Source organism: Eschrichtius robustus, chromosome 11 (assembly GCF_028021215.1).
Source record: "Eschrichtius robustus isolate mEscRob2 chromosome 11, mEscRob2.pri, whole genome shotgun sequence".
NCBI classification, from domain to species: domain Eukaryota; kingdom Metazoa; phylum Chordata; class Mammalia; order Artiodactyla; family Eschrichtiidae; genus Eschrichtius; species Eschrichtius robustus.
The window spans coordinates 41,501,096-41,573,184 of NC_090834.1; the positions used below are offsets into that span (position 1 = coordinate 41,501,096).

The following is a 72,089-nucleotide window of genomic DNA, read 5'->3' on the forward strand; positions in this document are numbered from 1 at the left end:
GTTGGTGGGAATGTAAGTTGGTACAACCACTATGGAGAACAGTATGGAGGTTCCTTAAAAAACTAAATATAGAACTACCATATGATCCAACAATCCCACTCCTGGGCATATATCCAGAGAAAACCATAATCCTAAAGTATACATGCACCCCAATGTTCATTGCAGCACTGTTTACAATAGACAAGACATGGAAGCAACCTAAATATCCATCAACAGAGGAATGGATAAAGAAGATGTGGAACATATACACAATGGAATATTACTCAGCCATACAAAAGAATGAAATAATGCCATTTGCAGCAACATGGAAGGACCTAGAGATTATCATACTAAGTGAAGTCAGACAAGAGAACGACAAGTATCTTATGATGTCACTTATATGTGGAATCTAAAAAAATGGTACAAATGAACTTATTTACAAAACAGAAACAGAGTCACAGATATAGAAAACAAACTTATGGTTACCAGGGGGGAAATGGGGAGAGGGATGAATTGGGAGATTGAGATTGACATGTATACACTACTATATATAAAATAGATTAACTAGGGACTTCCCTGGCGGTCCAGTGGTTGGGACTTCGCCTTCCAATGCAGGGGGTGCAGGTTCGATCCCTGGTCGGGGAGCTAAAATCCCACATGCCTCGCGGCCAAAAAACCAAAACATAAAGCAGAAGCAATATTGTAACAAATTCAGAAAAGACTTAAAAAAAAATTGGATAACTAATAAGGATCTACTGTACAGCACAGGGAACTCTACTCAGTACTCTGTAATGACCTATATGGGAAAATAATATTAAAAAGAGGGTTATATGTATATGTATAACTGAGTCACTTTGCTGTACAGCAGAAGCTAACTCAACATTGTAAATCAACTGTACTCCAATAAAAATTTTTTTTTAAAAAAGAGTAGTTCATAGGGTTGTAATAAGGATTAAGTGAGATAACATATATTCGATAAATCAGTCCTATTTCCCTTAAGTTGTCTCATCTTTTCCTCTTCCCTCTTGACTTCTTATTCTCCCTGCTCTCCTTCTTGCCGTTTCCCACAGAGACTGAACGTTGAGGACTGGGAAACATGCGGTTCCTTTATTCCATCCCACCCTCTTGGGCAGCTGCCCTTTATAGATGACTGTCTTTATGATTAACAATCTCCCACCACCGGCCTCTATGCGCGAACAGCTCCTGAATTATTTACTTTTAGGAACTCTTCACTGGGTGTGTGTCACAACTTGGAATCCTAGAGTAAATCAATTCAATACTGTAAGTTGATTCAATGTGGGGTCATGCCTAAACTCAACAACATTAAAAATGTACCAGCTTGCCCTGAGGGCTCCTAGGACAGGTTACATACAGGAAATTGGAGTGTTCATCTTAGCACTTTGTTTGGGCTTAGAGATCTGGCTTCTCCGTTTGAGGAGGGCCCTGAATATTCTAGAGCCCTGCAGGAAAGACTCTCCTGGCCCAGAGCTAGGGCTGGCTGCCCTTACCCATCACGGTCCCTCCCCTCTGTGATGCTGCCTCCCTTTTACAGTTCCATCTGGATTGACCGCTAATGCATTTGTTTATTCTGCAACCATCTACCGTGATGCCTGCTATGGTGGATAGGTGGTAGTAAAGGTCCAGACCCCTTGCCCCTAATCGGGACAACTCTGAAGGGCTATCCCAGCTTCAGGGGGCTTCATGGGCCTGCTGAGTTCTTTGTTCTGACTGCATCACAGCCCACCTTCTCTTTTGCCTTGTCCCGTGTCTTTGCCTTCCCTCACAGGTGTGGTCCCTGAGCACTCCTCAGTTAACTTCCTTCACGCTAATCTCATCTCAGAGTCTGATCCCTGGGAGCCCAACCTGCGCCATGCAGCTGCATGGAAAGCACACAGAAAGTGGGCTGGGACACACCTGTGTTTAAATCCTGCCTCTGTCACTTAGTGACTGTGTGACTTTAGACAAGTTATTTAACCTCTCAAAATTTCATTTTTCATCTGAAGGAAAAAGATTCTTGTGAGGATTAAATGAGTTTAGTGTGTAAGAACGTGGACCACTGCAGTAACTCAACGAATGTTAGTCCTTCCTTAAATAGTTATGTCTCAAACATGACATCCCAGATCCCACTAGAACTGTATTTCTAGTTTATAAATTATTATTATATTTCTAGTTTATAAATTTTAGTAGAATTTCTGGTTTTATATTCTTGAAATTAATCCTGTATCTTTGAAAGGGGTGACTCTTTCATTATTAAAGTTCTAGAACACTGTCTTAGGTCAAGCATAATGGTGAAGAAATCAGAAGGACTGTGGATTTGGTGATCCTAAATAAGCAAGCTAACCATATCGCCTAGCTAATCGTTGCAAAAGTTCCTCACCTGTAGAACGGATTATTAATAGTACATACTTAGGGCAGATGGTATCTTTCTGAAATGCCTACAACAGTGTTTCCCATCCCCACTGCTCTTCTGAAATGATCTTGCCCTCAAAAGATGGAGTCTAGCTCTCATCCTCTTGCATCTGGGCTGGCCTCAGTGACTTGCTTGAACATTAGAATGTCACAGAAGCAATTTCTGGGATTTCCAAGGCTAGATCATATGAGGCTAAGTCATTTTGTCTGGGTCTCTTATAATGTGCCCCGTTGGAACCCAGCCACCATACTGTGAGAAGCCCAAGCCCTGGGAGAGGTCGTGGTGTAGGCATCTGCCGACAGCCAGCATCACTGCCAGCCAAGTGAAGGAGCCACCTTTGATGTCCAGCACCCCTGGGCCTTCAAATGCATGTGGTCCCAGTCAACATCTGACTGCAGCCCCGTGAGACCCCGAAAAGTATGGCCCCACTGAGCCCAGCCAACCCACAAACCATGACGGATAATAATAAATTGTTGTTTTAAGCCATTAAATTATGGGGTGGTTTGTCATGCAGCAACAGGAACCAAAATACTACCTCCTAGGTTTGTTGTGAGAAGTAAATGAGGTAACGCATGCAAATTGATCAGCAAAGTGCTTGGTGAAGGATTACTACACTTATAGAAAAAGGCAATCTGATTTATATGGGAGCTAAAACATGGGTACAAATAAACTCAATCCTAAGCAGGCATCATCTGATTCAATATTTAGTGAGCACCTGTCACATGGCGGGCTCTCTCTATAATCAGAGAACCTCAGAGTAGAAAGGAATCTTCTAGTTCAACCTCCCACCGAGTGAGGACATTCCTTCTTGAATGTTTGCTTAACCCAACAATTATTTATTAACCCCTGCTCTGTGCCGGGAAGGGTGGTAGATGGTAATGTTGGGAAATCAGACACAAAGATGCCTAAGACAGTCCAGGGCCAGAGGCGAACACGTGGACAGTTTCTGCACAGCGTACCATCTGCGGAGAAGAGGGACAGGTTCCCCCGCATTGAATGGGGTGAATCATTTCACTGTCGGCCGGCTCTGGTGATCTCACCTCCCTGTGCACTGGCTCCTGCTGCTGTGTTTTCTGTGTATCAACCTGTAGTTTGAACGGCAGTTCTCAGGCTCTTTGCCTTCTTGCTCCATATCCTGAAATTGACTATTTACACATCCACTTACCCACCTCTGCTCATGCTGACTCTCATCAAGGGCACTTGAACACCAGCATGGGCTCTTTGAGGGCAGTACCTGGGTCTTCTTCACTGTTGGGGCCCCAGCTCCTAGAGCAACCAGGAGGAAAGGAGGCAGAGAAAGGGCAGGAGGGGGAGGAGGAGGACGAGGGGGAGGAGAAGGGGGAAGAGAAGGAGGGGAGGAGGAGGGGAGAAAACAAAAGACAACAAAAACAAACAAAATTGCATCCTGTTATGTGTGGGTTCAGAAAAATGCCAAAAATTCCTTTAATTCAAGTCGATTTCAAACAAGGACAGCAGGGAAAATTACCAGCGTAAGCCGCATTCTCGAGCTTCGAGTGAGTCTAAGTTTTTAATGGGCTGGGGTTTTAATAGGCAGGTGAAACCAGTTTCTGAAAACCCTGAAGAAGTTCACTCTGAGTTCATTCCAGCCAGGTAGTTAATAGCTGCTACAGTTTATGAGCTGTCACTGTTTCCCACACAGAGCCCTGCTTTATGGCTTCTTAAAATTACCTTTAGGGCTTCCCTGGTGGCGCAGTGGTTGAGAATCTGCCTGCCAATGCAGGGGACACGGGTTCGAGCCCTGGTCTGGGAGGATCCCACATGCCACGGAGCAACTGGGCCCGTGAGCCACAACTACTGAGCCTGCGCGTCTGGAGCCTGTGCTCCGCAACGGGAGAGGCCACGACAGTGAGAGGCCTGCGCACCGCGATGAAGAGAGGCCCCCGCTCGCCGCAACTAGAGAAAGCCCTTGCACAGAAACGAAGACCCAACACAGCCAAAAATAAATATAAATAAATAAATAAATTTTTTTTTAAAAATTGTTTCACAAACCATGAGCTTTACACAAACATACGGGTTAGAATTTTTATTTTAAATGATAAATATAAGTTCTGTGGCACATCTGAGAATGCTATGGTCTTCTCTTGAGAAACAGGAAGAGAACACTGTATAACCCACCAGGGCAGAGCACACAGCCACCTGATCTGGGTCTTTTCTTCCCAGCCTAACTCACCTGCTGAGAGCCCCGCCCACACCTCACAGGTATGGGGCGCAGGAGCCCTGGGCATGAACAGACCAACATTTGCTTCATTTCTTTATAGTTTCCCTTTCATATAAGTCAGACCCCTTCTCCTGCTCATTCTCTTCCTCCTTATTTGAAAATGTTATCACTTGTTTGTATTAGTGTTTCTCTGCATGGCTGTAATTATAGTTTACGTGAAACATAGCACAGGGTTCTTTTATTTAGCAATTTGTTTATTTTTTGTTGTTGCTACAGTGTATTCATATCATGGAGGGGAGGGGTAGAATCTGTATCATCAGCTCTGGAGATAATGCAGTCTCCTCCACAAAATGACCAAAACTTTCCTATGGAGGAAAATACAGGAAATCAGAACAGAATGAAAACTTGGTGGGGAAAGGGCAGAGCTTTTCATTAGGAAGAGGGGGAGGAACGTTTCCTTCTTCAGAGATGAGTGGGGACCTCCTCGTTGGAGAGTTGGGAATCACTGTGTAGTCTGGGGTCAGTGGGATGCACTTGAAGATGCTGGGGTGACCCCCAGAAGCAGCGGAATAAACCCCAGAAGCTGGTGGACCTCTGGGGCCTGGGAGTGAACTGCAGTGTTTGGCGGATGGATTTCTGGGCCTAGGTGTGGACCCCAGCAGGTGAAGGACGCACCCAGGAGCTGGGTAATAGACCTAGAAGTTGGTGGTGGATTCCTGGTGCCAGGATTAGATCCAGGGAGCTGCAGAGGTAACAGGGTAGCCAGGCGGTACAAGGTTGGGGGCAAAAATTCAGAGCAGTGATGGCCAAGGGGAAAAACTATCTATCAGTAGAAGCAGGGCCCCTTCATACCAGGAGGGCCAGTGGTGGCTTCTCCCTCTTAAAGTGGAAGTGAAGGGAAAATAGTTCCAGTGTGTCCAAAACTTGCCTGGACAGCCTCTCTGCTCAACACCTCGAAGGTGATTGTCTTGTGAGACCTTATCAGTGGGTGCTTTCAGTACCCATCTGGGGGTTCAGTCCTCTGTTCCTTAGCGAAATGAAGCAACGGCAGGGCATGGTGCCCTTGGCAAGCTCTAGATAGTCAATCTGGAAAAGAAGGAGGCTCTGCAATCCACCGTTAAACTTCTCTGCGTGGTTATTTTATAGCCCAAAGGGCTGATTTTCATTAACTTCTTCGTCACCTTGACCTTGTCCAGCACTGGCTGAGCTGCAGACCCCTTGGCTGATCTCTGTACCAATTTGGTTTGCTTTTTCCCTTATATATTAGGTAACTCACCTCCTTGTTATAAAGGGTCGAGTAGACTTGCATTCGTATGAGCCCAAGTTATTGTTCCTAAAATGTGGAATCTTGTTTGATGTCACTGATCTTTACAGCCAACTTCCAGACATGATCTCTGTGCTGTTGCTTGTTCTCAGAGCAGGAGGACACCCCCAAACTCTGGTCTTGACTCTACCCCTCATTGACGCCAGAAGTTCAAGCTGAGGGCCTTTGTGATTTTTTTTTTCTCTAATAAATGTGCATTTGTTTAATTAAGAAAGGTAAAAGAGAAAAACCCTAACCGTAACAAACTCTCGATGTCCTAAGAGTATTGAAAACTCAGTGTTTCCTCTATATTGAAATATCTGAGAAGCTGAGGGTGCCCCTAGTCAGAACTCCAGTCCCAAGTTCTTCTAGGATCACAGTTGGTGCCCAATTAATTGCTGCTGGTCTGGGGGAGGCCCGATTGTTAGCTGAGGCAGATGCAGCAGCTCGGTCTCTACACCCCTATGACCATACCCTCAGTCACAAGAGTTACATATCCTCAACACTCCTCTTACCGGCAAGTTCTTCCACTACCTTCTTGCTTACAGACCTACAAAATGCTTTAGTTCAAAAATACTGGATCTGTCTCCTCCATCCTGTGATATCCAGGCCGGATTTCAAATCTGTTGGGAGGAGGTGCCAGGCCACTGCCACAAGGCTTCCCTTTCTTTTTCATGTTCTCCTTGGGCTTATTATTCTCAATGAATTTGGCCATAGATCCGCCTGTTTTTCCCTGAGCATCCAATCCAATTAACATTCCAGTGGCATCTGCATCTCCATCTTTGTTTCCTCTACATTCTGTTGTTCTGGCTCCTTACCCCACTTGGCAGACTCCCAATCTTCTCTGCTTTTCTCCTTTGCTCCGAACAATCCAGTTTCAAGTTCCTCATCTGATTGGGTTTATCTTAAAATATGGCTTTGGCATTTTAGAATTCATCTTCAAACTCCATGATTCCTTCATCTCACTTCCTAAGGTTCTATGATTCTCACTGTGTGTCAGTTAATACCAAGTCTGTTTGAGCCCCAGAAAGCCTGTACTCAGCCTTATTTCCAGGAGGTTGACCCATCCAGAATGAGTGAGGTCAGATTTGAATCAGAAAAGCTGGTCTCCTGTTTCCTTTGGAGTCAGAATCAAAGCTCCATGGTCAAGGTCTATCCTACAATGAAGATAGGTCTGGGTCAGAGGCCACCCTGCTTTCATTCCAGTGGGAAGTAGATCCCAAGCCATAACTTCCAGATAAAGTTTATCCGAAATTCCCTATGGCTGGGAAAAGAGCCTTTGAAGTCATGAAGCTTCTTACTTCCAGAATAGGATTTTGCTTGTTTTTATTTTTTCATGGAGAAGAGAGTCTAAATTATATTTATATTTACTGTCCTTTGAAAATGACTGATGAGAGAGTCCTCAGCTCGTCCAAAGTGGAAAAAACTTGCTGGAGGCTCTTTCTAATATCTCACTACTTCTTTTGGTTTGGGGCAGGAAGTAATGGACATGAAAAGCCAAAACTGGGGAATCATGACAGGTCCTCCTGGGTTGCAAAGAAGTGTCTGAGGAGTCAAAAGCCCTCCTGGATTGAGATGTGTCTGGTCAGTATGGAGAGAGATCGATCTGGGAAGTCATGATGAGCTCTCCTAGGAAGAGCTGCATCTGGGGAATGTTGATATGTTCTCCTAGTTTGCATTGTTCCTGAGGAGTCAAGAGCCCTCTTAGACTGCGATGTGTCTGGAGGGTCATGATGGACCCCCCTTGAGTGAGATGGGTCTGAGATATTTTGCTGAGCTCTCCTAGAATGAGAAGGATCTGGGAAATCATTACATCCCTGCTAGAGAGAGATGGATCCACGGAGTCCGGACAAGAAATCCTATGAAGAGTCAGACCTTCATTCTTGCTTCCATTTGGCATTGGTCCAAAAGGCCTCCATCTGTTTTCCCATCTGTCTCATACCCCTCAAGCGAGTCTCCATCATCTTCCTCCTTCTCCTTTCCCAGTTTAGTGGTAAAGATAGCTCACATCATGATCAACTCACATCATGGTGCACAACCTTCATCTTCCTCCCACTGGCCCTGCCAGGCTTCAGCTGCTTTTTGCAACACTTGCAACTGAAAGATTGCAAAGATCTCTTAGGTAAAAGTGACACTTCAAATGCATGACTGCTGAGAGTGGTAGAGCCCTGTCCAGGGTGGTAGCATGTCGGGCTCCTGAGCTTTAACGGGCAAGGAGGAGAAACCACACCGGAGGGTGTTAAGTCCCAGAGCAAGATGATCTTCTAGAGAGCCCTGAGGGAAATGCAGCAGGGTGGGGCTCCACTAGGAGCCTCAGGGCTTCAGGAAACACTTCACGTAGTCCCTAAGAGGATCACCTCTATTTTGTTAAGCAATGCATATAATGGGGTCAAGTTTAGCCGTGATCCAAACAAGCTATCTACGAAACAGAAACAGACTCAGGGATATAGAGAACAGACTTGTGGTTGCCAAGGGGGAGGGTATTGGGGGAGGGATGGAGTGGCAGTTTGGGATTAGCAGATGTAAGCTATTATATATAGAATGGATAAACAACAAGGTCCGACTGTATAGCACAGGGAACTTTATTCAATATCCTACGATAAACCAGAATGGAAAAGAATATTTTTAAAAAGAATGCATATGTATGTATAACTGAATCACTTTGCTGTACGGCAGAAATTAACACAACGTTGTACATCAGCTCTACTCCAATTAAAATAAAAAAATGTTTAGCCATGATCACAGTGTTTACCTACATCCAGCTAAGCCTGACTAGATATTAGGTCATTGTCCAATTGATTGACTGGGATACTCATTCAAGAGAAAGAATATTTGCGTGATGAGGGTTAGGAATAAAATCATTTTCAGGGATAAGATCTGTTTACATTTTTCAGTAAGTAAATCTAAACAGGTCCTAGAGTTTCTTCGCCGTTCAATGCGTTTTCATTAAAACACGACCTCCCTCAGTAGGAGTGGATAGGAGTGGACATAGTTGCTCATTATTGAAAGTTGATTTCTTCTTTACTCTTCTCACTGACTCAGTCTAAGCCAGCCCCTTAAAGTTGTTTTTACTTTGCCTTGCAAAGAAAGCAATAGTGTGCTCTTACATAATGGTAGCGTTTGGAGAAGTGCCTACAGAATATCTAGTTTCTCTAAGTGAGTGATTCTGCGGTTCAGTCTTAATGTAAGTGTCCTGGTGAGAGAGGTGTGTTGATGGTCAGATCGCCTTCCTTATCTTCTTTGTTCACCCCAGCAGCTTGGAAGTTGGAGCCCTGCTCGGAGCAGCATAAAACACCTCTCCCAAGAAGAACATGGTTCTGGGGCTTTGGCATGCGAGCACTTGCAACAGTATCAGAAATCCGAAGCTGGACTTCACTTCTGGCCTCCGCGGCCTGCCGTGGAGTTAGGAAGGAAGACACGATTGCTCACAACACTGCTGGTGTAACAGAGGCTGTTTTGGAAGCACCTTCTATGGGCCCATCAGTGGGCCAAACGCTTTTCATCTGTTTTCTCACTCACAACACAATACTAGCTGGTAATAAATGAATAATTCTCCAGGGTCACATTGTTCTGGGAACACGTAAGTAAACAAGCTGGGAGGCAAGGGCACTTGATGAACTGACGGATCAGAGGGTCAACCTGATCGTGAGTTCCTTAAGGATGGATTCCTCATGTGACTCAATTTTATTCCTGCAGACCAAGGCCCTGGAAGACTCAGAGGACAGTTTCTGGGCAGGTTAAACAGGCTGAAGGGAGCAAGAGGGGCTTAGGAGGCAGCATGGGCTAGCAGTTGAGCCAAAATCCTTCGGCCTTCTCAAGGGAAGATTGGATTTTCTCTGAGATTTCTCTGAATTTTCCATCTGGACCATTTTGCTGCAAACTGGCAAGGCTATGAGATTTCCCCAAGACTACCTGGGCACATCCTCTCTTTTTTTTTTTTTTTTTTATTTTATTTTTTAAAATTTTATTTATTTATTTATTTATGGCTGTGTTGGGTCTTCGTTTCTGTGTGAGGGCTTTCTCTAGCTGTGGCAAGCGGGGGTCACTCTTCATCGCGGTGCGCGGGCCCCTCACTATCGCGGCCTCTCTTGTTGCGGAGCACAGGGTCCAGATGCGCAGGCTCAGTAATTGTGGCTCACGGGCCCAGCTGCTTTACGGCATGTGGGATCTTCCCAGACCAGGGCTCGAACCCGTGTCCCCTGCATTAGCAGGCAGATTCTCAACCACTGCGCCACGAGGGAAGCCCACATCCTCTCTTTGATGGAACACAGCCCTAATATTTTCAGGGTCCCCACAGTTCTTATGATCAGCACTACTCAATCTTGGTTTGCCTGCAGATGACTCTTCACAGTCTTTTGAAATCAAAGAACTCAAATGTAGGGGCTGGAATTGCTCAGGGAAGGCCAGAGTTAAGCACCTGTTCACATGGGGGATGAAATGGGCAGACCCCCTGTTCTACAACCTCACCTCTAGTCAGAGTGGCTGAAGGCATTTGTGAATCTGCGTCCCCTCTTAAAGATAAGTTTTTTGGTAATAATTTTGCATTACAAAATCATTTCCCTTCTCAAAATGGGAACTTACGTTATTTTGAAATCCTTTACCCATTTAAGAAAATTTTGACAGTAAAAATACATATCAGTAAAAGATGTCATTTGGGAAAGATTGCATTCCTAATTTGCCTTTCTATAAACTCATTCCTTACAAAAAGATAAACTGTGACTTTATTTTTTTTAATTTATTTTATTTATTTATTTTTGGCTGCGTTGGGTCTTCGTTGCTGCGCGCGGGCTTTCTCTAGTTGCGGCGAGCGGGGGCTCCTCTTCATTGCAGTGCGTGGGCTTCTCAGTGCAGTGGCTTCTCTTGTTCAGGAGCACGGGCTCTAGGTGCGCGGGCTTCAGTACTTGTGGCACGCAGGCTTAGTAGTTGTGGCTTGCGGGCTCTAGAGCGCAGGCTCGGTACTTGTGGTGTACGGGCTTAGTTGCGTCGCGGCGTGTAGGATCTTCCCACACCAGGGCTCGAACCCGTGTCCCCTGCATTGACAGGCAGATTCTTAACCACTGCACCACCGGGGAAGCCCAAACTGTGACTTTATATAACAACGAAACTTTGGCAACAATGTTCTTCTTAGGCATTTTTGTAATATGTACATATTAAGGATGTTTGCTGTTTGCCATGTTACATTTATCAGTCTTCTGCCCCTCTCCCCGACCAACTTGTACTGTAAGGCGTACAAATACACATCTGTATTTTTGGTCTACCCTCCGTGCCAAACAAACATCCTAGAGGACATGAAGTGTTCAACAGATGAATATTAACCAGAAACTCTAAAGGCAGATCACCCTACATTTTGCAACCTATCTGAAAACCCTAATCTTATTTCATTAGGCTTATTTTCAGATGCTGAGGGAAAATATCTGTTTTGAAAACCCTATCACAAACATCCAGTCTCATCTCCAGATAGCACAGAAAATTCTAGAACAAAGACCCATTGTCTCCTGATTCCTGGCAGAGCCCTGCCTGATTTGGGATTGAGAGAGAATGTCTGCAGAGGGCACCTGAGACATTTACTAAAATATTGAGCAGAGAGACATCCCTTTGTGGGAGAAAGCTTAGCTGGTTCTAACTGTGGGCTCTGAAGCTGGATTGTGGCATGTCAAGACCCAAGTTCACTCCTGGCTGTGTGACTTTGGACAAGGTGTTAACCTCCCTAATCCTCAGTGCCTTCCTTTGTAAAATTCCTTTGTAAAAAATAGATGTGCACGTCAGCAGAATGTCTAGAGTGTAAGTGTTCAATGAATTTTAGCTATTATTGTTATGTTATGATTTCAGTACCGGCATGTCATGTACACAGCAAATCTAGTTTCTGGAAACTGTGCAGTGATGTCATTCCTCAGGTTTATCCAGTTTCCTACCAATTGAGTCTATGCCTTTGCTTCTCCGTTCTATAAAACAATGAGATAAGCATGTAAATAATCATCCCTTTGTGCTTATAAGGCATGATCACATCCGTGTTCTTATTTGGTCCCCACAATATCTCTGTGGAAGTAAATGAGAAAGACCTTGTTATCTCCATTTTACAGGTGAGGCAAAAAGAGGTTAAATGACTTTCCCAAACTAATACTAAATACAGAATAGAATGGGACTTAAAGCAATATCTTTCTCACTGTGTCTCTGGGCTGAGTAGAAAGAGCCTTGGCAAAACATCACCTCCTTAGTTCGAGTTCCTGACTGCCATGTTCACTGGTCTATGCCACTGGCCAAGTTTCGCTGCCATCACTGGGAGCATCGGGCTGGGAGGGGGGTGGGATTTCTCCTCCGCTTCCTGGGATTCTGGATCCACACTTTGCTGCCTTAGCTTTGAAGCCTAAGCATCTGGTATCAGCCTCTCATCCTGCCCAAGGTTGTACCGACAAGTGTTACTAGAAGGCAGCTTGCTGGGGCAAATCACACCGTTCCTACACATACAAGCCCTCTCAACTGACATCTTTATCTACGTTAAATACCATCAACATTCTCACCCAAGGCAGCTTTGAAAGGAAAGGAAGTCACAAGAAGGCATCAGGCTGCCTGGAGGAGATGGGTAAACATTGGGGGTGAAGGGATGTTTCTATTCTGTGAAAGTCCAAGGTAGCTCCAGCTTCCAAGCAGCCAGACCTGACCCCTGGGCACTGAGGCAATGGATTTGAGCACTTTGCATCCTTTTGGATGAGAATCAGCTCTGGTGGGACCCTTCCTTTGTGCTCTAGTCCACAAAGTAGGGAAGGACTCTCTCAAAGTACCTGGCACAGGACAACTGTAATGACCTAAAATCATAAAACCAACCATGGCTGTACAACAGAATTGTACATGAAGTTTTTAATAAATACCTATGCCTAGACCAATTCAATCAGAATCTTGCACCTGAGATCCAGGTATCAGTATTTTTGTAGTTGTATTGATATACATTGTATTGTATACGTTATCTTATTGGTATATAATAAACAATTTGTCAGCATAAGTATACATCACCGCAATCAAGATAATGAATACAGACATCACCACCACCTAAAGTTTCCTCATGCCCTGTGTAATCCTCCCCCATCCCACCACCAGGCAGACATTGATCTGCTTTCTGTTGCTATAGATTAGTTTCCGTTTTCAAGAATTTTATGCAAATGTAATCATATGGTATTTTCTTTTTCTTCGGTCTGGCTTCATTAACTCAGAATTATTTTGAGATCTACCCATGTGGTTGTGTGTCAATCCTCTTTCACTGCTGAGTAGTATTCCATTCCTTTGTGTGGATATACCTCAATTTCTTTATCTATTCACCTGTCACTGAACATTTGAGTTGTTTCCAGTTTGGGACTATTATAAACAAAGCTGCTCTGAACACCCATGTACAAGTCTTCGTATGGATGTATGTTTTCTTTTCTCTTGGGTAAATATTTAGGAGTGGAGTGACTGAATCATACAGTGGGTACATGTTTAACATTTTAAGATGTTGCCAAACAGTTTTGCAAGTGCTTGTACCAGTTTACATTTCCATCAACAGTTAATGAGAGTTCCAGTTGCCCTACAGCCTCACCATTCTTGTGGGTGTGGGTGTATAATATATTTCATTGTGATTTTAATTTGAATTTCTATAATGACTAATGATGTTGAGAGCATATTTCATGTGCTTTTTTCCTGTTTTGACATACATAGATCTTTTTTTTTTTTTTAATAAATTTATTTATTTATTTATTTTTGGCTGCATTGGGTCTTTGTTGCTGTGCGCGGGCCTTCTCTAGATGCAGCGAGCAGGGGCTACTCTTCATTGCGGTGCACGGGCTTCTCATTGTGTTGGCTTCTCTTGTTGCAGAGCACGGGCTCTAGGTACGCGGGCTTCAGTAGTTGTGGCTCGCGGGCTCTAGGATTGCGGGCTCAGTAGTTGTGGCGCACAGGCTGAGCTGCTCTGCGGCATGTGGGATCTTCCTGGACCAGGGCTTGAACCCGTGTCCCCTGCGTTGGCATTCACATAGACACAATGTGCAGTGCACAACCTGTACAACCTTATATGGTAATCCTGAACAACCTTAAATCTAAGATCTAGGTTCTGAACCTCACCTTCTAACTGTGTTATCCTAGGAAAGTCAGTTGAATCTCTGACTCTTGGTTTAAAATCTATACAATTTGTATAATTAGCACTCACCGGATGAATATAAATGAAATGAGATGACGTTAGGGATTAGCAAACCCAGGTGGCTATAGGAGCTAAAGCAAGTAACTTAAATGAGCAAAGTGGTTCAGAGAGGTGATCAAGAAAAAATGGGGTTCATGACAAACTGTCTAATCAGCTCTAGATGATTATGGCCTTAGAAAAATGCTGGCCCAGAGTTACCAGAGCTTCTATTTTTTAAGAGAAGTCAGAAATCAAAATAGGTGTGGTTCAGATGTCCACTGATAAATGTGAAAGGACCTTATAAATCACAGCACACCTTATATATTGAAAGGGCATCACTCTGTCTTAAATCAAGCTGTGAGTCAGTCCATGTGGGTCTATTGTAGGTGTCTGTCCCCATGGTGTTTCAGGGGAAGCTAACCAGGGCTGTGTAGAATTCTCTTTGTTGGTTTGGACACCGCACCCTGAGGTATTTTCTCATATTTGAAAGCTCAGCTGTGGGCTCTAATGAGCTTCCAGAAGTGATGGGCTTTTAGAAAGGGATTTACACTAGGACACATGAGAGATTGAGTGGGACACCACTATGATATTTTATTAATTTACACTGAAAAATAGAACTGATTTGTAGACTGGAACACTTCCATCAGCATCGTAATACATCACGTTCTTAAGCTACACAGGAAATCGAAACATAATTCAAAGCCACTTTGTAAAAACTTTGCTGAAATAAAGCATTGTCGAGGGGGGTTGAAGTCAATGTGTTCGGTGTACACTCGCCTTGGAGGCAAACCATCATCCGAAGCCAGGTCACAATCAAAAGTTTCTTTGGTGGGAATGGGATAGAAAAAGAGGTGTTGTTAGGTAGGTCGAAGTTTAATGGCGTTGAGCCAAAAATAATGATGCATTCATTTTGCAGGGCGGGTTATGTAGTCTTTGGATTTGGAAATATCCAAAGCTCAAATTGCCAAGCCTTGTCCTCTCCTGGAGAGTACTCATCTGGGCAGAGTCAGTGTCTGTCTCGGCAAATTTTCTTTCCCTGCCATACGATGACTGAGCACCTCCTTTTGTGCTGGAAATGCTTTTTCTATACATGTCGTAATGCCCTCAGCTGGATTCTGGAGTTGTGGTGTGTGTGGCCAGCTCCGGAGAGCAGACTCTGTTCTTCCCCACTCTGCTTTCAGTGATGTTACATTGGCAGCTGGAAATCAGGCATGGTGAGGGTGTCTATACCAGAGAAATTGGCAAACATTACAAATCAGGGTCTTTTTTCCCCTCAGCAAGCTGGTTGTTCACCATTAACTAGCACACTACAGGTGATGAGCCTTATTTCAGGTGTATATTTCTACTTTGATCTATTATGGGCTGATCTTCTATTGGACAAGTAGAGGGCAATTTGTTGGCATTATTTCTAAGATCTTAGAGGACACCTCGCTTTGTCCCTAGCCCTCACAATACAGGGCTCGCCTAGGCCAGGCTCCAGCCCCGTGGGAAGCTGGTCTAAGGCACTTCCTGACCCTCTCAGCACAGTGCTTCCCACCACGCCTCTCACCTGGCAAAACAATTACTGCCTGTGGGAGTTGATCCAGCTAGTGGGAAGGATTTCATAGGATCATTTATTCTAAGTTGCTAGTATTAACACAATGGGCTGCTCTTTGTATTTTCATAGGAAAGAGACAGCCTAAGGGAAGGGAGCCAAGGGGGGAGATTTCTGGCAATACTGCAGGCTGCTGGGGGTGGGAGCAGGTTGGTTATTTGAGAGCATGAGTGTTACGACATTTCTTAAATGCTCTCAGGTTGGCTGCCACCTAAGGGTAACCCCGCTCATCAATTTTGCAAGTCGGGGAAGAACTGATGACAATCATAATAATGATGACGGTGATAATGATGACGATGTTGATGATATTCTGCTGTCATCCCAATAATGTCCCAGGAGATTTCTCCGACTTTTGGGGAACCCTCAAATAGGAGAGAGAAATTGATAAAACTTATCTCTGTGACTCACTGACGTGAAAGTACTTGTTGAAAAGCAAAGATTTATTACTTGCAATTTGGCAAGAGCCTAAAGACGGTCCTGTGATGGCATCCAGAAAAGGCACCGTGACTCACAGGAAGTAAACTCAGATCTCCTGGGTCCCCTCCCCTTTGACCAGCCTACTGGTTCCTCACTCCTGGAACTTTCACTTCCCTGGAAGTTTCCTTCTAAATGCCATGAACAGGATACACCTGGATATGCCTCATTAACAAATAGCTTGGCGAATCAGAGACTTGAGACAACCTCCAGAATCATAATCCCAGGAGCTGCTGTCTGGTGTCTTGGGGACAGTGACAGTGGCAGGCCCGGGCTGGCCTCCGGTTGGCAGGCTGCCAGGGGAGGTCTGGGTGTTTCCGCCGGTTCTCAGGGACTCCCTTGGCACCCATTTCTTGTTCAGCGCTTATTATTTATTACTTATTATTTATTATTTATTACTTATTATTTATTATTTATTACTCATATGGTGTCTTCTTTTTAATGCCTAATATGTGAGGGACTCGGCTGATTCATACGGAAGGAAAGCAAACAGGCATGAGGTGAGTGCAGCGCAGTCTACTGAAGACGGATTTCACTGACTTTAAGAACATGGGACTTGGGCTTCCCTGGTGGTGCAGTGGTTAAGAATCCGCCTGCCAATGCAGGGGACACGGGTTCAAGCCCTGGTCCAGGAAGATCCCACATGCCGCGGAGCAACTAAGCCCCTGTGCCACAACTACTTAGCCTGTGCTCTAGAGCCTGAGAGCCACAACTACTGAGCCACGTGCCACAACTACTGAAGCTTGCGCATGCTCTGCCACAAGAGAAGCCACCGCACTGAGAAGCCCGCGCACCGCAATGAAGAGTAGCCCCCGCTCACGGCAACTAGAGAAAGCCCGTGCGCAGCAACGAAGACCCAATGCAGCCAAAAATAAATGAATACCATAAGTAAATTAAAAAAAAAGAAGAAGAACATAGGACTTAAGGATAGACAAGATGCAGAATTCTGAGGACCTGAAGTTCAGAGCCTTTTCAGGGCATAGCGTACAATGCTTACCGTCAAACCCAATTTTTGGCTAAGCCATGTACACTTTCTGGATAACTGCTTTAATTTTCATTTGTGTCTACTCACCTTTTTTAAAAAAGAACTATGCACTGATTTTTCAGAAAAAAGAACCAAACCTGGAGCCTTCTATAATAATAAATCTTTATATTTCTGTGATACTTTATAGTTTACAAAGCATATTATCCCATTTGATTCTTTTGATTCTTTTTTTTTTTTTTTTTCGGCCTCGCCTCGCGGCTTGCAAAGATCTTAGTTCCCGGACCAGGGCTTAAATCCCGGCCCTCGGCAGTGAAAGCGCAGAGTCATAACCCCTGGACCACAAGGGAATTCCCCTCATTTGGTTCTTACATAAACCTTTTGAGGTTGATATTATTATTAACCACATTTTATAGATAAGCCATTAAATCTCACAGAAGTTTGGAGACTTTCCCAGAAGTGTCATAGGAGAACTAAACGTTGAACCCGGGTCTACAGAATCCAGAGTGCAGGCTTACAAACAAACAACAAACAAAACCAACCCCAAGCCCTATACCGTAACTCTTTGTAGAAGCACTGAAGTGCAGAATTCAGGGCAAATTTGATCTTGAGCTCCTTTTTTTTTCTTCCAAAGATGCCTGAAATCCTGGAAGCTCTTGTTAGGACATGGCCTCTCCTATAACACGGAGTCTTCGGGATGGTTCTAGATAGTGACGTTCCAAATCAGAGTAGCACTGATACACACAGTACTGGATGGAACGTCTCTCTGCACCCACAAAGTAAAAAGTAAATAAATAAATAAACCTAAAAAACTCGTTTTTTTTTTAAACTGAATATTGTTCCATCTCAGCAAGTGTGCCCTTTCCTATCCAAAAGAGGAAGAAATACTCCCTAAGGAACTCTAGACTCCTGCTGTCAAAGTCTAGACGACTGTGGGTACACCTGTCAATACTCCAGTGTATGCAATGTTTGGGAAGATCAGACGAATCCCTGCAGATGAAAGTACTGCTGCAAACTCTAGGGTTCTATGTAGGTGAGTCTGCCACCTTCAGATGAAAAGAAAACCAATAAACTTGTTTAGATGGGCAAGGAGTGTCCAAACTTGTATTTAGGAAGGACTTATAGACATATATGAGAATCTTAATGAGAGCTGGTTTGAAACATCTCTAGGTATCACCTTATCCCAACCGCCAACAAATTATTTTACTCTCAAAGCCCTTTTCATTAAGCATGAATTACATTTTTCTATACTTTTTCTTATTTCTCAAAGCTATTATTTATTCTGTACAAGGTTCCACTATACATCACACATTCTCCTCCTCTTGCTTACAGAGTAAACAAGTGTACACCAGCCCTCTGGCTCAGGTTCACAGGTCTTCCCTGGACAAGGGTGTCAGGCCAGGTAGACTCATATAAGTTTAGCTCTGGGTTGTTGCATGAGCCAAAGTCCTTTTGTTACCCTCATGAACCTCTCCCACTGCCCAGGAGCCTTCAGGTTGTGTTAAGTGCCCATGAGGCAGGACCCCTCCTGGCTAGGGCTGCCCGAGGAACTGTCCATCGGAAGGCGCTCTGGTTGGAAAAGTGATCTCTCTGGGGATGTAACTAGATCAAGATAAAATGAAGCAAGCCTGGTCCTGAAGGGTCAAATCTTAGAAACTCGCAAGGTACCTAATACGTGCATCAGTTACAGCAGGAGGCAGAGGGATGAAAAGATACCTGGCAAAGTGGTCAAGAAGAGGGGTGGAACTTGCCAATGAAAAGGGTGGTTCAGGAGCTAAGTCCACAAGCTCTGGGCATCTGCCAACATGACCCTTCTAATTTTAATGTTTGAACCAGAGTGATCCATTAAGTGGGCCAAGTTAGGACACAGAGAATAAGTAGACCTCTTATAATTTCTTAATTATTTACCAAAATTATCTTTTGGTTCATTTGATTAGTATGGATTCTTCTTTGTAAAAATAATCTCATTTTTGAAAGGTATGCCATCTTCAGAGAGAGCATGCAGTTTTATATCCTACTCAAGCCTCCAAAGTACAAATGTGTTGTCAGCATCTGCTTTGGATGGGATGAAATCACCCAAGGATGGCACTGAGGCTGACGGGCAGGGCCTCTTGGAGGCTGTACCTGGTGAAAGCGAGTTGGTGGAGGAAGGAGGGTGGTCATTCTAGTGCAAGGTCTAAGGATTAACTATGAGGGCCCAGAAATTCTATCTAATCAATACTGAGGATCAGTTAGTCTTCTGGCACTAATTCATAATGTCTTAACTCATAAGAGACTGAAGAATAAATAGTATTGACTATTTATAGGGAGGGTCATCATCCTTTTCAGCCACTAATGTGTACATGCTCTCTGTCTAGTTAACTCTCTTCCAAGTGATAGGGTTCTTGGGAAGCTGAATCTGTTATAAAACTATGGACTTAGCAAGGAAGGGTCTGGAGGGGAAATGCTTCTCTACTCCAGAGACAGACCAGAAACGCTCATGCCTCCCTTCCTGAATAGGTGCTAAAAAACATGCAGAGTTCCTGCTCTCAGAATCTCCTTTCTCTAGACTCTAGGTCCAGCCGTCGCCTGTCTCTTCAGGTATCTTGACACCGCTGATGAGGCTCTGGATTCCTTCATTTTCATTCATAACCTCAACTCCCAGACCGTACTTTAACCCTTCCAGCTCTGATCTAGAAACATTCTGAGGTCTAAGGCAACTTCATCATTTCATCCAAGATGTATGGATATTATGACCAATAGCTATATCGACAACAATTAACATTTACTGGGCACTCACCATGTGACAGGCATGGGGATAAATGTTTTATCATCATTAACTCACTGAATTTTCATAACAACTCTCTGAGGTAGGTACTAATAATTAGCCCCATTGCACAGACGAGGAAGCTAAAGCTTTGGGTGGTAACTTGCCCAATATCCCATGGTTGTTAAGCAGTGAAGCCAGGATTCAAGCCTAAGTCATTTGGACTCCAGAGCCTGCGCTCTTAACCATTAGGCAACACAGCCTCCAGGAGTGACCTTGATCCCCTCCTGAGAGCATCTCGCTGTGAACTCCTACTCACTGCACACAATCAATGAGGACAAGTGGTCATGAGTGCTTTCTTTGTTGAAATTTAAGCTTAAAAGCAATAGGTTTCGAGTGTAATTATTAGAAATCAAGCCATAATCTGGGAGTAAATAACAACAGAAAGAGACAATGAGAATTCTGTCTGAGAACCCATTTATAAAGGTCAAGGAGTCCACACTATATGGCTCATAGTGTAACACTGTGAAAAGCTTGTACTGTGTGATGAGTTTAGGAGAAATGCTGAACAAGACACAGAATCACACATAAGACCCTGCCCACACTGGGAAGGCAGCCAAGAATTCCTGCCACCTCCACCCCAGGGCTGGGTGCCCTAATAAAGGCCACAGAGAGGACCACCTCCCTCCAGAGACTGCTTGTCATTTCTCACACTGGGGGGGGGGGGCTTCCTAATGAATAAACAAATCAGAGTGTTTCTATAACTTGCTATGTGATTCAGAGTCAGTGAAGCAATAAGCCCCGGGTGCTTCAAATATTTCATGTCCCAAATAGCTTTTCAGAGAAACAACATGGAAAAGAAGTTCCAGGGCCTGTTTCACTGATCTAACCTTCTCTGCTTTCTCACCTATGATTCAAAATTAAAAAAAAAAAAAAAAAATCCAGATGGGAGTGGAAGCAGCTTGAGTTAATGTCGATCAAGAATAAAATGGGAAAAAAATTAAAATCACAGATAACCCCCCAAACCTCATTACAACCATCAGGATTCTCCCCCTTTAGATATTTTCCAGAATGGTTGATGCATTGTCAACAATTACTTTATTGAGCATTGCAAGGTGCACAGCATTGTACATAGCTTTAAAATGTCAAATTGACTTTTGTCACACCCTCTGTAAAGGATTCCCCAATGTCCATGGTTTCGTGGTTTTTCCTGCTGTGCTCCAGGGCTCATGCTGCTAGTACCATTGCAGGCTTACCATGATGTGGTACATGGATCAACTAACTGCACCATGTCCTCACCACTAGATGTTTGAACTCCTCAAACATGGGGTCCATGTATCGTCGACCTCTGCAACTCTGCTGTTCAAATACACGTTTGATGGATGAATGACTGAATGAATGACCAGTGTTTCGCTCTAGTTCCTTCTCCTGACACCGTCGTCTGCATTTAGGGGCAAGTGCTGACGCTGAGAAGCAAACACTCAAAAGGCACAATGGAAAAGAAAAGTGTCCAAAGACATGTCTGATCCAGACTAGAAAATCAGCTCCACAGTGATGAAGAGTTGGCTGACGTCCCCAGAGGCCTGAGACTATAATGGAGCCACAGAAAAATCTTCAAGCCAGAGATGGGGCTCATCAACCCAAACTCCCACCCAAAAGCCCAAAGTAGATCATCGGGAACAGGCCAGCAGTCCAGCCACCTGCTGGAGCCAGGGAACCAGAGGCACAGCCAATACCAGTGGTCCAGAGCAAAGGGTCTCAGCCACCTAAACTTAGGGATATTTTTTCCTTTCCAGATTTCAAAAAAGGCCACACCATAATAAATAAATAAGACGCTAAACAACTGGAACTGAAAAGGAAGACATTTTCAAATGGTTCTCAAGCAGCAGTTCAAATACCTTGCTCCTTCCATGGTGCCAAGGGACTCAGGCTACCATGGATGCCCTCTTTGGGTCTTTCAGTATGCAAGTAAGTACTCTGAGGGGATATCGAGTCCATGGGAGGCAGTAAGCATGGTCTTATGCACGGATGGCTAGCCGTTTCATCATATAGGCCAAACCCATCTGATTCTTCAGAGCCTAGTCTGTTTGATGGATGAGGGAGAAAACTCTGCCCTGGTCCAGGGAGGCAGCTGGACCACAGATCTGACATCCCAGGTGTGACGGGACATATGCAGAAGACCTTGGCTCCTGATATGCCATCAGCTAGCAACAGGCCTCAGCTTCCTCATCAAATGAGGCTTTGGTCAGACCATCTCGCTGGTCCCTTCTGAAATTCCCTTTCTTTCATCCAGCAGGATTCTTGACCCATCAGTACCAAGGCAAACCCTTGCTCCTCCATGTACTTTCATGCTGCTAAAACGAAGGAAAGCCCGACTACAGATTTTTATGCTAACAGAAGTGTTGGTAAAATACTGCTTAAGAGTCTTAGGTAATCTGGTGCATAGCTCCCTATGACACGTTCGCAGTCTGGTGTCATACTACCCTACCTTGCATCACAAATTGATCAGGATGGCAGCTTGCTGGCTGCTCTTCCACTCTGGGTCCAATTCAATTATTTCTCTACAAAATGTAACTCTCATTACACTCACATTTCTTGTCCACCAACTTGATGCAAATGGTTGACCCACCCTTCTCTCCTTGTTGCCTTTCTGGACCCCAAGTTTCTGCATCAAACTTTCAGATGCATGGTGGCCTGCAATCCCCAAATCAGTAGTTTACCCTTGGTCCTTTTCTATTATAACCCACAACAATTCTTTAGAAAACTCAGAAAAATCCAGGTGATTCCATCTCAGCTGTGGAAGGCAGAGCAAAGTCTGGGACCTTCAGCTTCCTCCTGTTAATCATTTTCAGTGCAAGATTTAAAATGACAAGTGCTTCAGATGTATACATATGTCAAAACTATACACTTAAATATATGTACTTTATTGTATGCCAATTATACTTAAATATATGTACTTTATTGTATGCCAATTATACCTTGATAAAGTTGTTTTAAAATAAAAAGAAAAAAAAGAAAAAAAAAAAGAAAAAAAATGACAAGTGCTTGATCAAAAAATTGGGGATTAGCTCTCACATAGAACTTGAAGTAATGGGAGAGTTATGTTTTCTAGCCTCAGACACACTAAAAAATAATTTCCTGAGATAATGATTCTGAATCAAGGTTATCCATATGTAAACTTATATATATGTATATGGATTTCTTTTTTCCGAGATGGCCAGAAAAGTTTTTATTTTGGGGCTCTTTTTTATGCCTTTACACCAAAGCAATCATTTAAGGACAGAAGTCAGAGTGTTTTACTAGTTTCTACTTTTGGTATTGGGTACTTGTTTGAAGTGTAAGAAAGGATGATCTAGTATGTTGCAGAATATGAATTTTCATATTAGCTTAACATGTAGGTCTTTGAGCTCTGTCTTCTCAGCCAGAGATTTAATATATGTCAAGTTAATCCCAGCTTGGCTAAGGATATCCTCGGACCTACAGCACCTACTCAGAGCAGGGGTCTGACCTGTGCACTCCCTTTTTTTTACCTGGGAGGACTGTACTATAGCATTCAAGGGGCAAACAATCTTAGTCCTTGCATTCAGAATTTGTTATGCCACGTTTGCCATAAAATGCTTATCATTACCTAAAAGAAAAAATGCAGCAAAATTCAAATTTGAAGAAAAAAAACAAAACAACCTTACAGGTCCTTGGGAGCCATGGAAAGCTAAGGGATATAGCAGATTCTATGTCCTAAGAAAGTGATTTCAACAGGGAAGCATGTCTTTACCTCACCAAGTCAGCTGAGTTGGGGAGAAAAAGAAGCAAAATGATAACAAATTGGCCAGGAATATTTATACCAGCTTTGTCTTAAGTCTCAGAGAGTAATAGGAGGAACAAGACTCCTTTCTACTTTTCTTGGAAAGCCATTGGTTTAAAGTCGTCCTCCTTTCCTGTAATTTTTAATTATCACAAATGAACAGCTGAGTCTCTCACATGGTCACCTGTATCAGAGTGAATAACTGAAGGTGATGGCTTGGAAGTTCACCCACATCACAGCAGGCGACCTACACATAATCTCACCTTGAACACTTCCTCTTGGGTGAAGTCAAAATTGTATCATCTTCCTTTGCAAAAACAGGCAGACACCCCCCACCAAAGGCCAAAATATTACGATAATTGACAGTGAACAGAAACCCATTATATAGGCAAAATATTCCAGCTTTCTCTATTTAAAAAAAAGAAAAAAGAAAAAAATCAAATTCACTGTGACTGGGCACTCGGTTTTTTTTCTATAACTCCCCAGGATTGTCGAAAGTAATCTTGTAGCCAATCTGCTTGCCGACAGTAAAAATGACCTTAAATAGGCCACCCATGGTGCCAAAAGCAGTGTCAAAGAACAGAGAGATGATGCCACCAAGGCCCGTTGCAATGTCCCTGCACACAATTGGAACTGCGCCTATGGTGTACACAGGAAAAGTGGCCACATCCACAAGGACTCGGACAGGGATGCCCACGATACGGCAAACAACCTTCAGCAGGCAACAAAGGATCCGGAGAATGGCCCTGGTGATCCTGACCGTGACTTTGAGTACCTTCCAGGGAATGCTGGCCAACTCCTCCCCGATGGCCAAGAAGTAGGAGATGGTGGTTGACCCCAGGCGGTAAAGACAACTTTCTAGACCTTGAGTCACCTGTTTGGTGACATACCACAAGAAATACACAAGGTACTTCAGGATTCTGACTGCCAGGAAATAAATTAATTGGCAAAGCTTGATGAATGGGGTAGCAGTGAAGCCCAAGAGTTTTCCCAAAAGGCTACTCTTTTCCCCAGATGCCTCTGGAGGCAGCAGAGTGGACCTGGTACTCCTTGTGCTGGAGAGGGTCCCAGAGTCCCCTTCAGAGTCTACCCTCCGCTCCTCATCCTGGACTTGGTTGACCATTTCCAGGATTTTTTTCATCTTCTCTGTGTCTTGTTCACTTTCCCCACAGTTGTTCTGGAACAGCTGAGGCTTGAATGGAAGCAGTTTCTCAAGTTCTTTCACCATCACGTCTTCTATGACCTCTCGGTCCCGGGTGTGCTTGACAAAGCCCATGGCCCAGCCTCCTCCAGGGACAGCACAACAGGCTGCCAGCCAAACAAACTCCGGGATGGTCACTTTGTCTTTGACCTTGAGGTCTGAGGGCACAGCACCTGTGATGATGTAGAGCTCTTCCCCATCGCCACACTGTGGGGTCAGGGCCCGGTCCATTAGGCTGTTGAGATTCACGTACCACCGTTTCAGGAAGGATGGGGTCATTGGAGCTGCATTTGTGAGAGTGAACGTGGCCGTGTCGGGGTCACTGCTGAGGGAGAACGGGTACAGCTGTCCTGTCTGGTAATCAGAACCCAGGTAATCTGCACGCAAGGCTTGCTTGCTTCCCAGATTGTTCACAGAGCTGATGGCATCAGCCTCATCCATCACCTCCTCAAGGCTGCTGTTGGGGTCATCAATCTGAAAGAAGAAAGCAAGGTTGAGATGCGTCCCTGTTCACAGCAGACAGGATGTCCTTGGATCATTCTGCCAAGACTCGAGCAAAGTCCTTATTACACCAACACTTCCAAGGCTTAGGTTTGGAAGTGTACACACACTTCATTGTAATCCCACAATCCTGGTGTCTGAAAGCATCTTTCAAATAGGCTGTTTCCTATTTCACTCTCTGTGTACACTCCACTCCTGCCCTGCAGTAATACCCTATCACACACTCACAAATATACCATCAGGACATTGGTTTTCAGTCTGCTGTGGTTTTATAAATTTCATAGCCCTTTTTGGGAATATTTTTCCATGAGATTCAAATCGATTTTAAAAATGAAAACAAGGGGAAAAGTAAATCTCAGCAGGCTCATAAAAATCATAACTAATTCAGATAATCAGCCACCAATGTTAGCTGCAATTTAAAGAACATATTCCTAAATGAAATTTACACACTTTGGGATATACGAAAAACATTCAACTCTAATCAGAGCATGTAAATCAAATGCGGTGGGGCGTGGGCTTCCCTGGTGGCGCAGTCGTTAAGAATCCGCCTGCCAATGTAGGGGACACGGGTTCGAGCCTTGGTCCGGGAAGATTCTACATGCCACGGAGCAACTAAGCTCGTGCGCCACAACTACTGAGCCTGCGCTCTAGAGCCCGCGAGCCACAGCTACCGAGCCTGCACACCTAGAGCCTGTGCTCCGCAACAAGAGAAGCCACCGCAATGAGAAGCCCACGCACCGCAATGAAGAGTAGCCCCCGCACCACAATGAAGAGTAGCCCCCGCTCGCCGCAACTAGAGGAAGCCCGTGCGCAGCAACGAAGACCCAAAGCAGTCAAAAATAAATAAATTAAAAAATAAATAAATTTTAAAAATAAATAAATAAACCAAACAGGGGAAAATGTATAGATTATTGTCAGTTATTAGATACTTCCCAGGCCAAGGTAAAATTTGACCAACTTCTCTTCGAATTTCATCTCCTCATAATATTTGCTATCATTAACAACGCATTTTCTGTCCAGGCCAATCTAGCTATGTGTTATATATCAATAATGATCAATATATACATCCCTCTTGGTTCTGGTTTTTTTCTTTTCTTTTTAAATTCAGCAGTATAATACATACTTTCACTTTGCCAATCTGAAAAGATGAAAGGAAGGAGCTCAGGATTAACCCAGAACTCTATTTTTTGCTCCCAAACTAGACTGTAAATTCCTTGACACCAGGGACCCTGTATATAGGACCCAGTCAAGGACTGACACATACTAGAATCTCAAGGCACTCTTGTTAATCTGAGATGGTCATCACTGCAGTATTTATAATAGCAGGAAGTTGAATCAACCTACATTTTCAAAAACTGGGAACAGTTAAATAAATGGTGTTATATCCATTAAAGAAATATCTCAAAGCCATTAAAAAGCACTTGTAATAATGGGGAAATATGTGTTATAATGTTGAAAGGAAAAGGCAGATTATAAAATTAAATGATAACGATTTCTTAAATTCTAAAAATAGGCATGAAAAAACTTTGGAAGGAAACACATGAAAATGTCCACAATGGTTGTTTGACTCCCAAGGGTGCAAGTGATACTTCTTTTTTTCCTCTATTTTCTTGTTTCTCTCCCTGTACCTCTCCTACCCACATTAACCCACAAATCATTTATATGTTATTTTCAAAAGGAAAAAACAAAAAAGAAACCAACTAAAATAAGTAAATTCTTACTAATTGATTCCCTAGGTTTAGACTCGCTAAACCTGTCTCTAAACCCAAGGGAGTCAAGGTCATGTGATTGTTGCACCTCCTGTCAAGAGGGCAACGAACTCTGCATTTCTCCAGCTCTGCAATGGCAAATGTAGACATGCTCATGCATGTATGTGTAGGGTTAGCAGGGCAACAGATGAGCAAGTTCGTATGAAAGCAGGAATATTCACTGAAGTCTAATGATGAAGTAAGCCATAGCCTCACCCTTCAAGGTTGTTCTGTCCCTTCCCCCAGTCTTAGAATTAGAAATGCTCCTGGATGTTCTCCACTCCTACCACATCCTCACAGGACAGAAATAAGAAGCACGTTCATTTTGTAGAGCTGCTGCCGCTGCTCTTCTATAGCTGAAAGATACACCCCATGGAAATATCAACTTCATTCCTGAATCATGAGATAAGATATGGCAGAGCCAAGATTGTGGAGCCTTGGGTGGAAGGTCAGGAATTTTAGGATGCATGTTTCTCCATGGTTACCAGGGAACTGTGTCTGCATTTAGCCTGGTGTAGCTGCTTTATCCCATCCAGCGGAAGTCTGGAGCTGGTTTTTTAATTGGTAGCTGTGTGACAGAGCACAGGTCAACACAGTGGTTCGTCTTCTGCCCGAGAGCCACCCAGGGATTAAATAATGCCTACAAGGACAGAAGGCAGGCTGGAACACGAGAAAAGAGATTCTTGGATGAGCAAGGGGAAGGAACAAAAGAGAGCCAGGCAGGAAGAGAAAAGGGGAGGGAAAAAAGACAGGGGGAAGACAAAAAGAAAGAAAGAGAGACTTGTGTGTGTGTGTGTGTGTGTGTGTAAGAGACAACACAATATCCTGCTCTTAGGCAGAAACCAGGACTGTGGGTTGATTTACTCCCAAACTTCAGAGCATGGTCTCCCAGCTGCCAAGGTCAGAGGAGACTGAGCTGGTTGCTTCTGCATCTTCTCATGCCGCTTGAGTTAAAGGGGCTGCCGTGTTTAAGCCTTTTCTGCCCACAGTTCACAGGTACATGGGAAATGGGCCAGTATGAACTGAAGGGGTTGGAAGGCCAGGGCCCAATTCCACAATGGGCCCTGTGTACCTCCCTGCCCTGGGCCTCCCTAGGCAAAGCAGAAACTAAACAATATGCTCTGGATGTGCAGGCAGAAGAGAGCACATCTTCCCTCCCCTTCCCCTTGCTTTCTTCAGAACCCCATATCCATGGTCACTGTATTCTTATGAACCCCAAATTTGGCCCTATGGTTTGATGATAAGGTAGACTGTAGTGTTTGAAATCAAGACAGAATGCCTGAATTCTGTACCTACATAGTGATATAACAGGAGGTCAAGAACTAATTTTTTTTTAACTGCCAAGTAAATGCTTTCAATATAACATCCTACAGAAGGTATTTTTTATCTGATTTTACAAACGGGGAAACTAAAACACGGAAAGATGAAGTAACTTTGCCAAAGATCTCCAATAATAAGCAGGACAGGATCTGAACTGAGGTCAGTCTTTTTATTCTTAAGGCACATGTTCTTTATTACTAAACCACATTTTCCCCCATCTTAAAGGACACTGCTGTACCAGTTTTCTCCACCAGAGAGTAAAAAAAAAACACTGAAGTCTCCTTTTCTCTCCGTGTCACAGAATAAATGAAGTTCCTTAAGGTTGCAGGGAGAGAAGCTGATGTCTGAGCCCCTGGGGTTGCAGTCCCCAGAATGGAGACAGAGTGGAAAGGAGAAGGTAAAATGGTACGTGTACAGACTGGCCCTCATGCTTCCTTTCTGCCTTTGCCCAGAGCACATGGAGGCTGAGCCTCTAGCTTCACAGTCTCAGAAATGTGGCAGCACAGGCAGCAGGCAACTGGCCAGAGTAGTTTCCAGAGTACTACTACCCTTAGAAACTGGTCATCTGGCTGGTTCCCCCAGAAGCACTGTTCCTATTAGCACCTCACTTGGCTACTCGCTTTTTTTTCTCTACATCAGCAGCTGTAACAGAGAACAGTAAACACAGCAAAACTTCACGGAGGAAGACTGTGTCAGGCATTCTAGGCTTGTCTTGTCTGGCCATAGTTCAATACACTAATGTATATAATGTATAAAATTAGCATGGATGCTACCAGTCAAAATTAAAACATAAAATAAATAATAGAGAAATTTCCCAAGGCTTATCTAATACAGTCTTAAATCTCTGACAAAAATACCAAAGAATGTTTTATGAGACCACATACTGATCTTCAATGAACCCTCTATTCTCTCCTTTGAGGATTCAATTACATCAAAGCCTCTCCTTCTATCCTTTTTGTGACTTATGTTCTTTTTCATACTTTATACCTTATTAACTTTCTATATTGCATTCCAGGTGAGTCCCTAGATCTATCTTCCAATTCACTAAATCTCTCTTTAGCTATGTTTAGTTTACTGCCTACTTTGTTGAGATGTTTTTCTTTTTTCTTTTTGTTTTCCATTTCAATGAATCTTTTTTTCTTTTCTAGCATTTCTATTTGGTTCTATTTCATAGTCTCCTTTTTTATTTATTTTTTCCTCTCTTGAGGAATTCTTTTTTGTCTTTCAATAGTTTAGACATTCTTAAAGTCCATTTAAGATCTGTCTATTTTATTTGGTTTTTCAGTTTATTTTGTTGCTCCTATTGGTTGACTTCAAGGTGGTGTGTATACTTAAGTGCTTTGCAGTTTTTGCTCATAAGCTTGTCTTCATAAGAGGTCCATGATGTTTTGTTGAAAAAAAAAAAAAAAAGGCAAAAAGGAAAACAAAAACAAATCTAATAGGATTGCTTTCACAGTTGCCTCTGCCAGGGCCCTAAAGAGTTCAATGATTCTGGACTAGTTTCTGAGTTATTTTCTCAGTTCAGGGTTTCCACATGGAGAAAGCAGTGCACATTTGGACCCATACAAAAGAAAGATAATGGCTTTAAGCTTATTTCTGGAGGGTAACTATTTCCACTAATGACATGATGTGGGCAACTACTTCCTATAACAACTTGCAGGTAGTTTTCCTGCCTGGTTCACCAGTGCTGCAACAGTTTGCCAGCCCCCAGCTGAACCTGGCGAGCCTAGTTGCAGACCCATGTCATGATTTGGTTATGTAATCTTGATTCCTGTCCCCAAGCAGGTTAGAGTCCTAGCCCCTACCATCCCTGTGGCTTCCCACACATAGCTTTGGCTATTGATTTCTTATATATTTCTGGCACCTGAAAATTCTTCTTACTTTTTTGCTGAAATATGAATTTAATTTAAATACATATATATAATATTTTTTAATACAACATTTCTATGTGTTTGTAGTGGAAGGAGAGGCATTCCACATCTGCCCAGAAACTTTGTTTTTCCCCGTCTAAGGTTTATAAAGTTTCTCCTAAAGTATGCCTTGTTTCCTTTTATGACTTATTATGGATTTATCATCCCCAAATTTACTTACTTTGCTTAAATCTCCTTTTTTCAATTTAGACCACCTACTGGATACCTGTTTGGTGTAAGTAGAACAGTATCTTCCAACACCTTTACTGATGTGTCAAGAACTTTACAGGCTGAAATCTCTCACTAAGAATAGGATATAGGGACTCCCAGACCTTTGCCAAATCACATCAGCCAGCTTACAAACAATCCGATTCTGTCTGGTTTTTGTTTGTTTATTTTTACCAATTCCTTTGCATTATCTATCACCTATAATTCTCTTGTCTGTTCATGTAGGCATTTCTGTCTTGCTGAAATTTATTTCCATTGATTTTGTATTTGCAACTTAGAGTCATTAAAAAAATGGATATTCCATTATGAAATCACTTTACCATATAATTTATAAAACATATTAAATCCCAGGCCCTTATAATAGTCTGCTAACTAATCTCCACTGAGAGAAATGCCCATGATGATTTCTACTTCCTGTCTTAAAACCAGTTTTTTAACTTATGGCAAAACTTTCTTTTGATCTCAAGATGACTAATGTTCTAATGTCATTTGTTAAAGAGTCATCTGAAAATCTAAATAAAATTGGTATAACAGCTCCCCCTCATCATCATGCTTCCTAACTCTACAAAACAACCATTATGTCTTGGTAGACTCTCGCCTTCTGAAGGAATGGCGAGGTGTGTCTGTAACTAAAATACCTGATTCGTGTATGGAACACTGTACTAAAAATAATAAGAATATTTGATTTAAAAGTCGAATATATTCTTTGAGACACTGTCACATAAAGGGCAGGTGTTTTTTTCCATGCTCTCTGTAGACATAGTTTAATGATCTGGTTATAGTAATTACAGTAAATTACCGACAACACTGCTCCCTAAAGACAAAAACACAACTATGATGTAAGATGCAATTTCAGATTACAATTTCTGGGTTGCACTTGCCCTTTTGCAAGCACCACTAATCTTTCTCTTTGGTTTCCCAGCGGAATCGCTGGATGAAGGCACAGGCACAAAGCTCTCTGTGTAATCCACCTCCCTGTTGACCTAGTCCTCCTGGGCTGCTGATATAATTTGATACAGTTCCTGGGTTTAATGGAAAATTTTTTTTCCTAATCACAACATGCTAGGTAGGTTTTAGAAGAATGAGTGCTCCCCAACCACCAGCATCCTGCCCCATAAATAATCTTATAAAAAAATTCCTCTTCAAATTTAGTACCAAAAAAAAAAAAAAAAAAACAAAACTGTTTCTCTCTCTCAACTAGTTGGTCTGTTTCCTTTAACCAGACAGCCAAAGCTATTTAAACCCATGGGATTTCTTTTTTTGCTTTGGAATTAAATGAATTCCTGCTAATATGCATGTAAGAAAAGTAGACTAATAGAAAATTGAGGAGAGCTGGAGGGAAAATAGGCACCCATTCAACAATATGTATTAAGCATATTTATGTGTGATCACTACTGTAGGAGAAAGCAGTAGGACTGGTAATAATAACACCACCAACACTTATCAAGTACTACATGCCAGGCCCTATTCTAAGAATTTCACTTGTACTAAATCAGTAAGTGGCGGCACTAAGTATTCACTCATCTAAACTCATGAAAACTAGGTACTTTTATTATCACATTTTGACAGGTAGAGAAACTGAGGCACGTGAAGATTAAGTAGCTTACTCAAGGTCACACAGTTAGTGAGTGGTGATGTCACGGCATGAACTCAGGAAGTCCATCCCCACAGCTGCAGCTCTTAATCACTGTTTCATATGCCTCAAAATAGGCCTCTACATCAAGAAACTCACGAGCAACTTAGGGAAACAAGATACGGATACATACAAAGTTAAATAGGAAACCAAGAAAAAACAACAGTGCAATGCAGATAAAGTTAAGTGCCAAATAAATGTGATGAAGAAAAAGAGCAATCGGATCCAGAGGAAGGAAGGGCACAATAAATGAGGTCAGAGAAGATATCTTACTTTTTGGAGAAAACAAAAGCTGAGGCAGGGTTAGAAGGATGTGCAAGATTTTGATAAACTTAGAAAAATAGAAAGGTCAGTAAGGCTTAACGAGACGTCTACACAAAGGCTTGAGGGCAGAGACAAGCAGCCTGTGAAAATGTGACTCTGAGTAAGGAAAAGTGAAAGGTTTAATTGGAAGGGATAGCAGGGGGCCAGACTATAAATGATCTGACATACAGATAACTGATCATAGAATAATTATAACTGCGACTCATCGAGCGCTCTCTATGTAGCAGGCACCATGGTAAGCGTTTTACAGAACGTATCTTTTTAAATCCTAACAGGATCCCTATTACCTCCTTTGTAGAAGATGTAACTGAGGCTCAGTCGTTGAGTAGCGTGCGGATGTCACACTGTCGGTGAGGGAGGGTGAGGTCGCGAACCCACGTGGTGTGACTTCAGCGACCTTAACGCACTACTGCTTCATTCTGCTTTCTGGGTGTTTTCAATGCTATGCTTCCAAGTCTAATCTTGACCTGTACACAGGGTACATTCCCTGATGGCTTCTGAGGCTGGAGCGTCATTAGGGATGTGTAATTCCAGGGAGATATACACCTGCCGGCACTGGCCAGGAAAGCCTGGACCACAAGGCAGATGAGGGAATGGATAGGGAAGGACATGGGCGAGATTCTGGAAGGAAGGAGCGTCGGGATGTGAAGGCTGATGCAGGAGGGTCCCTGGAAGGTAAAAGATGATGTCCAAGGCTGGAGCCGAGGTCACCCGGAAATAAGGGGCAGTGGAGGGAAACTGGACAGGCTGATCTTTACAGGAGACTACATTGACAGGCAGAAATATTTGATAGCAGCTGGAGATACAGAACTGGAGCTTGGGCACAAAGGCGAGGTTGGCCACAGAGGAGTAACAAAGGCTCAACCTGGTGCACACACTTTCTGGGGTCCGGGCACTGTGGTGTGACTCACATAAGATTTGCACTGCAGGGGACTTCCCTGGTGGTCCAGTGGGTAAGACTCCACGCTCCCAATGCAAGGGGCCTGGGTTCGATCCCTAGTCGGGGAACTAGATCCCGCATGACACAACTAAGAGTCCACATGCCACAACTAAGAAATCTGCATGCCGCAACTAAAAGATCCCATGTGGGACTTCCCTGGTGGCACAGTGGTTAAGAATCCGCCTGCCCATGCAGGGGACACGGGTTCGAACCCTGGTCCGGGAAGATCCCACATGCCGCGGAGCAACCAAGCCCAAGAGCCACAACTACTGAGCCAGCGTGCCACAACTACTGAAGCCCGCGCACCTAGAGCCCGAGGACCACAACGAAGAGTAGCCCCCGCTCACCGCAACTAGAGAAAGCCCGCACATAGCAACGAAGACCCAATGCGGCCAAAAAAAAAAAAAAAAAAAATCCCGTGTGCCTCAACAAAGATCGCACGTGCCACAACTAAGACCTGACACAGCCAAAATAAATAAATAGATAAAAATAAATAAATCTTAAAAAAAAAAAAAGACTTGCACTGCAGTGCATGTAACCCCGTGGTGCCTTGTGGACAATGAGAAGTGAACCACTGGATGCTTCTATTGATATTTTAATAGTTATGCATTTATGTTTAACGTGTTCTGGGAAGATATAACCAGCATTTCCTACACATGATTTCATGGATATGATTATTTAGCATAAGACTAAATTTATTTTCCAATGAGTTGATTTAAAGTCAATGCAAAGACCAAATTTCAAGTCAATAGTAGTATAGGTGGACTCTTGTGAAGCAGGTCTGCAAATGACTATCATTTAGAAAACACTGCACTGCTGCATCCCATTGGCTCTTCATACAACCCTACCGGGTAAGTATTATCATCATCTCCATTTTACACACGGGAAAATTAAAACTCAGGTAAGTGACAGCTACAAGCTCACCCAATTCATAAGTGGCACAGCCAAGCCTACGCCCAGCATTACAGAATCAAAAGCTCCTAGCCCTGCCCATGCCTCTAGGTGAGGAAGGGAGGCCAAAAGCCACAGGGAAGCCACACTAGAGGATGGGGGAGAGGGGAGGGAGGGGATGAAGGGGCAACTGGGCAACTGATGGAGCCTAGGAGAATTAATCTTCTAGTGTCACATCAAAGTCAAGGGAGGACAAAGCTTCTCCTAGAGGAGGATCACAGTGTGTGGCACCTGCTCGGAGAGGAAAGGGAAGTATGGAGACAAAGCCTGAGGGCTTTGATGATTAAAGAGTCCTTAGTGAGGCTTCAAAGGGCGATTTCCACAGGGGGCTCAGGAAGGAAGACAGGCGGTGGAAGTGACTGGATATGGGCAAGAGGAGGCTGCAGACAGACCTCCATTTGAGAAGTTTTTACATAAAGGCAGGAGAGGAACACAGCCTTAGCTGGAGAAGCAGGGCTTACAGGTTTAAGCAAAGATTGTCCTCCAGCCCCCCACCTGCATCCAAGGAAGAGGGGGCATTGGGAGGGTGGGGCCAGTGAACAGAAGCCTCAGAAGTCCCTGAGGGTTCCTGGGCTGTGAAATCCACGCACACCTCAGAGACCAATTTCACCCGGTACAGATTTGCCATGGGGGAATTGGTCACTGGTTGGGGCGGGGGGGGGAAGGAGGAGCTGCTGGGGACAGGGGCAGTGGTCTGCAGGACACAAACACGAAGCTTCGGCACTTGTCAGTGTCCGGATGGGACGGGGCCGAGGCTTGCAGGTGACAGCTAACGGCCCTGCTGATGTGAGGGGACTAAGCAAGCGCAGTGAGGAGCAAGGTTGGCTCGGGGCACGTGGGGACGGGGAGAGGACTGGGTGCGTTGTGCCAGCAGCCGGCAGGTGGAGGGGTCAGGGGTGGCCCTGCTGCTGCTGAGCGGCTGCCAGGAGTGTGGACAGTGCTGAGGATTGTGGAACGTGAGGGAACCATCCCGCTGGGCAGGCTGATCTCCAAAGACAAGGTGGGGAAGGGTCTGCCCTTTACACCAGTGAGCTAATTCCGACACATTGAAAGAATGATCTCCCTTGAGCTCCACAATAACCTACACGTGCACATAGGATGTCCTCCAATTTGCAGACGAGAAAAGAGGGGCTCCAGAGAAAACGGACTGTCCTCTAGTTCTGCTCCAGGCTTTCCCCCTGGGAAAGTTGGTCCTCGAGAAGGATGATCAAAATGGTGGTGAAACTTTGCACTGATTCACCCTGGGAAGGGTGGAGTTTCCTTCCTCAGCAGAAGCTTAGGCTGAAGCTAGATAAGCACATGCTGGGAATGATTCAGACAAGATCCTGTGATGGGGGAGACCTAGTGAGCTCCTATCTAACTCTGTGGGGACAGAGAGGCTATTTCCTTTGGGGTTTGTTTTATTTTTCAACAAGAGTTAAATCATTAGACAAGTTGAACAGTGGGTGTTCCAATTTTGTTTCTGCTGTGTGAACTATGATACACACACACACACACACACACACACACACAGAGACATTAAAGAGTTGCTGTCATCCTGTTGCCCATCACCAGGTGGGTCAGAGGGCCCCCCCTTACAAGGAACTAAAACTGCAGCTGAAATCGGAACATCAGATAATCTTATCAGAGCTGGAGCTGGTCGCTGCAGACAGGCCCTCTGCACACTCCCACAAGTCAGAATGAACTAGATCTGAGGACCCACCAGGAAAAATACCCAGCTTGGGAAAGAGCTGCCTTTCAGAAAAGAAGCAGGAGGCCAGAGGGGCCACAAGAGCCACGGAAGGACGTCTGGGGAGGAATAAACCACCAGGCCTTTCAGCTCTCAGGAAAGGCATAAACAGAGTTCTGACCCACCCATTTAAGAAAAAAAAAAAAAAATCCTCCCTGCTTGGCATCTAAAATATTCTTTATCCTCTTGGGAACAGAAACAGCTTTAGAAGAATTAGAAGGATGCTTTTTCCTTTTTTTTTTTTTTTTAAGGAATGAGAAATGCAGGGCTTTCCATTTCCTGAACAGCCTTCCTCCCCCTGAATCACCCTTCCTCTGGGCTCCCCACGCTGCCCACACACCTCCCTGCTTTTGGGGAGGAGCAAGCATCTCCAGCTGTCCTTGTGCCGTGCACATCGTAGGCGCGCGGCACAGACAGCGTGGGGTGAACCGTGCAGAAGGGAGACAAACGGCCTGAGAGTTCTCTCCTCCTAAGTCGGAAGGTGGTGGAACAGAGGAGGGAATGAAACGATGTTCCACTTCCATTTCAGACCTTCCTTTGTCTTCAGAATTTGAAAAAATAAAAATGAAAGGGGGGACGTTCAAAAAAAAAATGGCCCAATCCTAAACTGGCACTGGGTACGGGCAAGGGAGGCCTGAGAAGAGGCCAGGGGGTGGCCTGGAGAGCAAACAAATTCCCGTGGAACTCCTCCGGTTGCTCCTCCCTCCCGGGAGCCTGAGAAAGTGCGCCGGCGCCTTTAAGACCTCTCCAGACCTCCGGTACCTTCTCAAGTTACAACACCCCTGGTCATCTTCCTCTTTACTCACTGAAGCCAGTTTTCCATTCTGTGCTCTTGTTTTCTTTTCCAGAGCAATTATTCTTAGCATTTGACAATGTGTTACAGAATTCAAACAAGTCAGTTAAATTGAGACATCTCCATTTCTAATTTTTTCCACCTTCTGTGTTCAGAGATCAGAGGTTCTTAGAATCACCTGGAAGCTTTAAAAAGCTTGAGTGGGGGGGTTAGTGCTTGGAGATCAGCACGGGATGTTTTTTTTTTTAAAGTTTTCCAGGTAATTCTAAATGGAAAACCCCTGGGCTGGGTCCCTATCACATTCTCCTTTGTCTCTGGTGGAATTAAGCCCCTGCCTGGACAGCTATTACAAGAAATTAGTGATATTTCCTTAAATCTAGAGTTCCCCAAATTCAGTCTGTATTAGAAGCAACTTGGTCCCTGGTCGGAGAACTAAGATCCCTCATGCTGCGCAGCGCGGCCAAAAAATAAAAAAAATAAATCATTTAAAAACGTAGATTTGTGTGCTTCACACCAGAGGTGTATTCTGTAGGCCTGGGGTGGGGCTCAAAAGTGCATTTTTTTTTGAAATTTTTTATTTATTTTATTTTTGGCTGTGTTGGGTCTTCGTTGGTGCGCACGGGCTTTTCTCTGGTTGCGGCGAGTGGGGGCTACTCTTCGTTGCGGTGCACGGGCTTCTCACTGCGGTGGCTTCTCTTGTTGCGGAGCACGGGCTCTAGGCACGCAGACTTCAGTAGTTGTGGCACACAGGCTCAGTAGTTGTGGCTCACGGGCTCTAGAGCGCAGGTTCAGTAGTTGTGGTGCACAGGCTTAGTTGCTCCGCAGCATGTGGGATCTTCCCGGACCAGGGCTCGAACCTGTGTCCCCTGCATTGGCACGTGGATTCTTAACCACTGCTCCACCAGGGAAGCCCCCAAAGTGCATTTTTAACCACCACCCCAAGTGACGCTGATGCAGGGGGTCCATGGACAGCAGCGAAACACAATTGCTTACTGCATCATTTCTGGTAGTGGCCCAGCTGGGCTTAATTTATTCACACGCTATTAATACTTTCCAAGAGGTATTATCCACAAACTACAAGAGCTGGAATGATAATGCCAAGAAAGAGAATAAAGTACTATAGGGCCATTCGGATTCTCCACCCATCAGAGCCGCTAATATTCTGATCCCCAAAATGGATAAACATGAATTTCCTGCCTTATTCATATGTGAAGTGAGAAGTCTCTTTTTGCTTATTTATACTTTTGGGGTCATATCTCACTACTCTTTCTAACATCTTCAGTAGCATCCTATACTTCTGGGTTAAATGACAAACCAGTACAGTCATGACTCCCCCCACCCCCAATTTCTCCAACCTCCTCTCTCAAGTCTTCCCTTACCTTCAACCAGAAAAGGACAATCCCTGTCCCCCAACCGAGTCAGTTACATGGTTGTGATGTAAATGCTGCCCTGCTTCCCTCTGTACTGCCGCCCATGTCAACACTGGTGGAGGGGGGCCTTCACCATTCCCCTCCGCTACTTATATCCTAGCTGGGTGCCTGGGCCCAGCTCCAACCTCACCACTCCTGTGTTGGGTGGTCTCCTTTGGCCCCCCAGATCCACTCTCCACTCTCTCCTGTGCTCTGCTCTGTGTCCCAGGAGGCTGATTTCTAGGGACCACATCATCTGAGCTCTCTTGCCCTCTGGCTTCTGACTGGGGCAGCCAGTGGGAGGGGGGGAAGAGAGTGGATGTATTCCCTTGCTCCCTCCCCACCTGGTTGCTGTGGTCCTGGCTCTGGCCGAGTTCCTCTGCAGTCACAGCTCTCCCCAGGCTCCCCGCTGACCCCACAGGCCTGGGATGGTGACAGCTTCCTGCGATGGCTAGGCCCTGGGTACTTCACCATATCTTGTTGACTCCCTTAATTCTCTGCAAATAGTTTCTTCATTCTATTCTGTCAGTTAAACTACTTTGAGAGGTCTACCTGTTTCCTTCCCAGACACTGGCTGATATAGCCTCAGTAAGACCCTTCCCAAGACCCCAGCTCACACAGTCCTAGGAGATCACACCCACCTCGGGGCCTTTTGTAGCATGAATTACACACATGGTTGGTATGCAGAATGGGTTCTGTTGAGTAGTGAGGGTCCCTTGAGTAGTCTAATCTGGCTGCCCACTCTGGGCCCTCCCAGCCAACCACCAGGTATGCCAACCCTGTCAGCCAATGCACCACATTCAACCCCTACTTCTGAATTAACCAAGTACTTCTGACACTATCTCTAAAAGAGTGGTATTTCTTAGCACATGACCCTCTCCTACCCACCTCCTTGCCAGGCATAACCAAGGGACAGCCAGCCTGGTAGGGACAGCAGCCTACCAGATGGCTCTCTTGGGTTCCCGATCCAAGAAGCTCAAAGCCTGACAACAGTCAGGGTGTGAAGGTTGCTAGATGGGCGTTAGGACTGGCAGCCAGCCTGACCCATGGGAAAGCAGAAGAACTGGTTAAGAGAGAAAGGACAGAGGAGAGTGGGAGAAAGATCCTGAAGACTCTGTGGGACTGTTTGATTTCTAGAAGCTTCCCTGTTCTGGATCCTTTGAGGCCTGTTCCTGTGCCTGTGAATTTACCAGTGATCTCGTACAACGGTCCTGCCCTTCACCCAAATAAGCCTGGGTAAGCTTATGATTCATGTATCAAAAAGCCTGAAACCTCAGGAGTCTTACTCTTATGAGGACTCAAGTAAACCGGGGCAGGGACTTTGCAGGCCGGGAACCGAACCATCTAGACACCTGGATTAAATCTCAGGCACAAAGGAAGAGACACGTGTGCCTTGGTTGCAGAAGATCTGGAACAGATCAGAGGGGCACCCGGGAACTGAGAGAAGGCGCTTCTACTAAATTCTTCAACAGAGGAGAGTATCAGTGGGCAAAGGAACACAGAGGATAATGCAGGAGCAGCTGAACTCAGAGAAAGTGGAGACCCGTCACAGGCAAGGCGGCAATGAAGCAGGAGTACGGGGGAAGCAAGGGCATTTCAGCAATAACACTGGGTCAGACCTAAGGGCACGGTAACCCTCATCCTGGTTGTCTCCAAGGCAGGCACAGGCTGGGAAGCAAAGGTTACTTATTCATTCCACATGCTTAACATACACGTATTGAGAGTGTAGACACAACGCAGGCATACTGAGCCTCCCTAACTCGTCCATAGGGTAGGGATGATTTATGAGCTCCGGGCCACAGATGAGGACTGGGGCTCCTTGAGATTCAGTAACATTTCCAAGGTCAACCAGCTGGTAACTGACAGAGCTGGCACTCAGCCCAGTTTTGTCTCACTACAAAACCAATCTTCTTAACAGCTCCGTATGCCCAATCCTTGCCCCTTCAGGCCTAAGAGTCTGGTAGAGAGTTAAGAGAGTTAAGTAAACCACTTCTTATGCCTGATCTGCCTTCCCGACTAAGTTAACAAGACACCTGAGGGCAGGGCACATATTTCTGGGCTCCTATTTCTGGGCTTAGACCCAAGAACTCAATAAATGGTTGTGATGCTGACGACAATAAAAAACACTGATAGAAGGATCAACCAGCAGCCGAGGTCTGGGCACTCAGCCTTTGCAACGCTAACATTCTCCCCCTGCCGCCCAGGAATGAATAAAGGGATGAACAGATAATAAACAGGGTGAGCTTGTTTCTGCCACTGAAGATCCCTCTAATTACACGCCTACCTCTTAAACCCCAATTCGTTGACAGAGAAGAGAACAAATTGATGATAAACTCTTGTTGCTGATTGGCTGTGACCACATGTATTAGGTAAATGAGTGAGAGGAAACTCCTAGGCTCTGACTGGCCTGGAACAGGAGGCCCCAGGAGCAGAAGGGCATCCAATATGGAAGCAGAAAAGCAAGAGCAGTGACAAGCCTGGTCAAAGAGCTCCCTGGGTGCAGAACGGCGGCCTATGAGGTACCACTATCAACTCAATTACGCATCACCCTCATCTGAAAACTGGGGAAGGCGCATAGCCGATCTCCACACAAGACTGTAACTAACTATAAGAGATGGCCCTTCTCCAAAGCCAACAGGCAAAATGTACCCTTCATCTTAAAGATCATTAGAGAAGGGGACTTGATAGCCCTTGGACCCATTTCCACAGCATCATAGCTCTCATGTCAGGAAATGATTTATTTGCATCCAACCTCAACCCTCCTCAAGCTGTTGAAGCTTAAGACCTCTTGTGTTTAGCACAAAAGAGACAGCATCTGCTTCTCAATGTTGTGTCACATATATCCTCTGAGGCTAGTAAATCTGCCCCCAGGCAAAATCATTTCCATTTCTTTGACCTCTTCTCTTGGGTTTTGTGAGCTTTTCAAGTTCCTCTAAAGGTGAGACTACTTGGCAGCAGGGTTTAGTGACCGAACAGAACACCAGATTGGAAATGAGGAGATCTGTCAGCTCTGTCACTTACTGGCCTTGTGACTTCGGGCAGACCAGTGACTCCCCGGGCCCCTGTCTCTTCTATAAGAGGAGAAGGATAACACGTCCTGTGCTCAGGAATGAGGGGAGGGGGAAGAAAGTAGGATTATTTCAGGCCATCAGTCAGTTATACATGATACAGACTTGAAAGAAAAAGGTGATGAAATAGACTTTGCATTTCAAGTCCCCAGGCCTTCTATTTCTAGCGAAAATGCTTAATGAGACAAATTGTTTATGTTTCTGTGCAGAATTGCTCATCAAAAAGTGTGCTGACTGTTTGAGAGGCTCATTAGACGTGGCTTCACAGAGTCCAAAAGGGTGCTAAGCCTTGACTAGAATAAAGGACGTGAGAGTGCACATGTCTCTCTATATGTAATGGAAATTTCTGGAACGTTACGCACACACATACACCCATACACACAAACTGTGAAGACTGGCTATCTGTGAAAAGTTGATCTTTTTCTTTATATACTTCCAAAATGCTCAGAAGAATCTTTTTACCATAAGCACATATTACTTTTATAATCCTAAAAAAACCCTAAATATGATAAAGAACCGCCACCAGCACCCCATTAAAAAGGTTCATGGAAATTGTCCGTAGGTCTAGATCTAAGGCTGCCATGCCATAACAGGAATAAGACTGCACAGCTTTCAAATTTCACTGCTGTTGTTCAACCTGTACCTGCTGGATGCTCACAATTCAACAACATTTATTAAGCACTTACTCAGTGCTGGCATCATGCTAGACCAGGAGTTGGCAAACTACAGCCTGTGCACCAAATCCGACCCACCACCTGTTTCATAAATAAAGTTTTCTTGGAACATAGCCACACCTACTCATTTATGCATTGTCTGCGGCTGCTTTTGTGCTAGAACAGCTGAGTTGAATAGTTGCAAAAGAGACCATATGGCCCAAAAGTCTAAACTATTTACTATTTGGCCCTTTACAGTAAAGGTTGCTGGCCAGTGTGTTAAGCAATGAGGATTCGATGGTGAGTATGATAGGTCTGAGCCCTGCCCTCATGGAACTTACAGTCTAATCGGGGTCACTCAATTAGTCACACAAACAAATGTATAATTGTACCACACTAGCAAAGAAAGGTGTGTTTGGTGCCACTGGAGAGTATTATGGGCAGTTGACCTAGGTGGGAATATCACGGAAGACAAAGAAGCCCATCGGGTACAAAGGTCCTATGATGGGCGAGAACATAGAAATAAAAAACAACAAAAACAAAAACAAAATAGAAAGAAGCCAAAGTGGCCGGAGGTTAAGGCCTGGCAATGTGTGACGCCAGATAAGGCTGGGAGGGGAATGGGAGACCAACCACGCAGGACTCTGGAGACCCTGATAAGGACTTGTCTTTATCTGAAGAGAAATGGGGAGCCCTGAAGGGTTTCCAGTGAGGCCACTGGAGATACAATGAGATGAATGTTTTGAATTTCTCTGGCTTCCAGGTGGAGAAAGGCTAAAGGAGACCCAGGTGGGATGGGTTCGCCAGTCAGGAAGCTGTTTTGCAGAGGCCTGGATGAAGATGGTCGCAGCTTGGACCTCAGGGTGCAGATGGTAGGGATTAGACGGGTGAAGTCTGTCAACTGAGGTGCAGAAGCAAGACCATCAACCATCCCAAACGGTCCACTTGGCTGTGAAGGAGGTGTCCAATGTTATCATGGGTTCCATGGTTCCAGATACAATAGAAATACCCAAGAATGACAAAAGACCTTCTTATGGTTCACAAACCCAGCTTTCCTTTCCCTGTGCTTCCGTGTGTCCTGAGGCGATGATGGATGCCCAGTCTTTCAGACACATAAACCGTGGCCATTTCCTTACATGGTCCCTGTTCAATCATGCATCCTGGGCAATTCAACCACCCCTAAAATGAAGGTGCAAGTCAACTGGAACATGTAATCTAATTTATGTTTTCAAATCCTATTTCATCCAACCATTTACTCTGCAAAAGGAGAAGTACTCATATTTTCAGTTTTGATTAAAAATATTAAATGCCCGGGGCTTCCCTGGTGGCGCAGTGGTTGAGAATCTGCCTGCCAATGCAGGGGACACGGGTTCGAGCCCTGGTCCGGGAAGATCCCACATGCCGCGGAGCAACTAGGCCCGTGAGCCACACCTACTGAGCCTGCGCTCCGCAACAAGAGAGGCCGCGACAGTGAGAGGCCCGCGCACCGCGATGAAGAGTGGCTCCCACTTCCCGCAACTAGAGAAAGCCCTCGCACAGAAACGAAGACCCAACACAGCCAAAAATAAATAAATTAATTAATTAATTTAAAAAAAAAAACGCAAATGAGTTTAAAAATAAATAAATAAATATTAAATGCCCTCATTTGACCTCCTTTGAATGAGCCACACATCTGTCAGGCACTGGGTAAATAAAAGCATGACTGGAATACTAAATGGTGCTTCTATTTTGGGTTCACCCTACGAGTTGGTTTCTTTTTTATTTCTCCTTCCTTTCAGTGGCCAAATAGATATGCCAGCAGGCAACGAATTATTGCTGCCATAGATGTCAAGTTCTACTAACCAAAAGGGTACGTGACCACTCAGGAGACAAGATACACAACATGAAGGAAAAACATTTTTGAACTAACAGGAATTCTAGGAGCAAGATCAGATCACTAGCAGTGAAAGCTGCTGGCAAACGGGAGGACTTATTTTCTCATATTTCCACTTGCAGAGCTGACAGTTTAAAAGGAAAAGGAATTAAAACCCAACGAATAAAATCTTTATTCCTCAAGCAAAGCTCCATTCAATCACCATGAGCTATAACTGAGATTTCCAGAATGGTGTGTTAGAAGCCAAGCCAGACATCATCCAAAGAACTGGATTAGTTCAGTAAAATAAAAATAAGATAACAAATCAGTCAATTTGGAATCCAGAGAGAAAATACTGACACTGTCAGTGGAAAGCAGCATGGTAGAGCAGAAAGAGAGCTAAGAGCTCTGGAGTGGGACAGCCATAAGCTCCAATCCAGACTTTGCCATGTAGCAGCTGTGTGACCTTGGATAAGTTATTTAACGACGTTGAACCTCAGTTTCCTAAACTATAAACCATGGGTCACAGGACCTAGAGCTGTTCTGTGAATGAGTTAATTTGTGAAGATCCTTGCACATAGTAAGGGATCAGTAAATGACAGAGTTCCTTTCCTGGATTGTCCAAATTTAAGTCTGGACTGAAAGAATGGTGCACAGCTCCATCACCACTAGACTGTTCCAGGACAAAACGTCACTAAAATGTTCTGCCGATACAGGGCAAGTACCGTAACTTGCTCCTGAGAAAAATATGTGCTCTGACTTGTCCTACGACTGTTGGGAAAGAGAAATGGAGTAGAAATTAAGATTTCCATATAAAAGATGAGAATTGAAGTCCTATGACCATTAATGCGGTGGATCCATGGGAAGTCAAAGATCTCCATGGTTCATCAAAATTGCTCCGGACTAGGAGCAACTAGTCATGAGTTCAAATCCAAGCTGTGTGGCCTTGGGCACAACAATTAACCTCTCTGAGCTAGTTTCCTCATTTCTACAATGAAGAGAATAAGATCTACCTCACAGTATTTTTGTAAGATTAAAGAAGTATAAGCAGAATATAAAACCAGTTCCTTCCAATATTCACGTTTACAAAATGACAGGGTCTTGAGGACTTCCCTGGCGGTCCAGTGGTTAAGACTCTGCACTCCCACTGCAGGGGGCACGGGTTTGATCCCTGGTCGGGATAGTAAGATCCCACATGCCGCGTGGCATGGCCAAAAAAAAAAGATTGTTTTTTTTTTAAATGACAGGGTCTTATATGTTGGCTTCTAGCATGAATAGACAACATCCTTTGCAAAGGCATCACTAGTACCTTATCTAAAAATTCTTCCATTAAACGGAAATGAGCTGAGCAACTAAAAGGTTTGAGGCTCCCTGTACTAAACCAGAACCCAGTTCACAATTTTGACTGCAAACCCTCCGGACCATCTCTGTCCTGCTAATAGGGACACACTGTCTCATCTCTTTCTTGCCTTCTCCCCATTCTCAATTTAAAGGTGACCACATTCCACATAAAACCCACAACATCCCCTCTGTCTTCTCTGTTTCCTTTTTTTAAAAATTTTTTTTGATGTGGACCATTTTTAAACTCTTGATTGAATTTGTTACAATATTGCTTCTGTTTTATGTTTTGGTTTTATTGGTCAGGAGGCACGTGGGATCTTAGCTCCCCGACCAGGGATCGAACCTGCACCCCCCGCACTGGAAGGCAAAGTCTTAACCACTGGACCTCCAGGGAAGTCCCTCTGCTTCCTTTTAAAGTTCTCATTATGTCCTTCAGAAGGCCCCTCAGATGAGGGATCCTGTCATCTGATGCTAAAGAGATCGAAATCATCTGGGGTAGTTCCAAAGGCCGGAGCTAGAACAGGTGGGGTGGATTTAGAGGAAGGTTCCAGCTCTGCATATGGAATACGTTTGGAACAGTGACTGCTGGCTAGCTGAGAAGCAAGCTTCTAAAGCAGGCAGCTCTCCACCAAGAAAGCTCAAGCAGAATATCTCACCCACTGCTGCCTGATTGAACCTCCGAACATCAAATGATTTTATTCAACACTTACTGAGTGCTTTCTATGTCCTAGGCACTAGAAATGCAAGCCCTCAGTCTCTCCGCTGGAGAGACGGACCCACGAGCAGGTAGTTATAAAACAATGTGGTAAGTACAAAAATAGAGAAATTACAGGGAGCATTGTGGGGTGGACCTAACTCAGGAAGTGGACCTCACTCAGGTGGGCTGTTCTTTCTGGAGGAGGTGACACCTCAGCAGCCTTAAAGGATGGAGTAGGGAGGCAGTGAGGGGCAAGAGGGGGGCAGTGTAGAAAGGGCATTTGGGGCAAAAGGAATCAGCATGAGCAAAGGGACAAATGTGACCAACAGAATGGTTTATGAGAGGCACTCCAGGCAGCTAGATAATGCTAGAACAGTACATGAGGGTGGGGAGGGGTAGGAGACAGGCCGGAGCTACAGACAGGAGCCAGGGCACGGGGCCCTTGTAAACTGCATTCTGTAAGGTGGAATTCTGGGTCCCTGTGTTTTTAAGCACAAGAGTGCTTAAAACACCCTAAAGCTTTTAAGCACGAGTGACTAAGTTTCTATCATCTTCGATTTAGGAGGTTTTCGGTTGTTTTTATTTTTTCCCAAAGGCAAACTGCAGGACAGCCTTGCGAGCTGCTGAATTGAGCTTCAGGAGCCTCAGGGTCAGAACAGCCCTACCTGATTAACTACCGAAGGCAAGTACCCAGCTCCTTTGGTCCCCTGCCTCTTCCTCCTCTATCTGCTGGGGCTCTTGGTAACACTAACCTCCTAAAGAGGTGATGTGGGCACAAGGTGACTCAGCACTACAGAGTGCTTGGAAGCAGCCAGAAGTCCACGCTGAGCCCTGAGCATCTTTCTGCAGTGGGCACACTGGCTGGGAGGCAGGCCTCAGGGGGGCAGGTTTGCTGCAGTGTGCTCCAGAGCCTGCCAGCATGGCAATCGGGCGGCTTCTCCCCCCTCTCTCCTTCCTTGCCTCCTTCCTAATAGCCCCTGGCTCCTGGCTGACTCGACTGGACACTGGGGTGGGGAGGGACGGGCAGCACAAGGCTGTCTTGCAGAGAAAAGCATCCTTCCAGCTGTGCTCAGCCACTGGACCCTTCCCACCTCCCCAGTCGGGAACTCGGGCCTCCTGTGCTTTTCTGAACCACTGCACCTCTCACCTCTCAAGCTGCCATTTGGAATCATTCCCTCCCACCCCACCAGCTCCTTCCTCCTTCCCCATCCTATTTTACCTCTCCAGTCCTATCCCTCATTACCAGGGCCCACGGTCTCCACTGCCTATGTGAAGGTTCTGTCCGTTTCCTCTCTGCTGAATGAGTCATGTTCCTTTGGGCTCCTTCAATAACTGCATAAATGGCTCTGCTCCACCCCCCTGCCCCAAATCTTCCTTGATCACTCCTCCGTACCCGACCCCTCCCTTCCATCACTCCTCTTTATTTTGAGCACTTGAGTCATCTACTCACTGAGTCATCTACTCACTTGTACTGGTTTAACTGCACCAACCACGCCCCACACACTAATCCCTGACTCGGCCATGCGTTTCTCACGCGGCATGTCCACTCTGCTGGGAATGTCTTCGTCCTTGTCTCCCTTCTGAACTCCGCCTCATCCTTCCAGGCAAAGCACAAATGTCACCCTGACCCAAAGGCTTACCCCGTCACCTCCAAGACGGATTAAATCCAATAAGACTTCTTCTACCTTTTTAAACTGAGGATGTTTTGCTTATGTCATAATAACAGCTAGGACCGATATGCCAGGCACGAGAACCTTATATGGAGTAATTCATTCAATCCTCAAAATCACCCTGTTATTACCTCTAAGTCAACCAGCCCAAGGTTACAGCAAGTCAGTGGAAGAACTGAGGCTTAAACCCACGCAGCGTGGCTCTAATCAGAGGTGTTGCCACCTCTTCACCCGGCAGACCAGGAAGCCTTTGAGTCCCAGAGCTCCACTCTGTTCCCCTGGCACCCCAGGTGCCTGGCACACAGTGGGTGACTACTAAATGTGGTAGTTCTGGATTTAACTGAAATTTGTTCAGCATGCATCCCACGTCTTCCTCACATGTATGTTCTGTCTCCCCAAGCCATCCATGAGATCCTCGGTGAGAAAGGACCAGGTCATCTATTTTCCTCACAGGTCTGCAATCACATGCATACTGGGGAACTGGGGGAAACACAGAGAGCTCTAGGGGGTGCAGATGGGGGCAAACTAACTTTAGGTTAATATATGCCTTAAGTGTGTATACTTTACAAAGGCTTTTTCACATGCCTGATCTCATAGGTCCTGACATCAACAGGCTGTGGGGAAGGTAAAGAGACAGAGGTGCAGATGGCCTGAGATCTGGTCAAGGTCTTAGAGCCAGAAATAACTGAATGATATTATAGAAATTACAGCCCAGGGCTCTGAATAAAACAGCTGAAAGCCAGTCCCCTGCTCACAATGCCTAGGCAGCTGTGGCCATCAAGAATGGGCAGGCTGATGTAAGTCAACTATACTTCAATTAAAAAAAGTACAACAAAAAAAGATCAAGGTCAACCAGTTCTAAAAAAAAAAAAAAAAAGAATGGGTGGGCTGAGTGTTCAGCTCCTCCCCCAGATCGGGTGTCCTTGGTCGCTGGGAAAGGGGAGCCTGGCAAGGTGTTCTCCACGGGAGGCTGGCTGAGCAGACCTAGGGCAGGGTGTGTGAAGGCAGGTTCAGCAGGACCTCTGGGAGCCTCTTGGAGTGTTTGGTCACTCTCACCAGACAGAACAGAAAACCCTGAGAGATGACACGATTTCCAAGTGGTCTAATAATGTAGATATGAAGAGCCAGGAGAAACAGGTTTGTTCTTCCCATGAGTAGGAGGTAGTCAATGTCCCTACTATTTGTAACTATCCCATCGCATTTCTAAAAATCCATACCTTTATTTCATTGTCCTAACCCAACATTAACTTCAGATCGAATTTACTCAATGTCCTGTGCAGAAGGGAAGGCTTTTCAGGCTCAGGTGGCCTCTGCAGAAGAAAAGCTTTTCCCTAGTAGGAAGGGCAGTGAACTTCTAGCCAAAAGACCTGCCCCATCTTTATGCCAGTCTCATCGCCCCGCTGAGCCTTGATCTCCACTTCTGTAAAATGGGCATGAAAATGCCCACTCACCCACCCATCCCACAGAATTGTGGCAACGACCTGTGAGCTCCCAGCCTAGGCATCCCGAAGATCTGAGTGGTCTCTTGGGTCTCCGTCTCACAGTCCTCATTATTCAGGAAGTGAATGAGACACTGCAGATGTCTACTCTGAAGTGCAGAGAGAACCACCTCCCACTGGGGGCCTCGGAGCCCTGAGGCTTAAACGAAGGCTCGCAGATCTCCCAGCTCTGGCCGTGGCTTTGACAGGGGACGAGGCGGTCTGTAACTCCGGGGGCGCGGTGGGGCGGGTGGAAACCCGGGTTTCCCGACCCTGGCACCGAAGGCTGGGGCTGCCCTTCCCCGCCCTACCGCTCACGGTGGCTGCAAAGCGCCCTGGGAGGCCAGCCCAAAGGCCGGGCTTGGGAAGCGCCTCGCTTACCTGCGGCTCCACCAGCCAGCGCTGCTCGGCGGCGCCCAGGGGCGCGGGGCGCGCGGCGCGGAACGCCGAGTACACGGGGATACGGTCCCGGGTGCTGTACAGGGTGGCGAAGCGCTCGGCGCCCTCGGAGCGCTGACAGATCTTCACGTGGGCAGCGGCCGCCAGCCCCGCGGGCGGGGTCCCGGCGTAGAAGAATCGGTCGCATTCGCCGAAGCCGGCTTCCTGCTCGCGCACGAGCCGGCTCTCCAACAGCCCGGCCAGAGCGAGGAGGCCGCCCAGCGCCAAGCAGCGCGCGGGGCCCATGGCGCGTCTGCGGGCCGGGCCGGGAGAGCGCGAGGCGGCCGAGCGGGACCGCGGCGGAGTCGGAAGCCGGGGGCGGCGCGGCTGAGCTAGCGCTCTGCGGGCCGGGCTGGGCGGCCCCGGCGACGGGGGCGGGTCCGCGTCCCGAGGCCGCGCCTCCCTCGCACCCTCCTCCCTGAAGATGGCTGCGCAGGCCCGGGGCCGGGCGCGGGGATGCGCCCGGACTTGCACCGCCTGGTTTCTGCAGTCTGCGGTCGCAGGCTCGGGGACGCGCGCTCCCAAGACTAAAAGGTATGAACCGGGTCGGCTTAATCGGAGGAAACGGGAAAGAACCGTCCCCGGGGCTGGGAGCCTAGAAGCCTCCTGCGCCAGCGCGCCCCAGGGATCCTCAAGGATGCAAAGAGGCGGCGTGAGATGCCCTCAGAACTGTGGCTCTTTGGGTCTGATGGGCAGGGAGACCCAGTGACATCCGACGGAAATCAGTCTTCCCCTTCCCAACGAAATGCTCATCCGCCAATACACGGACACAACTTTGATGAAGTTTCAGCAGATCAGAAGCCAGGAGACCCAAGTTAAAAATCCTCTTCTAGGAAATTCCTAACCTAGGGAAATAGGACAGCTCTTGTGGTTTACTCGGTACTGCGAGGCTTAGAATCAAAACCAAAACCAAGAAAGAAACGAGACCGGCCAACATCACTGGTTGGTAGGTTGGTTGATTCATTATTTCTTTCCTGAGTGCCTATGTGCCAACATGGGTTCGGCGACTGGGTACAGTGGTAAACAAGAATAGGGTCCCTGCGGTCCTGCAGACGAAACCTAGTGGGAAAGCTTGTCGTTAATCAAAGAAGCAGGCTATTAAAGGAATAATGACACACACTGAACGTGGAGCTGTGAGAACCTGCCCTTCCGGGGATTCAGAGTTGTTTGCCTGAAGAGTGTTGTCTGGACTGAGACCAAGAGGTTGACATGAACTAGGCAAAGAGGAAAGCAGCATGTGCTAAGGGGTCTCCCTGCAGAAGGGAACGTGATATGTTGGGGGAATTTAAGGAAGGTGGGTGTGGGTAGAGAACAGAGACCTGGGAGAAGATTATGAGAAATAGGGCTGAAGGAGGCGGGAGACACAGAATTCCGGGGATCATAGGCTAGAGGCCATCAAACATTTTTCAGCAGGACCCGGACCCTATTGAGAAAACAAGCTTCATGTAATAATCCTTATGCTTAAAATTGACATTGCAATCTAGTATTTCTGTTGCGTTCTATTTTGTTCCCCTTTAAAAAATATGCTGCTGGTAACCCACAAAGTTGTTTCTATGACCCAATAATGGCTCATGTCCTGCAGTTTGGAAAGATATATTATATAAATCATGATGAGGATTTTGATCTTTCAATGGCGGAGACACAATCACATTTGCTTTCTGGGCAGAAATGGGCAGATTGGAGTGGCCCAGAATGAATGAAGAAAAACATCTATAAAGATCCAGATGAGAGATGGTAACTTGGACTGGGGTGGTGGTAGAGACAGAAGCAGAGTGCCTACTAAGGTGCCTTCACTCACATCTTATTATTTAATCTTATTTCCTCAGTGTGCCACGTGGGGAACTGGACCAGAGCGTTCAGATGCTTGTCCAAGATGGCATATCCTGAGCCAGATTTCAGCTAGGCCTGTCTGCTTCCTAAGCCTGGCCTTTCCTCTAAGTCACAGCAAATCCGTGAGGTGAGCCTATAAAATAGGAGAGATATTGTCAGAAGAACACATTCTGGAGCCTAAGAACCAATTCCTTGGAGGCTTCAATACCTGAAAAGGTTGACTATGTTTGGGCCCTGAAATGAAACCTAAATTTATTTCTTAATTAAAAAAAAAAAAAAACAAGACACATACAGTGAGATGTCACAGTAACAACTAGACTTGGAGTCACATGTTCCTTCTGCATCCAAACTATCATTTTCAATTTTCAAACTTTATTCTGAGTTTGGCCACTTCTGTACATCTTCAATACTGTGGCCTAAGTCAGTAACCATCAATTCTCACCTGTATTACTTAGATGTTCTAACTACTTCTCCTGCCCCCAAGGGGTTCACAGAACAATTAAGGTGATTAGTTAAATATGCAGATTATATCATGTCAAGTGCTGTTTTAAACTTCCAATGCCTTCTCATTTCAAGTTGAAAAAAACTCAAAATTTAACATGAGCTACAAGGTCCTACATACCCTGGACCCTGCCTCCCCCTTCTCTATGCCCCAGACACAAATGAGCTTCCTCTCTATCCACACAAAAACACCAAGCTCTATGTTAGGGCTGTTAAACTTGTTGTTTCATCCAAGTGGAAATCAGCTCTGGACCTTCCTTCTTGTCACTTGGGACTCAGAAAGGTCTCCTGCTCTATGAAGTATTCCCTGACCACCGGAACCACACTGCCCATTCTGCACTAGCATCCCATGCCCTTTAATCTCTTCACAGAACATATGCCCACTTGAAATTGTCTTGTTCCTTTATTTGTGGATTTGTCTATTGGGATGTATCAATGACTTAACCATGTGAAATATACATACAGCATTGAGAAGGCAGTGGAGACTTGGAGAGAAGATTTTCACAGGCTGGCACTTTTTGTCCTCTGTTTGCTCATCTCTCCTAGCAACATGGATCAGCCAAGTCCCAGGTGATTTCCACCAAATCATCCTTCATATAGGGCTGCAAATCAAATCCCCCAACCCAGCCAGCCAGCTGGAACCCAACAGTCAACCCCAAACTCACTCACCAACATCACACAAGGCAACAAGCTCATAAAAATAAGTTTTGCTTGAAATGTTTTGATATAATTATTAAGAAAAGTGCAGAAAAAACGACCACCTCTCAGTTGACTGAATGAACAACACAAAAAATAAAGTCGATTTTAACATTCTGGTTACCTTTAATATATTTAATAAAGTCAGATTTTAACATTCTGGTTACCATACTGGCAGAGAACACATTTTCAATACATCAAAGACTCAGAAAGATTATCAGTTATTATCTTACTCTCTGCTAACCTAATTGGTCAAAAGGGCCTAGTTTGGAAAGAAAAGTGGGAAGGGGAGGGGGAAGAGGAAAAGGAGAGAGACTGGAGAGTAATAAAAGCCCAGGGTTGTTTAGAAGTTCAGCAGCATCCAGAGCTGGTCCACAGGATGGGAGTGTGAGGTAGATTGGGCTCTGGCGACCTCAGCAGGACCTAGTTCCCAGAGACACTAGAGTGTCCAGTGCATGAAACCTCAGTTTGTGACACAGGAGTTAGCAGTGTCCAAAGATTCCAGGGTCTGGAAGGAAGAACAAACTTTGGAGAATTTGGTAAACACCACGGACCCAGCACGTCCAGCGGCAGCACAGGAGGCACTCTCACGCAAGGCTAGTGACCTGCAAATACCCAAAGCGCTGAAATGTAAATGCGACCAGTCTCAAAGGATCCCCACACAGGAGCAGTGGGGTAGAAAGGCATCCCCTGGGCTTAGGGGACAGGGCCACAACCACAGCCAGAAGCCGTGGCGGGATGCTGGAGCCCAGGGCTGAGCGGGGCAGCGCTGTCCGGCGAGGGTGCATCCACAGGCAGGGGCTGAGCCTCTGGGTCCTGATCTGTGTCTAACGAAAGCCTCCTCTTAGCCCTGGGGGGAGCAGCTGCCTCCTGAGTGCCCTCTTCCCAAGGACGACGACGAGGGCCACATCTTCCAGCTGGGTGGCGATCCGGGGCGGATGGACCTGGGGTCGGCGGCTGGGTCGGGCCGGGCTCCCCGGAGGTGCTGGTGGCCGCATCCCTGAACTGGGCGGCAGAGCAAGAACCCCGGGCCGGCGAGGGGCGCCGGCACACAGCACGCACAGGGACTCGGTGGCTGGTCCCACCGCCCGCGGCTACAGCCCTACGGGGGCGCAGAGCGCGGCGGGGCAGGTGGTGCCTCGTGGCGAGAGCGGCTCCCAGGGACGCGCGGACCTCCCTCCAGGCGTTCAAGACCTGGCTGTCCGGCGCCGTGGGCTGCGTGTGGTCCACCACGGTCCGGTCCTGCCCGCGCTTCCACAGCTCGTAGCGCTCCGGTTGCAGGATGCGCACGAAGGCGTCCATGGAGAAGGCGACCCGGGCCTCCCCGCAGCTGCACTGCGAGGCCACTTTGCCATAATCTATCCAGCGAGGGGAGGCGAAATTGATGGCTTCCGCGCAGTTGAAGCCATGGTTGAAGCCAGAGTGGTAGCCATAGGGAAAGGTCACGATGAACTCTCCAGCCTCCTGAGTGACCCGATCGAAGGGGATGCCGTTGTCCTTGAGGACCGTGGGCGAGATGAGAGCCACCTTGTGCCGCAGGAAGGCCTCACAGCCCCGCGCGCTGCCCGGGAACAGCTCCCTGGCCAGGCGTTCCAGGCGCCGGCCGTGCTCCGGGGGCACCGCGTACCACGTCTTGGGCTCCCCGAAGTGCAGGTAGTTGATGCTGTAAAGGTCCATGTCCTCCGTGTGCCAGGCGAAGGCGGTCTTCCACATGCCGAAGTACAGGTAGGGGGTGTTGACGCCTTCGATGACCACTCCGCACTCCTGCTCCAGCAGGTCCTGAATGGTTCCCAGGTGTCCAAGGTTCCACTGCTCCGTGTTTTGATCGAATAAGGAGCCACTGACGTCCGCACCATATACTGGTGAATCATAGAGGTGTGTTTTCCAATATTTTCGCTCCAGGTCCTCAAAATCAAAATAGAATGGAGTCTGGTGTTTTTCACTGTTTGTTAAGTGGCGATACTGTCTAATGGTCACGACTTTCTTCTTTTTGTGGTGTTGAGTAAACACACCTGCCTTTCCAGTGGTCACCTGTTGCAGGGAAGCAGCTATTAAGATGTCATCAATATCATCGTACGTCTGTCTGGCTTTCCATCCTTTCGGTGAAATTACCTTGGCTAGGCCAGCTCGGTGTGCACCTTGCGACTCCATGTAAACAATATATTTATTGAAATCTTCAAATTCTTCCATGGTTGGGTGGAAGGTCATAATCTTCCAACTTGGGTTCTGGCTACCAAAGTGCTTAGACTGCATGACGGCAATCGAATAAGCAAGGGAGTCCCAGCTTCTTAGGTATGCTTTGGATACCTGAGAATGCTGTGGAGTAATCTCTTCCCTATACTTTATTTTTAAAGAAGTTTAGATATATCTGAGAGGCAGGAACTCAGACTTGAACTTTTAAACAAAGGAGGTGGTAGCTTCTCCAGGCTTGTCAATCCACCAGAAGGACTCCGCTCTTGTCAGCATTTTGGAGCCAAAGAAAATAGACTATTTCCCAGAGGAGAGGGCTCTCTGAACCAAGTCCTGCCTCAGCCTGCAGCTCTGTGAGTTTCCTCTGTTAGGGATATAAGTGCCTGAGGCCTCACCAGATTCCCAGGCTTGAGTGCATGGGTGGCTTCTCACCTCACTGTAGCCGAACGTCTCTTCATGGAAGTTTCCAAGCCAAACCTAAAGAAAGTACAAAATATCGAAAATAAGGGGATAACAAAACAAACTGATTTAACATCAAGTTAAAGAAAATTGTATAGCAATCTTAATTTCAAAGTTTAAATTTAAGGGCAAAAAGTACACTCTTTTGGTAAACATGTAAACTGGTGCAGCTATGGTGCATACTATGGAAAACAGTATGGCAGTTCCTCAAAAATTTTAAATATAAGCAACATATGATGCTGCAGTCTCACTTCTGAGTATATGTCCAAAGGAAATAAAAACAGAATATCAAGGAGATATCTGTCCTCCCTCATTCTCTGACTATTATTCACAATAGATAATATATGGAAACAACGAACATGTCCAGCGATGGTTGAATGGTTACAGAAGATGTGGTACATATATACAATGGAATAATACTCAGCCATAAAAAGAATGAAATTTTGTCCTTTGTGACAACATGGATGGTCTTGGAGTGTATTATGCCCAGTGAAATAAGACAGGGAAAGACAAATATGGCATGGCATCCCTTTTATGTGGAATCTTAAAAAAAAAAAAAAAAAAGTAAAACTTACAGAACCACAGTAGAAAAGTGGTTGCAGGGGAGGGCAGGGAAGGGAGGGTAAAAGGGTACACAGTGAAGAAAGTCTCAGGAGCTAATGTTAACCATGGTGATTATAGTTGATAACACTGTGATATATAGTTGAAATTTTCTAGAAGGGTAGGATTTAAATGTTCTTACCAAAAAAAGTAAATATATGAAGTAACTGTTTTAATTAACTCGATGGGGGGAATCCTTTAACAATGTATATCAATTCACCACAAAGTTCACTGAATATTTTACAATATTCTAAGTCAATTATACAGAAATAAAGCTGAAATTTAGAAATAAAAAATTAGGGCAAATCATAAGACAGAAAAAGAGGACTATCTAACTGAAGTGTAAGGACATTAAGCAAGCTTGAAAATAAAGGAGTTAAGCACTCAACTCAAGAAATTGGATGGCTTAACCCAAAAGATAAATTAGGGAAAGGAAAACAATGATATAAGCTGAAACAATTACAAAAGAAAACATAACACCCAATAGAAATGATGACTGAAACCAAAATGCAATTTGTAGGCCATTAAAAGTGTAAAAACATAAGCATAAGAGAAAAGAGAGAAAAGGACAAGCAAATCACATTATAATAAAATAAGGGAACACAGATAAAAATCTACCATTATAGAAAGTGTGGCTATGTAAACAAAAGCAGGAAAAAATTACAAAACACAAATGTACACATCTTTAACAAGCATTATACTTAATGTGTAAATACTTGAAACATTCTAATTAAAATCTAATCATTAATTTGCATTGATAGACAAATTATTAGAAATATAGGGTTCACTCAGAATGAGAGAAAATATTTGCAAATGAGGCAACTGACAAAGGATTAATCTCCAAAATTTACAAGCAGCTCATGCAGCTCAACATTAAAAAAACAAACAACCCAATCCAAAAATGGGCAGAAGACCTAAATAGACATTTCTCCAAAGAAGATATACAGATTGCCAACAGACACATGAAGAATGCTCAACATCGTTAATCATTAGAGAAATGTAAATCAAAACTACAATGAGATATCATCTCACACTGGTCAGAATGGCCATCATCAAAAAATCTACAAGCAATAAATGCTGGAGAGGATATGGAGAAAAGGGAACTCTCTTGCACTGTTGGTGGGACTGTAAATTGATACAGCCATTATGGCAAACAGTATGGACGTTCCTTAAAAAACTAAAAATAGAACTACCATATGACCCAGCAATCCCACTACTGGGCATATACCCTGAGAAAACCATAATTCAAAATGAGTCATGTACCAAAATGTTCATTGCAGCTCTATTTACAATAGCCAGGACATGGAAGCAACCAAAGTGTCCATCAACAGATGAATGGATAAAGAAGATGTGGCACATATATACAATGGAATATTACTCAGCCATAAAAAGGAATGAAACTGAGTTATTTGTAGTGAGGTGGATGGAACTAGAGACTGTTATACAGAGTGAAGTAAGTCAGAAAGAGAAAAACAAATACCGTATGCTAACACATATATATGGAATCTAAAAACAAAAAAAAAAATGGTCATGAAGAACCTAGGGGCAAGATGGGAATAAAGATGCAGACCTACTAGAGAATGGACTTGAGGATATGGGGAGTGGGAAGGGTAAGCTGGGACAAAGTGAGAGAGTGGCATGGACATATATACACTACCAAAAGTAAAATAGATAGCTAGTGGGCAGCAGCCGCATAGCACAGGGAGATCAGCTCGGTGCTTTGTGACCACCTAGAGGGGTGGGATAGGGAGGGTGGGAGGGAGACGCAAGAGGGAGGGGATATGGGGATGTATGTATATGTATAGCTGATTCACTTTGTGATAGAGCAGAAACTAACACATCATTGTAAAGCAATTATACTCCAATAAAAAAGGAAAATCTGTATCTGTATTCTATAAGGAATTTTAATTTCAATTCTGTCTGCTCTTATAATCTGTGCATTATGAATTATTTTTCTGAATGGATACACATCTGCATATTTTCTTCTTCATCATGTAAAATGATAAAAATAATTTACATGTGGAAAAATGTAGCATGAACTACCAAAGTGACCCAGAAGGCACATATGATAGTGATGAGTAACTATAATAAAGAGAATATATCTTCAAAAAAAAAAAAAGAGTAAAAAGGTTTTAATTCCTTCAATAACAGAAATACATGGCCCCAATGAAGAAATCTAAAAATGATATGCATGCAATGCTTGTACTTTATATGCATAAATAAATGAGAATTTTACCAGGGGAAAAAAGTTGCTTTCTGTTATAAAATGTCATCCTTTTCATCTTTATGCTTTAAAGGAAAAAAAAAAAAAAGGCCTAAAAAGTGCTTGCCTTCTGCTAGTCTAACACCTTAATTCCAAATGATGATACACTAGGACCCAGAAAATGGTTTCCTTGAAGGATTCAGCCTCTGAAGGAAACAGGCTGTGCTCAAAGTCTGGCTATATATGTCCCACAGCAATTTCAATTCAATCAGTACCACCCGAATTCAAATACCCTCATATCCAATGAAAATCTCTAATTTGATCCCACATAATTTTCAAGTCCCTTCCAATTGACACACTCCTTACCCAGTTCTAGAAACCCTCTCATTCCCATTAGATCGCAGTTCACTCAATGAGGTGCTTTTTCCTGAAAATCTTTGTGATTTTTCCCAAGAAAATATTAAGAAAAAAATTAACTTCACAAGTAGGAAAAAAGTTTAAAAATAAAAACTCAAGGAAAGGATATCCCAATGTATAGTTCCCTCTCTCTCGCTCTCTCTCTCTCTCTCTCTATGCATAAATAGTGTCATTTTTTAAAACTTCTGGTAGAAAAAGAACTCTTTTGCTCATAAGCACAAATTACAGAAATAAAGTGACCTACCTTCTACCAACAAAATCTTGATTCCAGTTGGAGATATTCAAGGACCCAGAGAGAGAGACAGTGTTCTCTGGGCAGCTGGCCTCCAAATGCAGACCCATGTCCTGATGGCTCTGGCTTTCTACCCCGGCAAAGGTATAATTTGATCAGCACCAATCATCGGAAATTACTCTGCTTGGTCAGCCCACTTTGTCTGTGCCCTTTTGATTTTTTAAACCAATCTTACAGCGAGCTAAGAGGTTGAAAATAAAAGGATTGGGAAAGTCAAACCAAGCAAATATTAAACAAAAGAAACCTGGTCTAGCAGCAATTAATATCGAATGTATTTATTAGGTAAAAGAAGGACAGCGTATAGTTATCAAAAAGAAAAACTCATGGGAAAGGTTACAGTGATGCACTTTATGCACCTAGACACACAGCACTGAGACATAGAACACAAAGACTGAGAATTATTAGTAAAAGTGACATATTTGCAATCATGGTGGGAGATTTTTTTTTTTCAAACACCGTTCCCTCAGAAACTGATAGATGAGGACAGAAGAAAATTTAATGTTATAAAAGTTTAAACAAAAATTTAACAACTTTGATTATATTACCTGCAGCAACCACATAGCAAAATGTTTTTCAACACATATAATCATTTACAAACATTTACCACTGTAAGACCACATAATAAATCTCAATAAAAATTCCATAGAATCAACATATTGAGTACCATCTTGATCAATCTTTTATTTCAATCATGAAATAAAATTGAAAGTCAATAATCAAAAAACTGAACACAACCATATTCATTTAAAAATGAATATCCATATAACATCTACAACAATATCCGTAGAATAGCTAAAAATCTATTGATTTTTATGTTGTATGAAAGTAGTTAGTAAAAACTAAACCAAAATACCTCAGAATTATTTGAAAGAAGAAAAAGATAAAAATGATAGAACAATTCAAAAAACAAAAGGGAAAACAACCATATACAAAAATATAAAAGATTAATAAAAGAGAAGTCTGTTATGTAAAAAATAAAATAAAGAAACAACTGGTTAATAAATTATCTAGTCCTCCCTGCTAAAGGGAGTGCTCCCTGAGTGTGAGAAGCAGGTGCAGAGTGGCAAGTGGGGATGGGAGTCAGGGAGGGGCAGTGATTTTATACAGGAGGACTCTGCCAAACACCATTTTAACCAGGTCAACATCAAGAGTCATAAACTGGGAATTCCCCAGCAGTCCAGTGGTTAGGACTCCGCGCTTTCACTGCCTAGGGCCCAGGTTCGATCCCTGGCCAGGGAACTAAGATCCCACAAACTGCAAGACGTGGCCAAAAAAAAAAAAAGTCATAAATTACTTTGATAGTATAGGTCCTTGATATGATGTGATTGAAATGTGATAAAATTCCCCCTGTAATCCTCCTCCAAAAAAATACAGAAACCCAAGATAATCATAAGAAAAGCATCAAATTCCACTAGAGGGGCATCCTACAATATACCTGACCAGTATTCCCTCAAACTGTCAGGTTTCTATACAAACTTTTGGTCAAAAACAAGGAAAGTCTGAGAATCTGTTACAACCAAGAGAAACCTAAGGAGACATGAAAACTAAATGTAATTTGATATTTTAGATGAGATCGTTGAACAGAAAAAGGACGTTGGGTAAAAGGTAAGGAAATCTGAACAAATGATAGCCTTTAGTAGACAATAACATATTGACATTGGTTCACTAATTGTAATCAATATACCATGGGAATTAAGAAGTTACTAATAGGGGGACATGTGAGTGGGGTCGGGTCAATACTCCCTGATCCACGTGCTCAATGTTTTGTAAGTCTAAAACTGTCCAAAAACTTACGTATTACTAAATATAATATTGTAAATAATAAATAAACAGGAGAAGGCATCAATAAACAATATTAGAATGAAAAAAATGAGAAACATATCTGAGTTTTGGAAACAGTCTACAATATAACACACTACAAACCAAATGATTTTATGAACCACTATGTGACAATTTTTTAGAGCACTTTTAAAAATATTTTAAATTATGAAATATAAAGTGTTCACAGAAATCTGTAAAGCATATATGTACACTTCAACAAATAACTATAGAGTGAACAGAAGTGGAGCCACTACCCAGGTCAAAAAATGTAACATTGCCAGGCACCTGGCTGCCTGACTTGTGCTCTTTTTCCCAGATTACAGCCCCTTCTGCCTCCTACACTGACCTTATCCTAACTATTCACGTAGTAATTTTGGTAAACATTATAAAATTAAAACTCTGTCCATTTTTGAAAACTTTATATAACCTTGAGGAAACACAAATGTATTTATGTACTTTAGTGTATTTTTGTTGTAATTTTTCATCATTTACGCCGTTGCATGCAGCTAGACTTTTCTGTTTCAGGGCTGTAAGGTATTCAACTATATAAACTTTCTACTGTTGATGGGGCTTTGGGTTGTTTCCACTTTTGGCCTCTTACAAACAGCGTTGCTCTGAAAATTCTCTGACGAGTATACTGGCCATAGAATATGTAAACTGCAACTTGCCAAATTTTTTCAACACATTTTACCAGTTTACGCACTAGCTGCATGCAAGGGTGCTCATCGCCCCTCACTTTTGCAGACCTTTGGTGATTTTCTGCCTTTATAGTTTTAGCCGATCAGGTGAGGGAACAGGGGTACTTCATAATGATTTGCATTTACTTGGTTCCTAATAGGAGTGAACCAATTTTCTGATGATTATTGTCTGATTGGAGGTGCCCCTTCAGGAAGTGCCTCATCAAGTATTGTGTCCATTTTTCTGCTGGGTTGTCTGTCTTGGTAGTAGTTATATGTTCTGCTTATTACTTCTTTACTGGGTATGAGTAACGCGATATCTGTTCTCACTCTTTGATTTGTCTTTTCACTCTCTTTTTCATTGTTTTTGATCCACAGAAGTTTCTCTGTACCTCTAACAGAACAAATATTATTAAAAATAGCTAATATATGGTGACTATCTAATGCCAGACACTGTTCAATGCACTCTGCCTAGAATAATTTATTTATGCCTTATCTTCATAATGACCGTATAAGGGAAATCCTATGAACCCTATTTCTCATATGAGGAAACCGCATCAAGGAGATATTAAGAAACTTGCTCAAGGTGACAGATCTAGTAAGTAGGGAAGTATTCAAACAAGAATCTCCGAGATGATTCCTTAAAAGAAGAACAAAGAGGGGTGATTTCTCCTCTACCGAACTGTGGTATTTGAGCTGCAATGGACAAATGTATCTGCATACAGAATAGAGAGGCCAGACACAGACACATGGATATGTGGGAGTCTGCCTATGATGGAGGTAGCGTACCAAACCAATGGGGAAGGATGGGCTATTCAATATGTGGTAGTGGCATTGGCACTATTTTGGGGGGGGGGTGGGACTGGTGCTTGACCTCATACCACTTACATAAATAAATTTGAGGTGCATTACAGATGGATAAAACACAGAATTTTAAGAGAAAATATTGAAGAAGGTCTTTATGAACTCAGGGTGGAACAATGGCTTAAAGAACCAAAAGCACCATGATGGGAACGTCTGATATATTTAAATGATTCCAAACTAATGACTGTGATGGTTAATTTCACATGTAGACTGGGCTAAGAGATGCCCAGATAGCTGGTAAAGCATCATTTCTGTGTGTTCTGCATGGCTCTTCAGGGAAGAGATTAGCACTTGCATCAGTAGGCTGAGTAAAGAGCTCCTTCACCACTGCAGGTGCGATCACCCAAACCACTGAGAGCCCAAATTCAACAAAAGAGCAGACTAGGGGTGAATTTACTCTCTCTGCTTGAGCAGACGCATCCGTCTTCTCTTGCTTTGGGACATCTGACATGGGCACTCATGGTTCCCAGGCTTTCGAACCCAGACCCAACCATATTCCCCGTTCTCCATCTTGCAGACGGCCCACCTGACAGATCGTGGAATTCCTCAGCCTCCATAACCAAATGAATGAGTTCCTCTACTAAGAGCTATACATATATCTCCTATCGGTTCTATTACTCTGAAGAACCCTGACTAATACTATGACGTAAAAAATTAAAAGAACTTACAGTCTAGGAGAAGTTTGTCATCATACATGAAATAGACAATGAATTAGTATCCTGAATATCATATAACTTCTACATAACAACAACAAAAAATAGTCAAACCAAAAAAAGTAGGCAGAGCTTTAGAGTAGGTAATTCAGACAAGAGGAAATCCAAATGGCCAATAAATACAAGAAGATGTGCAGGATCACTAGCAATCAGAGAAGCTGTTCTCTGCCCATTTTGATTAGGTCTGACAATATAAAAAGTGGGTCAAGATATGGAGAAACCAAAACTCTCCCACACTGCCAATAGAGGTGGAAATTGGAGGGCAAGCTGGCTTTTCCTAAAAAGTTAAAAGTGAACATAAATACAACCCAGGAATCCTATATACAAAGCTGCTCTGTAAAGCGTAGCTCGAAATAACAAAGATTTGCAAATAACCCTATTGTCCATCAGCAGCAGAACGAATAAAATAAAATAAATTACACAGATCTAGTGGACTTTGTTGAACTAACTAGGGACTATAGATAGGAAAGTCTTTAGATCTTGTAACTGTAATATTGACTTTTTAAAAAGGTGATGGTGCGGGTATGTTGTTAAAACCACACGACATACTACCTTCGATTTCGTAGCCTTTTGTCTACAAACTTGATGAATATACACTGGACTTGTGATTGTTATTTCTCAGAAGTGGAGAGAGGCCTAGGAGAGATCGTGGCAGTAAGAACGAAGATGGCTCTATCCTTGCCTTTATTTAATTGTCATTGTCAATGTCCCTTGCTTTTCCAAGATTAAGTATAGCAACAACTTACTGGACATGGAAGAACAGCTGGATCTGGGCATCTTTTCCTGAGAAGAGTGGTCCAGGTTGTGAGTATCCAAACTGAGTGTGCCAGTTGACTTGAAATAAAATAGAATTTTCAATACAATTGCTTGATGAACCCCCTTCATTACCACCCCCAGCTCCTGATCCTTTCAAGAAGCCTAATTTTTTTTTAATGGAAGTATAGTTGATTTGCAATATTGTGTTAGTCGCAGGTGTACAGAAAAGTGATTGTTATATACGTATTTTTTCAGATTATTTTTCATAATAGATTATTACAGGATATTGAATACAGTTCCCTGTGCTATATAGCAAATCCTTGGGTTTTTTTGGTTTTGTTTTTGTTTTGATTTTTTGTGCAAATCTTTGTGCTTATCTGTTTTCTGTACAGTCGTGTGTATCTGTTAATCCCATACCCCTAATTTATCCCTCCCCTGCTCCCTTTCCCCTTAGCTAACCACAAGTTTGTTTTCTATGTCTGTGAGTCTGTTTCTGTTTTGTATATAGATTCACTTGTATTGTTTTTTAGATAACACATATAAGTGATATATTTGTCTTTTTCTGTCTTACTTACTTCACTTAGTATGATATTCTCTAGGTCCATCTATGCTGCTGCAAGTGGCAATATTTCAACTTTTTGTGGCTGAGTAATATTCCACGGTATGTATATACCTCTTCTTCTTAAACCAATCATCTGTTGATGGGTACTTGGTGTGTTTCCATGTCTTGGTTATTGTAAATAGGGCTGCTATGAACACTGGGGTGCATGTATCTTTTCGAATTAGACTTTTCGTCTTTTCCGGATATACGCCTAGGAATGGGACTGTTGGATCATATGGTAGCCCTATTTTTAGTGTTTTTAAGCAACCTCCATACAGTTTTCCATAGTGGCTGAACCAATTTGCATTCCCACCGAAAGTGTAAGAGGGTTCCCTTTCATCCACACTTCTCCAGCATTTATTATTTGTAGACTTTTTGACGATGGCCATTCTGACAGGTGTGAGGTGATACCCCTCTGTGGTTTTGATTTGCATTTCTCTAATAATTAGCGATGTTGAGCATCTTTTCATGGGCCTGTTGGCCATTTGTATATCTTCTTTTGAGAAATGCCTACTTAGGTCAAGAAGACTAATTTAGGAACCAGTATACTGGTAAAACTAAACTGTATTTTTAACATTGCTACTCTTTATTGGGCAAAGGAAATTTTGTTTCAAGTATAAAAGTGGGTGAATACATAAGGAGTATAGTGGAAGAAATATTTTCTGAAGTTTATTTTTGTTTCTTGGCCTTCAAAACCCCCAATTTGGTTATCCTAGGTTATTTGGAGCGTGTATCTGCCGGGAAGAGATTGTGATATCCCTGAAATATAACAAGGAAAATTTCAGTTTCTAAAATTTAAAATAGCAATATGAGCCAGAATACTGTCTTCATAGAGACTTTTCAGAGTTCCCTTATTTCTCTGCACTGCCATATCCACAACTGACCTAAATGAAAGGACCAAAAGCCCTCAAGATCTCAGTTCCTTATCACATGAAAGTTTACTCCTTGCTCATATGAGATCTACTATGGTCCAGTTGCTCTCCAGGGCTGCTGCCTTCCCAGTAATTCCAGTCTGCTTCCATCATGTGGTCCCACCGTCTCAATACAGGGCTTAATCATCTTTCCAGCCAAGCATCTCACTGCCATCCTCCACTGCGGATCCTGAGTTCAGTCTCTCAGCTTCAGTTTTCCACAGAATATACTACCACACAGTTGCCTACCTGCATGGTGATAGGGATGAGATGTGGGCTTTTGCTACTCCTCAAAAAGAACTTCAAAGAAGCCTTACTTTTTCATTAGTCCTGCCTGTAGTCTGACATGGTGCTTCAAATTCCAGATTCTTACTGAAATTCTGTAGGGGAGAGCTGGAGGGAAGAGAGATGTGGTTTGATTCTCTGAAGTGTTTCCTTCTGCATCCAAACTATCATGTTCAATTTCCAAAATTTATTCTGAGTTTGGCCACTTCTGTGCATTTTCAACACTATGGCCTAAGTCAGTAACCATCAATTCTCACCTGTATTACTTAGATGTTCTAACTACTTCTCCTGCCCCCAAGGGGTCCACAGAACAATTAAGGTGATTAGTTAACTATGCAAATTATATCATGTCAAGTGCTGTTTTAAACTTCCAATGCCTTCTCATTTCAAGTTGAAAAAAACTCAAATATTTCACATGAGCTACAAGGTCCTACATACCCTGGACCCTGCCTCTCCCTTCTCAGTGCCCCAGATACAAATGAGCTTCCTCTCTATCCACACAATAACACCAAGCTCTGTGTTAGGGCTGTTACACTTGTTGTTTCATCCAAGTGGAAATCAGCTCTGGACCTTCCTTCTTGTCACTTGGGACTCAGAAAGGTCTCCTGCTCTATGAAGTATTCCCTGACCACCGGAACCACACTGCCCATTCTGCACTAGCATCCCATCACCTTTAATCTCTTCACAGAACATAGGCCCACTTGAAATTGTCTTGTTCCTTTATTTGTGGATTGGTTAATTGGGATGTGTCAATGACTTAACGATGTGAAATATACATACAGCATTGAGAAGGCAGTGGAGACTTGGAGAGAAGATTTTTCACATGCTGGCACTTTTTGTCCTATGTTTGCTCATCCCTCCTAGCAACTTGGATCAGCCGAGTGCCAGGTGATTCCCACCAAGTCATCCTTCAGATCGGGCTGCAAACCAAATCCCCCAACCCAGCCAGCCAGCTGGAACCCAACAATCAACCCCAAACTCACTCACCAACATCACACAAGGCAACCAGCTCATAAAAATAAGTTTTGCTTGAAATGTTTTGATATAATTATTAAGAAAAGTGCAGAATAAACGACCACCTCTCAGTTGACTGACTGAACAACACAAAAAATAAAGTCAGATTTTAACATTCTGGTTATCTTTAATATATTTAATAAAGTCAGATTTTAACATTCTAGTTACCATACTGGCAGAGTACACATTATCAGTACATCAAAGACTCAGAAAGTTTATCAGTTATTATCTGAGTCTCTACTGACCTAATTAGTCAAAAGGGCCTAGTTTGGCAAGAAAAGCGGGAAGGGAAGGGGGAAGAGGAAAAGGAGAGAGACTGGAGAGTAATAAAAGCCCAGGGTTCTTTAGAAGTTCAGCAGCATCCAGAGCTGGCCCACAGGATGGGAGTGTGAGGTAGATTGGGCTCTGGCGACCTCAGCAGGATCTAGTTCCCAGAGCCACTAGAGTGTCCAGTGCATGAAACCTCAGTTTGTGACACAGGAGTTAGCAGTGTCCAAAGATTCCAGGGTCTGGAAGGAAGAACAAACTTTGGAGAATTTGGTAAACACCACGGACCCAGCACGTCCAGCGGCAGCACAGGAGGCACTCTCATGCAAGACTAGTGACCTGCAAATACCCAAAGCTCTGAAATGTAAATATGACCAGTCTCAAAGGATCCCCACGCAAGAGCAGTGGGGTAGAAAGGCATCCCCTGGGCTTAGGGGACAGGGCCACAACCACAGCCAGAAGCCGTGGCGGGATGCTGGAGCCCAGGGCTGAGCGGGGCGGCGCTGTCCGGCGAGGGTGCATCCACAGGCAGGGGCTGAGCCTCTGGGTCCAGAGCTGTGTGTAACGAAAGCCTCCTCTTAGCCCTGGGGGGAGCAGCTGGCTCCTGAGTGCCCTGTTCCCAAGGACGACGACGAGGGCCACATCTTCCAGCTGGGTGGCGATCCGGGGCGGATGGACCTGGGGTCGGCGGCTGGGTCGGGCCGGGCTCCCCGGAGGTGCTGGTGGCCGCATCCCTGAACTGGGCGGCAGAGCAAGAACCCCGGGCCGGCGAGGGGCGCCGGCACACAGCACGCACAGGGACTCGGTGGCTGGTCCCACCGCCCGCGGCTACAGCCCTACGGGGGCGCAGAGCGCGGCGGGGCAGGTGGTGCCTCTGGCCGAGAGCGGCTCCCAGGGACGCGCGGACCTCCCTCCAGGCGTTCAGGACCTGGCTGTCCGGCGCCGTGGGCTGCGTGTGGTCCACCACGGTCCGGTCCTGCCCGCGTTTCCACAGCTCGTAGCGCTCCGGTTGCAGGATGCGCACGAAGGCGTCCATGGAGAAGGCGACCCGGGCCTCCCCGCAGCTGCACTGCGAGGCCACTTTGCCATAATCTATCCAGCGAGGGGAGGCGAAATTGATGGCTTCCGCGCAGTTGAAGCCATGGTTGAAGCCAGAGTGGTAGCCATAGGGAAAGGTCACGATGAACTCTCCAGCCTCCTGAGTGACCCGATCGAAGGGGATGCCGTTGTCCTTGAGGACCGTGGGCGAGATGAGAGCCACCTTGTGCCGCAGGAAGGCCTCACAGCCCCGCGCGCTGCCCGGGAAAAGCTCCCTGGCCAGGCGTTCCAGGCGCCGTCCGTGCTCCGGGGGCACCGCGTACCAAGTCTTGGGCTCCCCGAAGTGCAGGTAGTTGATGCTGTAAAGGTCCATGTCCTCCGTGTGCCAGGCGAAGGCGGTCTTCCACATGCCGAAGTACAGGTAGGGGGTGTTGACGCCTTCGATGACCACTCCGCACTCCTGCTCCAGCAGGTCCTGAATGGTTCCCAGGTGTCCAAGGTTCCACTGCTCCGTGTTTTGATCGAATAAGGAGCCACTGACGTCCGCACCATATACTGGTGAATCATAGAGGCGTGTTTTCCAATATTTTCGCTCCAGGTCGTTAAAATCATAGTGTGGTGGAGTCCGGTATTTTTCAGTATTTGCTAAGTGGTGGTATTCACCCACGGTCATGGCTTTCTTCTTTTTGTGGTATTGAGTAAACACACCTGCCTGCCCAGAAGTCACCTGCTGGAGGGGAGCAGCTATTAAGATGTCACTGATATCATCATAGGTCTGTCTGGCTTTCCAGTCCTTGGGTGGAATGATCTTGGCCACGCCTGCTCGGTGTGCACCTTGGGATTCCATATAAGCAATGTATTTATCGAAATCATTAAACTCTTCTTTGGTTGGATGAAATACCATTATTCTACAACTTGGGTTCTGGGCCCAGTTGGACCTAGACTTCATAGCTTTCATTAATAAGCAAGAAACTCCCAAGTTTTGATTTATGTTCTGGATAGGGGAGGATGCTGGAAAACACTACTTTTTCAAAAATGGGTTGGACTATATCAGCAGGAACCCGCAGTAGACTTTAATGCAATGAGTTGATAATATTTCTTAGGCTTGCTGATTCTCCAGGGGACTCCACGCTGGGCAGAAGCCTTGCTCAGGACTGATGCTGGCTGAGCCTGCAAGTCTCTGATGTCCTTGGTTGACACTTGGCTCTGTCCTCTTGAGGTCTAGTGAATCACCCAGCCCTGGCTGGGTATCCCAAATGTAGTGTCTTCAGGGCAGTATTGGAAACTAAACCTAAAAAGAAAAAGAATAGAGAAAGGTTGAAAACTAATGTTTGGAAATAGTTACTAGGGAACTACAAACAAGACACCACCATGGACTTTAATTGCATATTCAAATAAAGGCTAAAATTTCATAAGATTGACAATACAAGAAATGGTGTTGTTGTGAACAATGGAAATTCTTGTACTCTAGTAAGGAGAATGGAAATCATTACATTCACTTTGAAAACCTATTTGGACAGTATCCAGTAAAATTGAACTTACACATGTTCTATGATTCATGCCTAGGATATGTGTATGTCTGTGCAGTGAAAGTCAATTCCAAGAATGTTCAGAAAAACATGATTTCAGTAGCCAAACACTGGAAACAACTCAAATGCCAGTCAACATTAGAATGGATAAGTACATTGTAGTATATTCACACAATGGAATACAATACAGCAATGAAGATAAACAAGAACTACATGAAAATATAAGAATAATTCTATAAACATAATACTAAGCAAAATTATCCAGACTCAAAAGAATACCTATTCTCTGCTTCTATTTATATAAAGATAAAAAGGAGGCAACGTAATCTATGTTAGAAGTCAGAGTAGTGGTTACCTTTGTGAAAGAGAGAGGTTGTGAGTGGAGGTGTGAGGAAGTCTCTAGAATGATGTGAATATTCTGTTCTGAACCCAGCTGCTGGTTACACAGCCATCAGAATGGCTCCTTGTCATAATTCATCAAGTTATGATGATTTTCACAAATTTCTGTGAAATAAATTTGTTTAAATGTATTTAAATTATTTAGATAAATTTTAAAATATAGTTTAGGGTGAAAAGCATTAAAGGAGACAGATCTCTTTCATCGTACCAAAAGGAAAAGGAAGGGTGATTGAAAATATATGAACTAAACATTCAATTGAAAAGGCAACAAAATAGAAGAAGAGAAAGAAAGGGTATGAGTAAAAAAATAACAAAGAATAAAGACAAAAGTAATGAAAGAAAACACATACAAGACAGAACACTGATGACCAAAAATATTCTTGGAAGAAATTAATAATAGCAATAAACCATGGGCATAACTGAGCATAAGAAAGTAGGGGAAAATAAACCACTAGGAATGAAATAGTGTACAAAAGAATGTTTAAAATCTCAAAAGAGAATCTTAGGAGAAACTTGACAGCAAAATTTTCAAAAGATAAGAGAAAAGAATAAATGTCTGGAGAGGAAACATATCCAAAATGGATGCAAGAAACACCAGAAAGCTTGAATAATACTCCAGTATAAGAAGTTGGTTCAAAGTATGACCCCTGAAAGTCCAGGAAACACATCATTTTACATGTGAATCTAGAAAAGTTTCAAGAAACAGTTAACTCTTATTGTGCAAATTGTTTCAGAGTATAGAAAAAGTTGGAAAGCTACTCAGATGAGGCTATTCTGATCTCTGATAGCAAAACGAAAAAAGGACAATAAAAAATAAAGCTACAGGCCATCTTTGTTTATAAGCATAGAGGAAAGCATAAAATGGAATGTTATCCAACGAAATACAGCAATATAATAAAAGAATAATACATCATGACCAAATAGAATGCAAGGATGACTCAACATTGGAAAATTTAATGATATAATTCAGAATATTAACAAAGTAAATGAAAAATATCATCATCTTATAGGTACCACAAAACCATTTGATGAAATGCAAAATCCATTCATGATTTTAAAATTCTTACTTGCAAAGCATCAAGAGAAACTTGTTTGGTAAGATGAAGAATTTCAAGGTACAAACTAGCAAGGATCAGTCTTAACAGTGAAACAAAAGTAACATGCTCATTAAAGTTAGGAAAAAGAGATGCATCAACATGAAAAGTTACTCAACATCACTAATTATTAGAGAAATGCAAATCAAAACTACAATGAGGTATCACCTCACACCAGTTAGAATGGACATCATGAGAAAATCTATAAACAACAAATGCTGGAGAGGGTGTGGAGAAAAGGGAACCCTCTTGCACTGTTGGTGGGAATGTAAATAGATAGAGCCACTATGGAGAAGAGTATAGAGGTTCCTTAAGAAGCTAAAAACAGAATTACCATATGATCCAGCAATCCCACTTCTGGGCATATACCCAGAGAAAACCATAATTCAAAAAGGCACATGCACCCCAATGTTCATTGCAGCACTATTTACAATAGCCAGGTCACGGAAGCAACCTCAATGCCCATCGACAGACGAATGGATAAAGAAGTGGTGGTACATATATACAATGGAATATTACTCAGCCATAAAAAGGAACGAAATTGAGTCATTTGTTGAGACCTGGATGGATCTAGAGACTGTCATACAGAGTGAAGTAAGTCAGAAAGAGAAAAACAAATATAGTATATTAACGCATGTATGTGGAATCTAGAGAAATGGTACAGATGAACCGGTTTGCAGGGCAGAAGTTGAGACAGAGATGTAGAGAACAAGCGTATGGACACCAAGGGGGGAAAACTGCGGTGGGGTGTGGGTGGTGGTGTGCTGAATTGGGCGATTGGGATTGACATGTATGCACTGATGTGTATAAAATTGATGACTAATAAGAACCTGCAGTATAAAAAAACAAACAAACAAACAAAAAACAACTAATACTAAACTTTCTTTGGGTTATTTGTATGGAAATATGTTAATATAAAGGTTTCAGACATTACATGAAATTTCCAGAAATCTTATATCTTCTGGTCTAATGTTATAAGTCATAATTCTAGTTATTACTTTAAAATGTATATCTCAGAAATAACAAAATTTCCTTGTCAATTGCATTATTATGAACTTTCATCCAATCTTTAACCGTGGTCATTTTCAAGTCTTCTGTCATTTACAGACAGTTCTGGGTGTACTCTGATGCTTTTGCAAAAATGTTCCTATAAAAGGGTTTCATCTTCAAGAAATTCATGGAGAAGACTCTGACAAGTACAGGTTTCTGGTAACTGACTATACTGCTGAACTGAATGAATAAGCATGTTCAGAACACTAATGGAAAACTGATGAATTCATAAAAGTGCTAACAAAAGATCAAGATGAAAGAACAATTAATTAGGTGGGACTGAGTCAACTTATGAGGATGATTTAATTTTTGTGACTTTCTGTTTGAATTAAAAAAAAAAGAAATCCCACAAGGACTCAGAGGCAAAAAATATACAAATCAATTTC

At 44.1% G+C, this 72,089-nt stretch overlaps 3 protein-coding genes across 3 annotated transcripts; all 3 read right to left on the reverse strand.

Annotated features, from left to right (window-relative positions):
- Positions 1 to 20,889: 20,889 nt before the first annotated feature.
- ENDOD1 (endonuclease domain containing 1) lies at positions 20,890 to 49,818 on the reverse strand. The gene is made up of 2 exons (XM_068554523.1): positions 49,440 to 49,818; positions 20,890 to 25,287 (listed from the first exon to the last, which is right to left on the reverse strand). Exons 1-2 carry the CDS (start codon positions 49,740 to 49,742, stop codon positions 24,085 to 24,087), a joined length of 1,506 nt encoding a protein of 501 aa, XP_068410624.1. The 5' UTR covers positions 49,743 to 49,818; the 3' UTR covers positions 20,890 to 24,084.
- A 3,401-nt stretch (positions 49,819 to 53,219) lies between these two features.
- On the reverse strand, positions 53,220 to 54,779 carry LOC137771762 (lysine-specific demethylase 4D-like). Its single transcript, XM_068555408.1, has one exon. The coding sequence runs from the start codon at positions 54,774 to 54,776 to the stop codon at positions 53,220 to 53,222; it is 1,557 nt and encodes a 518-aa protein (XP_068411509.1). The 5' UTR covers positions 54,777 to 54,779.
- Positions 54,780 to 67,023: 12,244 nt separating this feature from the next.
- Positions 67,024 to 68,589, reverse strand: LOC137771811 (lysine-specific demethylase 4D-like). Its single transcript, XM_068555486.1, has one exon. The coding sequence runs from the start codon at positions 68,587 to 68,589 to the stop codon at positions 67,024 to 67,026; it is 1,566 nt and encodes a 521-aa protein (XP_068411587.1).
- Positions 68,590 to 72,089: the final 3,500 nt, after the last annotated feature.

Excerpts from the sequence above, each read along its gene's own strand:
- ENDOD1 (XM_068554523.1), bottom strand. The coding sequence starts at position 49,742 with ATGGGCCCCGCGCGCTGCTTGGCGCTGGGCGGCCTCCTCGCTCTGGCC. Across the intron at positions 25,288-49,439 it reads GCTGGCTGGTGGAGCCGCAG|ATTGATGACCCCAACAGCAG; the intron begins GTAAGCGAGGCG and ends TTCTTCTTTCAG.
- LOC137771762 (XM_068555408.1), bottom strand. The coding sequence starts at position 54,776 with ATGCAGTCTAAGCACTTTGGTAGCCAGAACCCAAGTTGGAAGATTATG.
- LOC137771811 (XM_068555486.1), bottom strand. The coding sequence starts at position 68,589 with ATGAAAGCTATGAAGTCTAGGTCCAACTGGGCCCAGAACCCAAGTTGT.